We start from the raw sequence: 69,473 nt of genomic DNA on the forward strand, positions 1-69,473 counted from the left end.
GAATGGGTTCCCCACGGAGGTGGTGGCATCACAATCCCTGGGGGTGTTTAAGGAGAGGTTGGACCTGGTGCTTAGGTACATGATTTAGTGGGTGACATTGGTAGGACCAGGCATGGTTGGACCAGATGACCTTGGAGGTCTATCCAACCTTAATGATTCTATCATTCTATTCTGCCCAGTTGCTGTAGGAGCGTCAGGGAGTTAGAAACTTGCCCCATCTCCCAGAACTCTAATGAACTCTTTAGTCAAATCCTTTACAGTATTTATCTTATTATAGTCTGTTTTTCTAAGACTTTTCTTGTGCAGATAGCCCTAATGGAAAGTAGATCCCCTTAGGTGCAGTGTGGTCATGACCGGCATTTCTTCTTCACTATTTGCCTGTGTCTTGGTTGTGGAGAAACTTTCCCGAGAGGTCCACCAACTCAAAGAGCATATACCTTCCTCCCCCCACATGTATGAACCAGTACCTCAGCTATTAGGAGTAAGCATCCCTCTGCTCAAGAAAGGGGATATGGTGGGTCCACACAACATACCACTCTGTGGTTTTACCCACGTGACCATGGAGGGGACATGAGAAAATGGGATGGGAAATCTACCTCAACCCTAGAGGCATAGGTATGTATGTTACAAGGAAAAACAATTGCAAAGGGGGGTGGGGGGGGGGGGGGGGGCAGGTGTTTCTTCCAGGAAAATTGCTGCTCCAATTTCCGTGAATACTATGACCAGGACCAGAGGTGCTCTGCCTCCAATCAGGTGGAGGGACAACTGAGTTTATTGGACTGTGTGGGTTCGATGGCCTGACACATCAGACCCACAGAAGTATAAGGCTCTAGTGGACACCACTGCACAGTGTACTGCAATGCCATCCAGCTATAAAGGGGCAGAACCCATTTTTATTTCTGGAGTGACAGGGGAATCCTCACAGTTAACTGTATTGGAGGCTGAAGTGGAGCTTCATTAAGACGATGACATTAAACAGCTGTTTGCCTTGCCTGGTCTCTTGGAGGACCCTTCTGTTGTGGAGCTGCTGAGGGTCGAAGAGCAGCAGATGCTGATCACTACCTAAGTGGTGCACAGGGAGCAATATTGCACTAACTGAGACTCCCTGATTCACATTCATGAGCTGGTTTATTGACTGCAGAGCCGAGAAGTGAATAGCAAGACTCGCTCACCCTTTAATAGTCCCATATGGCCAGTGTGAATGGCTGACGGAGAGTAGAGACTAACAGTGGACTATCATGGCCTGAATGAAATCATGCCACTACTGAGTGCTGCAGTGCTGGACGTGGTAGAACTCCGATATGAACTAGAATCAAAGCCAACCAACAGGTATGCCACGACTGATATCACTAATGTGTTTTTCTCAGTCCCTTTAGCAGCAGAGTGCAGTCCACAATGACACAGGACACAGGTGAATGCAGGCAGGCACACTCAGCATTCACACAAACAAAACAGCAGCAGCAGCATTATCCTGATCCCCTCTCTGGCTGAGCAAGACAGAGGCCCATTATTGGGAAATATAAAGTGCTTGTGAGCACAAATGCATGTGCATGTGTGTGGGTGCAAGGTAGATCCCTCCAGCAGTTGTGATCATACACTCAGCCTGCCCAGGACAAGTTCCTGGCTCCCAGTCTCCCCAGTTGAAGGCACGTGGACATATGAGCCCCCGTGGGCACAGTCCCACTCCAGCTGCTGGCACACACCACCCCAACCTCACACATATTCACAGACACAGGCACACACATACTAAGTCCACACACTCCCATCTCTCCTGTTCCAGACTACAACAACACATGGGCCGTCTGACAGCCTGGTTCTAGTCCAGCTGCTGCACTTAGCCCTCTGTACAACCATCAGGTGACCTACAGCCCTAGGCAGCAATCCCCTTAGTCCAAATGGTGATGCGGAGAGCTGCTGCCAGTGACGCATCTTGATGGGTTTCCGCCTGGACACTGGGCTGACAGCCCTCCTAGGGCAGCCCTGGAAGGAGCTGGGACAAGATCTTGGTTCCACAGGAGCCTGTGACTTGGGTTCCCACTTGCCATTGTTCTTCGTGCTCTTCTGGGCTTGTTGAAATGGGCCCTTGAAGAGCTGGGGTCTCTCCTATGCTGGGCCTGGAAGAAGCGAGGGCAGGGCATGAACTGAATTACTCGTCCTGACATCACTTCCTTGGGCCTTCATTTTGTGTGCAGATTATCATGCAGCTTAACACAATCCAGAAGGAACATAAACCTCCAGAGGCATCTGCATGTGGAGGTCACATATATGTGATGGTGGTATTACGTAAGATATGGCAGGAGAGAACTCAAATTGCTCTTCAGAAATGCATTATGATTAGGGGAAAAGTTGTGCTGTTGCATGGGTAATATGTCTGACATAGTTTACTTGTAAACTTGACAAGTTTACTTATGAGAAACTCCTGATATTCAGCAAGGCCAAGTGCAAGGTGCTGCACCTAGGTAATGGAAAGCCCCACTCTCCATATAAATTTGGGGATGAATAGATTGTGAGACTACCTGCTGAGAGGGACTTGTACTGGTGTACTCCAAAAGACGAAGATCTGGCTATCAGCTGGCAGTGTGCACTTGCAGCCCAGAAAGCCAGCTGTATCCTGGGCTGCAACAAGAAAGCCCAGCAGGTCAAGCGAGGTGATTCCTTTCCTTGTCTCTGTCCTAGTGAGTCCCCACTAGCAGTGCTGCATCCAGCTCTGGGATCCCCAGTGCAAAAAAGACATAGAGTTGTTAGGGTGGCTCCAGAGGAAGGCCATGAAAATGATCAGAGTGCTGATATATTTCCCATGCAAAGAAAACCAGAGAGAGTTGGGGTTGTTTAACCTGCAAAGAGAAGGCACCAGGGGCGGCTTATTGCTGCCTTTTCAGAGAATCACAGAATCACAGAATCATAGAAAAACAGAATCATAGCATCACAGAATGGCTTGTTTTGGAAGGGACCTCAAAGATCATCTAGTTCCAAGACCCCTGCCATAGGCAGGGATGCTACCCACTACATCGGGTTGCTCAGGGTCTCATTTCACCTGGTCTTGAACACCTCCAGGACTGGGGCATCCACAACCTCTCTGGGCAAACTGTTCCAGTGCCTCACCACCCTCTGAGTGAAGAATTTCCTCCTAACCTCTAATCTAAATCTCCTGTCTTTTAGTTTGAAACCATTCCCACCTCATCCTGTCATTTTCTGATTGAGCAAAAATTTGCTCCCCATCTTTTTTTAGAAGTCCCTTCAAGTATGGAAAGGTTGCAATGAGGTCACCCCAGAGCCTTATGAGGGTCTGTAGTGACAAGAGATGTCATGCTTTTGAAATAAAAGGGCTGATTTAGATTGGATATAAGGAGATATTTTTACAGTGAGAGTAGTGAGACATTAGAACTGCTTTCCCGGAGAATCTGTGGATTCCCCATCACTGGAAGTGTTCAAAGTCAGGTTGGAAGGGCCTTTGAACAACCTGATGTAGTGACAGATGCCCCTGCACATGACAGAGGGATTGGATTAGATGATCTTAGAGTCCTGTTCCAGCCCAAATCTTTTCATGACCCTTTCATTCTTTGATTCTGTTATTCCATGATCTAGTCATTACTTGGAGCTTCAGGGATTCCAAAGCTTCTGTTTCCATATGTAGACTAGAAGTATGTCTAGGAAACTCCTAAACCTTACTTTTGCATAATCTTTCATGTCTACAGACTAGGGAAAAAAAAAAAGAAAAAGAAAAAGAAAAAGAAAAAGAAAAAGAAAAAGAAAAAGAAAAAGAAAAGAAAAGAAAAAGAAAAAGAAAAAGAAAAGAAAAAGAAAAAGAAAAAGAAAAAGAAAAGAAAAAGAAAAAAGAGAAAGAGAAAGAGAGAAAGAGAAAGAGAAAGAGAAAGAGAAAGAGAAAGAGAAAGAGAAAGAGAAAGAGAAAAGAGAAAGAGAAAGAGAAAGAGAAAGAGAAAGAGAAAGAGAAAGAGAAAGAGAAAGAGAAAGAGAAAGAGAAAGAGAAAGAGAAAGAGAAAGAGAAAGAGAAAGAAAGAGAAAGAGAAAAGAAAGAGAAAGAGAAAGAGAAAGAGAAAGAGACAAGAAAAAGAAAAAGAAGAAAAAGAAAAGAAAAAGAAAAAAGAAAAAGAAAAAGAAAAAGAAAAAGAAAAAGAAAAAGAAAAAGAAAAAGAAAAAGAAAAAGAAAAAGAAAAAGAAAAAGAAAAAGAAAAGAAAAGAAAAAGAAAAAGAAAAAGAAAAAGAAAAAGAAAAAGAAAAAGAAAAAGAAAAAGAAAAAGAAAAAGAAAAAGAAAAAGAAAAAAGAAAAAGAAAAAGAAAAAGAAAAAGAAAAAGAAAAAGAAAAAGAAAAAGAAAAAGAAAAAGAAAAAGAAAAAGAAAAAGAAAAAGAAAAAGAAAAAGAAAAAGAAAAAGAAAAAGAAAAAGAAAAAGAAAAAGAAAAAGAAAAAGAAAAAAAAAAAAAGGTTCTAACTTGTGGGAGATGAGCTTCATTGGGTACAGCATGGAACTAGCAAACACTTAAGAGAGTGTGCCTTACAGATTATTAAGCTTTATCATACTTTATTTTAGTTTCCTTGCAATTAAGAATCATCCTTCTGTACCTGTGTGCAACCTGTTCTCTAAGGAAAGCAGGAGGGAGAGGTGGGACAAGGGAACTACAAGGTGCAACTGCAGACTTGAGTGGAGAAGTCTGATGTGAGGAGAAGTGATGCAAGTCCTAGGGGATCAGTGAGAGAAATGGTGTGAGCCTTTGCCTTCTGGGACTTGGGCAGTGCGGCTAGAGCTCTTGCCAGTGAAGACTGAGGCAAAGAAATCATCGAGTACCTCAGCTTTCTCCATATCCCGGCTAAACAGGTCTCCTGTTTCCTTCAGGAGAGGGTCCACATTTTCCCTCATCTTCCTTTTATCACTGTCATACTTAGAGAAGCCCTTCTTGTTGCCCGTGACCTTCCTGTCCAGATTCTATTTTACCAGGCTCTTAGCTTTCCCGACTTGATCCCTGGCTGCTCAGACAATGTCTGTGTATTCCTCTCAGTTTACCTGTCCTTGCTTCCACCTTCTGTAGGCTTCCTTGTTGTGTATGAGTTTGGCCAGCATCTCTTTGTTCAGCCATGTGGCCTCCTGGCCTTTTTGCTTGACTTCCTCTTTGCTGGGATGCAATGCTCCTGAGCTTGGAGGAGGTGACTCTTGAAGAACAGCAAGATTTCCTGGACTCCTGTTCCCTCTAGGGCTTTGTCCCATGGTACCCTACAAAGCAGATGCTTGAAGAGGACAAAACCTGTTCTCCTGATATCCAGGGCTGGGAGCTTACTGTGTCCCCTCCTTGCTGCCCTAAGCATCCTGCACCCCACCAGTTCATGGTCACTGCAGCCCAGGCTGTCCTTGAGCTTCACATTCCCCACCAACCTCTCCTTGTTGCTGAGAACGAGGTCCAGCATACCACTGGCTAGCTCAGAGTAAATGAACTCCATCCAAATGAACTCCTAATTAACTGGGTCCAGCCAGATCCATATACTGGGTAAAATCTTTCTAATGGGAAAGGAGGGCTGAGGTAGACAGCCTGATCCTCCTGGGATGAGAGGTCTGGAGCAAGGCAGTGGGTGTCCCTGTCTCAGTCCAAGAAGATGTAAGCCAAGGAGAGAAGAAGACTTGAGATGCAGCCAGAGGAGCACAGCTGGAGCTGAGATGTAGAAAGCCTCAGCTCTTCTGAGACAGAGGGACCTGTTTTGTTGGAGGCTGAAGGGAGCAGAGAAATCCACATGTCCTTCCAGACAGGATGCCTCTTTCCAGCATGAGAGGTGCACAGGGGCCTCCTCTGATAGCCAAGGGCAGCAAGTGTCCGTGATTCATCCCAGCACTGTTGGACTCCCACTGCAGAAGCATTTCTTCTGCCTCTGCCCTAGCTGGAAAGGCAGGAGAGGGAGACCCAGTGGACACAGTTGTTTGTGCTGGTGCTGCTAAGGACAAGAGATATGCATCCCAGTCTATCTTGGGAGCCCCACACTGAAATGTAAGTGCACAGGATCCATGTCCAAGGCTGATATATGAATTCCTCATCCTGGTGGTGATCAAGGAAGAGGAGGACACTTTGTCAGCACCGTGCAAGGCAGTGCACAGCAGCAGTCCCAGTCCATGTCTTTTCTACCTCCTGCACCACTGCAATGTGCGACAGTCACCTAGAAGGCTTATGCCATGCTCTTCTGATCAATGCAGAGGTTTCAGATACCCAGAAATATCAGAAATGGCCTCAGAAACCAATGTCCAGGTTATCCCATCTATTTTTATTCACAGTTTCTTATCCACATGCTATCTCTCCTCCAGCTGGACTCCACTCTTCCCACATTATTCCTTTGCTAAGGAACCCCCAGTGCATCAGCTGCATCATCTCAGTACTTTGGAACCTTGGTTGTACATGTTACACGGGGGCCATGTCCATGGTGGAGATGGAGAGAAGTTCCTTTCTACTTCATGTCTCCCACTTGGCTGTCTCATGTGGAGAAATCTCAGCTGATGAGCTAGAGGCCTCAGAAAAATTTTGTCTCTCCATAAACCTCCAGAGAAATATCTTCATCTGTCCAAGTGTTCATCCAGCAATGATCTTTGTGTTTTGTGTTTGCTAAAAGTTGAGAAGCAGACAGCCCTTAAAATTGTTATCTCCAGTGAGCTAAAGCAGCCCTGTGTTTCAGTTCTTCTCTGCTCTGTGTTGAGGAAGGATTTAGCCAGCTGGCATTGAGCAAACCAGGTTCTTTGCAAGGAAGCCTCAGAGGGGTGATTCCCCCTCCATTCTGCTCTCATGAGACCCCACCTGCCTTGCTGCATCCAATTCTGGGGCCCCCAGTACAAGAAAGGTATAGACCAGTTAGAGGGGCTACAGTACAGGGCTATGATAAGAGGGAAGAAATAACTCTCCTACAAAGAAAGTCTGAGGGTGTTGCAGTTGTTCAACATGGAGAAGAGAAGGCTCCAGAGACATTATTGATTCTTTTCAGTATTTCAAAGGAGCTCAAGAGAAAGAAAAACTTTTATTTTATTTATTATTATTAATTTTATTTTATTATTTTATTTTATTTATTTTATTCTATTTTATTTATCAGGGTCTGTAGTGACAGAACAAGGGGTCATGATTTTGAACTGAAAGGGCGTAGATATAGGTTAGATATAAGGAAGAAAGATCTTAGGATGAGAGTAGTGCAGCACTGGAAGAGGTTTCCCAGAGAAGTTGTAGATGCCCCATCTCTGGAAGTGTTCAAAGTTGCGATGGAATGGCCTTTCAGCAGCCTTATGTATTGAGAGATGCCCCTGACCATAGCAGGGGCATTGTACTAGATGATCCTATAGTCCTTTTCAAGCCTAAACCGTTCCTAGATTGTATCATTCTTTGATTCTAAGATTCTATGACTATCACACTATGATCTAGTTGCTGCTTTAAGCCTCAAGGAGTTCATAGCTTTTGCTTCCTTTATGTATTCTAACGCTGTCTTTAGGGAACTCCTGAACTATGTTTTTACAAAGTCTTTCATGTCTACTGACTGAAAAAAATGTTGATGAGACCATCCCCTGTGGGAGGTGAGCCTCATTACATACAACCTAGAGCTAGCACACAACTGAGCAGTGTGTTTTATTGATTATTAAGCTTTATCATACTTTATTTTAGTTTCCTTGCAATTAAGAATCATTATTCTCCACTTGTGTGCAGCCTGTTCTCTAAGGAAAGCAGGAGGGAGTTGGGACAAAGGAGCTACAAGGTGCAGCTGAAGACTTCAGTGGAGAAGTCTGATGTGAGGAGAAATGATGCAAGTCCTAGGGGATCAATGATAGAAATGGTGAGAGCTGGAGAGGTGAGGAGCAAGGTTGTCTGTACAGTGTCAAACTTCTCCTACCTGTCCAGACCTCCTTAAGAGACTCTTAGGGCTTGCTTACAGCCATGATTACAGGTAGGCCAAGGCCCTGTGCAGGTGTCTCTGAGGCTGAGAAAATGCTGGCTTTGTTTCATCAAGCAGAAAGACCAAGTCTTGCCTGCAGCTCTGGGCAGAGAGGCCCTGCCCCTCATGTGAGGCTCCAGACTCTTCCTCGGTCGGTGGGATGTGTGGTATGCAGTGCCAAGTGAAAGACAGTGGTGTGAAACCTCCTGGCCTCTGACAGGAAGTGCAAAGAGGAGACGAGCCCCAATTGCTAAGAGGACAACATGTCTCCTCCCAGGCCCTGGTGGCAGAGAGACTTGCCATAGCCAAGGGCACAAGACCTTTGTTTTCTTGGCTAACTCTCGCCTTGCCAGTACCATTGTCCATCTCTACCACTGGCTGTCCTATGATGTCCCACACCTGTTCCCATTTCCCTTCAGGATACAAACACCCATCTTGCTTTCCTACCGTGGTCCAACCTTGGCATTTCCATAGCTTCATTGATATCTCTACCTCCCTAGTTTTTCTCTCACATGCTGTGTCCGACTACCAAGAAAAGCTCCATCATCTTTCAAATTACCCTTCAGAAAAGGCATGCTAAATCATCCTTCTTGTTTCCTGTTATCTGACTGTACAGAAGGAACCTCACCTTAATCTTCCAAGCCATGTGGCCTTCCTGCTGGCCTTTCAGCTCCTCAGTTAGACACAACCAAGCCACATGCCTGTTGCTCTCCAGTCATGTACTCAGGCACAAGAGACTTGAAAACCCACATCCAAGGCAGCTTCTGCATGGGCCTTTCAGGTACTTGGGCAGAGGGCATCACACAAGCACCATGCCAGCCAGCTGCCTTCTGCTGGCCTGTGAGAGACGCTGGCAGATGTGAGCCTAAAAGGCCACCTGCCAGCCAGGAGGCAAGGGTTGACCTGGCAGATACTTCACAGAATGGGACCTCCCAGTCCCATGCCCAGCCATGCTCCTGCTGCTGGCCTCTCAGCTCCAGAGGCAGAAGTGACCTCGCAGTCCCCACCAAAGCCAACTGCTTCCTGCTTGATTCAAACTTTCTAAGGCACAGGCGACACCTTATATGAACGTACCTACAAGGTGTCCTCCTTGACGCCCAACACCCACAAAATAAAAGCAAAGTCGTTGTCGTCCTACAAGGCCATGCATCTTCTGATGGCCTTTCAGCTTCTCTGATGGGCAGGAGAGAGCGTTGTGCAACCTCTGTTAGGCACTAGAGTAGCTATGATGTTGAAATAAAGATTTACACTTGCAGCGTGCCAGTGGCTCATCAGTTCCTTATGACAGCTAAAATGCCACCCTCATAGACTGGCCATGTGCCTGGAGGTGGCCTATCAAACCCTCAGGCAGAAGTGCCCTGACACCCACCTGCACAGCCATGGGCTTTCTGCTGCCTTCTGGGATCCTGAGGCACAGCTGACCTCAGCAGAGTATCCCCACCCATCTGCCCCTTGAGCCCTATGGCCTGACCAGATCCATGTCACCCCACCTGCCTCCTCCAAGACCAAGTCATTGCTGCAGGACGTCTCAAGCACTGCCCAGAATTACGCAGACAAACCGCTTCAGTTTTGTGGTAAGTGTGTAGGAATGAGGGATTTTAGAATTAGGTATTCAGGTTAAATTCTAGGGATTGGATCTTCCTTCCATGTTTTGGGATTGGGCAGAGTCTTAGAGAGAGGCTTTGGTGTTCTGCTTTTAATACCCAGTCAGAGTTTAGGGTATGGGCTAGATTTTTGGTTAGGGTTTTATTATGTGCTTTGTTACTGAATGAGGGTTAGTGTTAAAGCTGACAAATTAATGCTACGGATTAAGGACTAGGGATTACCGAGAGCAATAGGTTAAGACTAATGGTAACAGGTTATGTGCCTGGGATTTGACTTCAAGGTAGGATTTGAATTTAGGGATTACAGCAATGGATTCCTTCCAGGATGAGGGATAGCATTAAGAGTAACACCAGGTTTAAAGGTTCCTGGTTAGAAATATTACCAGTGGTCTAACACAAATGTTCTCCCAGTGAGTGTTGCACCAGCAGCAGCATTACCTGAACCCCTCCTAACTCTTCAAAATCTTTCCTTCCTGTTAGCCAAACCCCTCTTCTCTCCCCCAGAATTCTCAGCTTTATTCTCCCAGCTTTCCCTTGGCCTCCCCAAATTTGTCACCGTGTTGGGGGCAGCTTTCTGATGGCCTTTATGACCTCAGAGGCTCTGCCTCCCTGCTGTTGGCCAGCCAGGTGCTGGGACAGAAGTGACCTCACAGCCATCATCCACAGGGCCACAAGGAGCTGTTGTGCTCAGGAGGCCTCTTCCCAGCCCTGCCCCAGGAGCACTGGGTGCAGGGGATGCCCTGCACAATCCCTCAAGTACTCTGCCTGCCAACCAGCTCAGGCATCAGAAGACCTCCGACACATCCTGACTCACGTTTCCCCATGAAGACTTTAGAAACTCCAGGTCCCAGTGAAGGAAATGTGTGGAAAAGAACTATGCAAATATTTTAGGAAAACTTTGAGAACTCTGCGGAGAAGGAGTTAGCATAATGAATACTAGTATTGCTTTATTCATCTGGTTTCCCAAAGGACCATAGTGCCAAAAAGAAGTGACCTGGAAACTCTGTTCCACCTGACATGATGGCAACCTTAGGGAATAGTTTATGGCACTTGGGCTTCCTCAGGATCATCTCACTGCACCAATACTATGGTCACTCTCATATGGACAAGGTAAAGACGGACTCCTGATTTAGTGTCCGTACCTAGAGAAAGAAACCACCTGTGTGAGCTGGGGCGAGAGCCCGGTGCTGCGAACGGTGCTTGCAAGGGGCTGATCTAGGGCCATTGCCCTGGGGCAGCATCTGCCAGGGCGTCCAGAGAAGAAGGGCCCAGCCCAGCCCCTGCTCTGCTGGTCCTCTCTGTCTCTCCCAGGAGACCAGCCCAGCTCAGCCCCTCCCCAGCTCTCCATACTTCCCTCTCCTTTCCCCAGCCCAGCCCAGCAGTGCAGCCCAGGTTGGTCAGGCCCCAAAGCAGCAAATGGAGGAGTGGAGGTCAGTGGCAGTGTCCCTGCTGCTGCAATTTGCAGGAAATTCCCCACCCACAGGCATTCTGCACGCTTGTAGGCTGGCCCCGCTCCCCAGCACAGCACACCAAAACACTGCTGGCCCTGGGGCTCCTCAGGCAGCACCACTGCACACACACACACAGCGCCCTGCTCTCCTCCCGGGACACCCCATGTCCCACACAGCCTCTCCCCAGGCCAGTCTGGGCTGGCCTGAGCAGCCATTCCTGCAGCCCCTGCCCATGCTGCCCACAGCCCCCGAGCTGGCAGTGCTGCTCTACAGAGTGAGGGGGCTGTGGTGCGCGGGGCCGTGGGGGCACTTTGCAGGGCCGTGCTGGTCAGGCTGGGAAGGCAGAGGCAGCTGGTGGGGGGCACTGCCACTGACTGCCTCCCACACAAGTGGTTTTTTGGCCATGGAGGGTGCGCACAGATAGCCGGCCTTCTTCAGAGTCAGAGACTCATGGAATAGTCTGAGCTGGAAGGGACCCACAAGGATCATCAAGTCCAACTCATTTCCAACGTCAGGAGAAGTTTTGGGGTGATTCACTCGATCCAGACTGTGAAATTTCACTGATTGAATAACTAATAATTTTCCCAACGCCTTTCCCATTTCCTGGTGTTGCAGAGCTCCGCTTTGTCTGTGGAATGCAAATAGTGATCACATTTCTCTCTGGACTACCTTACCATCAGTAAAAGAAGTAAAAGTAAAGATGGAAGGAAAATATAATGAAAATATCTCGGTCTGTAATGAGTTGCATTATCAGTGATATGCAGAGGACAGTAACTATATTGCTTCTGAAAAACACGCAGACATCACTTTCCACACTGCATCTTTCAGCACCTGATTCCTCATGCTGTAGATGAGGGGGTTCACTGCTGGAGTCAACACTGAGTACAGAACTGCTAGTAAAATATTCAGGGATGAGGAGGACATGGATGGGGGTCTCAAGTAGGCAAATATGCCAGTGCTGATGTACAGGGAGACAATGGCAAGGTGAGGGAGGCACGTGGAAAAGGCTTTGTGCCGTCCCTGCTCTGAGGCAATCCTCAGCACAGCCCTGAAGATCTGCATGTAGGAGTACAGAATGAAAAGAAAACACACTAAAAGTGAACATGCAGTAAAAAGAATAAGCCCAGCTTCTCTGAGGTAGGCATCTGAGCAGGAGAGCTTGAGGATCTGGGGAATTTCACAGAAGAACTGGTCCAGGGCATCGGCTTGGCAGAATGGAAGGGAAAATGTATTGGCAGTGTGCAGCACAGCATGGAGAAACCCACTACCCCAGGCAGCTGCTGCCATGTTGACACAGGTTTTTCCACTTATGATGGTCCTGTAGTGCAGGGGTTTGCAGATGGCAATGTAGCGGTCATAGGCCATGACGGTGAGAAGATAAAACTCCGCTAGAATAAAGACAGCAAACATAAAGACCTGGGCAGCACAACTGAAGAAGGAAATGGTCTTGGTGTCCCACAGGGAATTGGCCATGGCTTTGGGTAGTGTGACGGAGATGCAGCCGATGTCAAGGAGGACGAGGTTGAGGAGGAAGAAGTACATGGGGGTGTGGAGGCGGTGGTTGCAGGCTACAGCTGTGAGGATGAGGCCATTGCCCAGGAGGGCAGCCAGGTAGATGCCCAGTAAGAGCCCGAAGTGCAGGAGCTGCAGCTCGCGTGTGTCTGCAAATGCCAGGAGGAAGAACTCTGTGGGTAAGCTGCTGTTGAACATTTGCTGCCTTGGGGCATGGTTGGCTGTCCATGGGGGAATAGACAGTGACAAGTTACAGAGGCTTTTCTGAGGAAAACCTAAACCATATTTCACAGAAACCTCCTCACCAAGACTGCATCCTCACTGCATCTTCATCTGAAGAAGACTTGCTCCTGCCTGGAGCTCTGGGTTTCTCTGCCTAAGGGTGCTACAGAGAACATGCAGACTCTCTGTAGGCCCAGCAGGAGTCAGTACAAGCATACAGTATATGCTAAAGAGCACCAGGGATGGATATCAGGCGTCCGCTGGCCAGAGGCATCTCCCTACTTAAAGGTGCTGAGAGGGAGTTCCAACAATCCCACAAGAAACAATGAAGGTGGTGTTGGTGCTGTCTGTAGACTGAAGAGTGTGGAGCGAGTTTGTGAGGTTCCTCAAAGACCTACAGGTCTCTTTCAGTGTAATGCCCTGTGAGTTTCAGTCCCTTCTACAATCCTGACAACACCATTATCATCCTGACTGCCCTCGAAAAGCAGGAAGATTAAAGCAGAGACCTCAGAGAGTGCCTTCCCTTCAGGTACAGGAGGTGTTGTTCTTGCCTTTCAAGAATCTCCCCTAGAGATGCCCTGGGGGTGCTGTGGAGCTCTGAGCAGCCTGCCCCAGGCAGTAGCATCTGGGCACCAGCAGGACCCTGCCCTGTCGGGGGGGTCCTTCCACCTGCAGCTTCTCCCCGCATCTCCATGGGAAGCTCCCCGGGCAAGCTGAGTGCTGAGCCTGGCAGGCAGCAGAGGCCCTGCCCAGGCACACAGCACCTGGGGTACAAGAGGGTCCCTGCTCTGCACCACAGCCCTGGGCACCCCTGCATGCACCCTGCCTGCACAGCCTGCAGCCAGCCTCGTGAGAAGGAACAATCATGTTCTGTCACTCTGAGAGCTTTGGCAGGTAATCCCTGCTCTGGAGGTTTTCACTCCTCTCTTATACAAAGAAACTCTGAGGGTTCTTCTGAAAAATCCCCATAGGCTGCAGGATTTGTCAGCAAATCTGGAAATGGCACCAGGAACAACAGCTGTGTTGCCCTGCAGCCAGAGACTTACCCTGTTCAGGGCTGGGAAGATTTCTCCCGCAGTGAGCTCTCAGCATCCCCCTTCCACACTGCCTTTAACATCTCCCTCCCTTCTCTCAGTCGCCCTTGTCCCCTGCAGGCAGTGCCCCCAGCCCTGCTGTGCTGTGCAGAGGAGCTGCTCCTGGGCAGAGCTGTCTCTCTGCAGCGCTGCCCACTTGCCAGGAGCTCCCTTTGGGCCCAGGAGCCCGGCCCAGCTCAGCAGCACAGGGAGCTCTTGACAAGTCCCTGGGCCTCCAGGGGAATTGACTTTGAAACAGACTGAAGCAATCACTGATGTTCCTTCCCTCTGCCGGTGAAGAAAACTCATTTCAAGCATTGTCGTTCCTCATATCAGAAAAAGTATGATGTCCAAGAATCACCTTTCCATGTCCTGGTTTTAGGCAGAACACCCAGGCAAGGACAGGGAGGGATCTGCCTTCCCCCTGATGAGGGAAGTTTTTCATCTGAGTCAACCAAGGCATCTCTTTCTTTTTTTTCAGTCCACAGGCTAGAAGGGGTCGTAGCTGTCTCTCCCATGCCTCACAGAAGCCCACAGGAGCTGGGATTCCTCTCGTCTTTGTTCAGGTGGGCACAAACCAGACATCTGCATGTCTGCTGCGTGTCTCAGCTCCCAGCACATTTAATGGAGGTGGAAGGCAGGTGGAGGGAGAAGTTTAGATGCAGACACCAGGTGACGTTGGAGGTGTCAGAGTGACATTTGAGTGACATTTGTGGTGTCAGATTTCTCTGGGTCATAAACAGAGATGATATGAGGAAACTGCTAGCAGCTGTAGCCCAATGGCAAAGAAGTAAAGGCAGGACCTATCCAACCTCTCAAAACTTTATTGCTCCCAGTTCCGTTTAGATATGAAATGTAGATGTGAAATATGCCAAGATAAATATGTTTGGGGGATACAATACCTCCATTTATGTTATTGGGAGGACATGCATTTTTGGAAATATCTATATAAATTTATATTTGCACAGAGGGAACTTCCTCATCTTGCTGGGACATGTCCCAGACCTATGAAAAAAATCATAAATCTTCTAAACAAGCTACAAAATTCTGAAAATGAAGACTTCTTACACACCGAGAAGAACAACAACACATCTTTTTATTTATTTCACAGAATCACAGAATGGTTGTGCTTAGAAGGGCCCTCCAGAGATCATCTAGTCCAACCCCCCTACTCATGCAGGCTCACCTAGAGCATGTTACACAGGGTCGCATCCAGGTGGATTTTGAATATCTCCAAAGAAGGAGACTCCACAGCCTCTCTGGGCAGTCTGTTCCAGTGCTCTGTCACCCAAACTGTAAAGAAGTTCTTCCTCATATGACAATGAAATCTCCTGTCATTCAATTTATACCCATTACCCCTTGTCCTATCACTCCCCACCACTGAGAAGAGTTTGGATCCATCCACTTTACATTGTCCCCTCAAGCATTTATAAAGGCTGATAAGATCCCCTCTCAGTCTCCTCTTCTCTAGGCTAAACAGACCCAGCTTGCTTAGTCTTTCCTCACAGGACAGATGCTCCAATACCTTAATCATCTTTGTGGCTCTACGCTGGACCCTCTCTAGAAGTTCTACGTCCCTTTTGTACTGGGGAGCCCAGAACTGGACACAGTACTCCATGTGTGGCCTCACCAGGGCTGAGCAGAGGGGGAGGACCACCTCTTTCGAACTGGTGTCCACACTCCTGATGCAGGCTAGGATCTCATTGGCCTTCTTGGCCACAAGGGCACATTGCTGGCTCATGGCTAACTTCTCCACCACGACTCCCAGGTCCCCCTCTGCAGAGCTGCACTCCAGCAGGTCAGCCCCCAACCTGTACTGGTGCCCGGGGTTGTTCCTCCCCAGATGCAGGACCCTGCACTTGACCTTGTTGAACCTCATGAGGTTCCTCTCTGCCCAACTCTCCAGCCTGTCCAGGTCCTTCTGAGTGGCCGCACAGGCCTCTGATGTGTCAAAAATTTTGACAAGTTTTGTATTGTCCACAAACTTGCATAGGGTGCGCTCTGCCCCTTCATCTAGATCACTGATGAATAAGTTGGATGGCACTGGACCCAGTACTGACCCCTGGGAGACACCACAAGCCACAGACCTCCAACTAGACTCGACACCGTTGAGCACAACACAGAGCTCTGCCATCCAGCCAGTTCTTGATCCACCCCACTGTGCACTCATGGATCCCACAGATCCGGAGCTTGCCCAGGAGGATGTTATGGGAGACAGTGTCAAAAGTCTTGCTGAATCAAGGTAGACAACATCCACTGCTCTCCCCTCATCCATCCATCCATCCAGTCATCTCATCTTAGAAGGCTACCAGGTGGGTTAAACCCAACTTCCCCTTGATGAATCCATGGTGACTGCTTCTGATCACCTTCTTTTCCTCCATGTGCTTAGAGATGGCCTCAAGGATCAGCTGCTCCATCACCTTTCCAGGGATGGAGGTGAGGATGACTGGCCTGTAGTTGCCTGGGTCTTCCTTCTTGCCCTCCTTGAAGACTGGAGTAATGTTGGCTTTCTTCCAGTCCTCAGGCACCTCTCCTGTCCTCCAAGACATTTTGAACATGATAGAGAGTGGCTTAGCAATAATGCCTGCCACTTCCCTCAGCACCCTCAGGTGCATCCCATTGGGGCCCATAGGTTTGTGGGTGTCTGCCTTGCCTAAATAACCTCTAAGCCAATCCCCTTCAACATGGGGAAAGTCTTCTTCCCTCCAGGTTTTCCCTCTTGTTTCCAGGCTCAGTAGTGCTTGGGTTCTAGCCTTAGCAGTGAAAGACCAAAGCAACGAAGGCATTCAGTAACTCTACCTTCTCTGTATCCGCCATCACCAAGGTACCCACCTCCTTTAGCTGAGCACTCACATTTTCCTCAGTCTTCCTTTTGCTGCTGATGTATTTGAAGAAGCCATTCTTGTTATCCCTGATGTCTCTCACTAAATGTAATTCTAACTGGGCCTTGGCCTTTCTCATTGCATCCCTGCATTCTCTGACAATGTTCCTAAATTCCACCCAAGTTGTCTGTTCCTTCTTCCACATCACGTACAACTTCTTCTGCTGCTTAAGTTTTCCCAAGAGCTCCTTGTCCATCCATGCAGTTCTCCTGCCCCCCTTGCTCAACTTCTTTCTTGTAAGGATGCACCAACCCTGAGCTTGGAGGAAGTGGTGCTTGAATATTAGCCAGCTCTCCTGGACACCCTTTCCCCCCAGGTCCTGGCCCAGAGGATTCTTCCAATTAGGTCTCCAAAGAGGTCAAAGTTAACTCGCTTGAAATCCAGGGTTGCAGTCCTCCTTTTGCCCTAATTCCTCCTCGCAGGATCTTGAACTCCAGCATCTCATGATCACTGCAGCCGAGACTGCCCTCAACCTTCATGTTTCCAACTAGACCATCTCTGTTTGCTAGCACCAAGTCCAGCAGCGCCCTTCTCCTTGTTGACTTACTTTCTTCCTGCATCAAGAAGTTATCTGCCATGGTCTGCAGTAACCTCCTGGACCATTTGTTCTGAGCTGTGTTGTCTCCCCAGCAAATATCTGGGTGGTTAAAATTCCCCATAAGAAGCAGGGCCTGAGAACGTGAGGCAACTTGTAGCTGCCTGTAGAAGGCCTCATCCACTTCCTCTTCCTGATCCAGTGGCCTGTAGTAAACACCCACCACACTGTCACCCCTGTTGGCCTGCCCTTTGATCCTCACCCATAGGCTCTCGACTTGCACTTCGTCCCCACCTAGGCAGAGCTGCATACATTCCAGTTGCTCACTGACATAAAGAGCAACTCCACCACCTCGCCTTCCTGGCCTGTCCTCACTAAAATCACAAAGCTGTCCATGGCCACATTCTGGTCATGGGAGATGTCCCACCATGTCTCAGTCATTGCAACGAGATCATAACCCTGCAACCGCACACACACCTCCAGTTCCCCTTGGTTATTCCCCATGCTGCGTGCATTTACATAGAGGCATTTGAGTTGGGCTCCCAATGCATCTGCCTTTCTGCATGGGGCAATTTTAACTCGTCCATGTGGGCCTGCGGGAGCTCTCCTGTTAAGCTCTGTTCCCTCTCTAGGCTCTGGGCATCCTTTGCTGGCTCTGGTGTTCAGCTGGCGTGAGTGGGATGGCATGTCATCCCGTACCTTATCCCCAGCATCCCTGATGATATCTCCCATTGATACAAACTAGAGTCAAAGGCAGCCTACTGCTATGCCACAATTGGTATCCCTAAAGCATTTTTCTCCATTCCTTTTCCAGCAGCATGCAGGCCACTGTTTGCTTTAATTTGGAGGGGAGTCCAGTCCACCTGAAATCAACTGCCCCGGGGTGGAAACACAGCCCTACTATATGCCATGGACTGATTCAGACCGCCCTGGAGCAGGGGAAGCTCCTGAACACCAGCAGTACATTGATGGCATCATTATGTGAGGTTAGAAAGCAGAGGCTGTTCTTGAGAAAGGGAAGAACATGTACCAAATCCTTCTGAAATATGATTTTGCACTGAAAAAATAAGGTCAAGAGACAGGCACACTGGATCCTGGTGCAGGTCGGCCGTGGTCAAGGGGGCCACTGCAGAGGCACGGGATGGGCATCGTTCAGCAGGTGGTGAGCAATTGCATTGTGCATCCTTGCTTTGTACATATTATTATTATTATTATTATCATCATCATCATTATTCTCTCTTCTTTTTCTGTCCTATCAAACTGTCCTTATCTCAACACGTGAGCTTTTGGGGGGTGAGGGTGAGCTGTGTGGTGCTCAGGTGCCTGCCAGGTTAATCTTAATACTTATGATTTCCTATCAATCAGTATAAAATACTTAATTTACAGTCATCCTTTTGGGAAGGTAAACCTCACTGAAGACATTCAAGATGAGGAGCTTGTTTGCTGTTTGGAAAATTGCTGCATGTTTTCCTGTTGTTTGCTTGAAAATGAGGAAAAAACCTTCTGTGCCTGTGTGCAGCCAGGTCTCTGAGGAAAGCAGGTGGGAGCTGGTGCAAAGGGGCTGTAACATCCAGCTGCAGACTTCAGTGCAGAAGTCTGGTGTAAGGAAAAGTGATGCAAGCACCAGGTGGCCAATGAGAGAAATGTCAGGGTTGGGGTGGAGAGGAGCAAGGTTGTCCATGCACTGTCAGACCTCAAGAGTCTGCTTTTCCTCCCTATGGATGTCTCCATAGGAGAAGCCCTGGATTAATATCAATTGAAGAAAGATGCTCAAAGCCGAAATGCAACAAAATTCACCTTTTAAAACTAGAAAAGATTTTTATTATGTGCTTTTTGATATCTTCCTCCTTAAGTACACCATGAAGGCTCTCCAATTAGCTGTCCATGTCCTGAAGACTTGAATAAAACTATGGAAGACATATGGTTCCTTAGGTGTTTCTGCATTTTAATGAATTCCATGGTGGATTTTGGTGCTCAGTCTCTGAAGCTCAGGTACTGAGAGGAGAATGATGCCATTGTTTGAGAAAGTAAAGTCAGAAGGAAAAGTTGAAGTGACTTGGAGTATTAATGGGCCCCACTGAGGGCCATTACCAAGAGATTCTCTTCAGGGATTTGTTAGGGCAGATAATTGGAGGCCATGCTTACAGATAGGCAAAGCACTGTGCTGAGAAAACTCTGGGTTTGTTGTGGTGAAGTAAAAGGGCCGGGTCCTGACTCCAGCAACTGGGAGGGAAGATCCTGCACCCCCATGTATGTCTCAGGGCTTTTCCTGGGGGTCTGTGGGATGTGGTGGGCAGTGTGATGCCAGGAGAAGAACAATGGTATGACACCTCCCTGGCTCTGCACAGGGTCTCAAGAAAGCAATGACCCCCCTTGCAATGACTATATCTCATCTCCTCACAAGCTCTATCCAAGGGGACAAAAATGTCAGGGCTGTTGGGGCCTTCTCTTCTTACCAGCACCCACCTCTTCACCCTCTCCAGACTTTCTTGTGCTGCCCCACACTTTGCCCTATTTCCTTGAAGGCTGCAGACACCCATCTCTGTTCACCACCTTGCTCTCATCCCAGCATTTCTGTGGTTTCACCGATGTCTCATCAACCCTCACCAGCTGTTCCTTGAAACACAAAGCCATGGTCTGATCACAGACACTCTTTGGGTGACCTCTGGCACCACAGCACAACACTTTGAGGGACATTTCTTCCTCTTCATGGCCAGCGCCAATCTTCCATGGTGCACTTTGCGGCAGTTTTTTCTCTCCTGCTCTTTTCGACTACCAAAGAAAGCTCCATCAGGGTGGAAACCACTCCTGAAGTAGGCATCCCAACCCATTGGCCTTCTAGTGACCTGTCAGCCAACCAGACAGAAGTCACCTCACCAGCATCTTCCACGCCATGGTCCTGCTGCTCGCCTTACAGCTTCTTGTGTAGACACAACCAAGCCTTGTTCCTGCTGCTGTCCACTCATGTAATCGAGCAGAGGGGACAGGACAACCCATGTTCAGGCCTTCTTTCTGTCTGGGTCCTCCTGGGTATGTAGGCAGAGGGGATCCCACAGTCAGCATGCCAACCAGGTGCCTTCTGCTGGCCTAGCAGGTCCACTGGCAGATGTCAGCTGAAAAGTACAGATCCTAGGTAGAAGTGTGACCTGTCAGCTACTTCAGACAGAAGTGACCTCACAATCCCTTTCAGTGACACGTTCCTGCTCCTGCCCTATCAACTGCAGAGACAGAGGTGACCTCACAGTCCCTTCCACAGTCACATTCCTCCTGCTGGTGCGGGAGATCCTGAGGCAGAGCTCAGCTCATCAGAGCATTCCCATCTCCTCCTTGTGGCCTACTAGCTGCTCAGATCCATGGCCTCTCACATTCATCACTGAACGCCGTGTGACTGCACAGCAATCTCACAATTCCTGCCCTGCCCCAAGGGACGAAGAACCTAAAGTTAAGGGTTAGGAAAAGGGTTAAAGCTGAGAAGGTTAATGCACAGGAAGACAGGCTTTGGATGATAGTTGTTCATGTATGCCATTAGGGACTACGGCAAACTTTTCTAGGTGAGACATTAAGCAGAGTTTTAGTGGGAGGGTTTAGTGTTCTGCTTGTGGTGTCAGGTCTGTGGTTAGGGTATGGGCAAGCTCTTTGGTTGAGGATTTTGTTTAGGTCTGCAAGAAGACTAGGGTTAAATAGAGCATTTTAATGCTAGTGTTAAGGGCAGGGATCTGGGTGAGCAAGAGAGGGTCATAGAAAGGGGTTATGGACTAATTTTGGCTTCAAGGGATATTGTGGTCAAAAGTTAGAGCAGTGGATTCCTGTCAGGGTGTGGAGTGGCATTTAGATTTAGGTATTAATGTTACAGGTTAAAATAGGGTAAGGGCCTCACATGACTGCTTTAAGTCAGCTTTATGGTGGGATCAACATTACCTGAATATTCTTACCTCTCCGAAATCGTTAGCTTCTGCTCTCCAAGCTCCTCTTTCCTCCCCCAAATCTCACATCTCTCCTGGCCACGCTCCTCCTTTTTCCCCACATCAATCATCTTCTTAGGGGCAGCTTTCTGATGGCTTTCATGAACTCAGAGTATCTGTCTCACCTCTGTTGGCTGCTCTGTTCCTGAGAAAGAAGCAGCTCCTAAGCCAGCATGGAGAAGGACACAAAGGCTGTCGGAGCACCCTGCACAATGTGCCCAGCAGCTCTGCAACACCACAAAAGTGCGCTTCCTGCCTACATGTTTTGGTTCCAAAATGGTTCCTATGGACCCAGGGTAACTTCTTCCATGGCCTCATGAAGGCTTTGTGTTCCCCCAGGCATCTGGGAGGCAGTGGCCCCCTCTGTGTAGAAAACTGAAAGCAGCCCTGAAGGATGAATGAGGCAAAAGCTGAAACCTCTGACATGACACCTGTTCAAGACCTCTTCCTCAATGGGGCCTACCAGGTCCTTAGGGAGAGAGGATCTCACAAACTATGTGCAAAGCAGGTGCATCTGCTGGCCTATCATGGAGACCAGCAGATGTGAGCCTAAAGGCACAGATCCCAGCCAGAATTCAAGGGATGACCTGTCAGCTACTTCAGAAAGAGGTCAACTCACAGGCTGTTTAACAGCCATTCGCTTCCTCCTGGACTTAGAGCTTCTGAGGCACCACTGCCCTCCTAATACCATACCTACAAAACACCCCCTTCCTGGGCCAGAGTCTGCCCAGACAGAAGTGAGCTGGTTGTGATCCTTCAAGCCCATGGCACTGCTGCTGGACTCCCAGCCTCTCTGACGCACAGCAGCCAGTTCTGTGTCACTCCTGTGGGGTGCGAGGGCAGGAGGGACCTTGCAGGCAATGTTCCAGCCCCGTGCCTGTTTGTGGTCTCTCAGCTCCTTGTGCACAATGAAGATCACGCTCACGTCCAGAAGCCATGTGCCTGAAGCTGGCCTAGAAGACTCTCAGGGGAAGCGCCCTCCCAGCCCCAGCCCCAGCCCCAGCCCCAGCTGGCAGTGCTGCTCTGCAGAGCGAGTGCCCAGTTGTTGCGCACCTTTGTTGACCCTGGAGCACGGGGGCATCCCAGGGCAGTGCTGGGCAGGCTGGGAGGCAGGCACAGCTCATGGGGTCACTGATATTGCCCCAGGGCTGGAATAATTCACTCGCCAGATTCCTTTGTTGGGGCTGCTGCATGCCCCGGGGCTGCAGAGCTCTCCTATGCCTGTTCACACCAGATTGAGCACTTGAGCTCTGGTCAGTCCACCTTGGACAGGCTCACGCTCTGCAGTTGTCTCCCAGGTTCATATTTCCCCTGCAGATCACCTGGGCTCCCCTGGAAGCTCCTGGATCCCTCCAGGGAAAAAACAAACAAACAAACAAAAAAACTCCTCTGCCATCACCACCATCGTGTTCTGTGGAGCCCGAGTGTCTAGGAATTAGAAATATTCATCAGCTGCATGGCCACTAGCAACTAACAGGGAACTTGTGAACTAGCCCCAGATCCCTAAACTCCATGCTGGGACACTGCTCTCACCACCCTGAGCCCATCTGGAAAACAGCAAAGCACAGAGCCTCTTTGGAGTCTCTTCCTTGGGCTTGTTCTTGACAGCAACTTTGCAGGAAGGCCTCAGCCTTCAGGCAGTGCCCGGAGGAGATCCCCTCTGAGGAGGGAAGTGCTGCAGCAAGTGGAGGCCAGCTGTGCCACTGCCGTGCCCACTGCCTGTCCCTGCCTGCAGTCCCAGCACAGCCCCACAGCAGCACTGGCACCAAGCTACAGGAGCAGCCGGGCCTGACCCCACCAGCAGGGCTCAGCAGGAGAGGGTGGCAGTGGCAAGAGAGCAGCTCTGCAGGCACCAAGCGCTGCTGCTCCCTGGCTGTGCTGCTGGGATGGGGCTCTTTTCCTCTTCACCCCTGCACATGGGGACTTCCCCTGCAGATCCAGACCAGGTCTCAGAGGAAGGACGTCAGACAAAGAAGGCAGTGCAGGCTCCTTTCTTTTGTTTATATTCACAGAGAGCCTGGCTCGTTGTGTGCAGAGTCTTTGAACTATGCTCAACAAGTAGACACTGAAATGGAAATGGCATGAATAATACAATTTTAATGTGCAAAATGAGCCAAATTAAAAAAAAAAAAAGTTGAAATAAACATACACACACACACAGACACACAGAATATTGACCATTCCTGTAATAACTGACATTACCACAAAATCACAGAATCCTCTAGGTTGGAAGGGACCTCCAAGATCACCTAGTCCAACCCATGTCCTAACACTAACAAGTCCTCCACTAAAACATATCACTATGCTCTCTATCTGAACGTCTTTTAAAGACCTCCAGGGATGGTGACTCAACCACTTCCCTGGGCAGCCCGTTCCAATGCCTAACACCCCTTTCAGTAAAGAACTTTTTCCTAAAATCCAACCTAAAACTCCCCTGGCACAAATTTCGCCCATTGCCCCTCATCCTATCACCGAGCATGTGGGAGAATAGACCAACCCCCACCTCACTACAGCCTCCTTTAAGATATCTGTAGAGTGCAATAAGGTCTCCCCTGAGCCTTCTCTTTTCCAGGCTGAACAATCCCAGCTCCCTCAGCCACTCCTTGTAAGACTTGTTCTCCAGACCCCTCAACAGCTTCGTCGCCCTTCTCTGGACATGCTCCAGCACCTCCATGTCCCTCCTGCAGTGAGGGGCCCAAAACTGAACACAGTACTCGAGGGGCAGCCTCACCAGAGCTGAGTACAGGGGGACAATCACTTCCCTAGTCCTGCTGGCCACAATGTTTCTGATACAAGCCAGGATGCTGTTGGCCTTCTTGGCCACCTGAGCACACTGCTGGCTCATATTCAGCCGACTATCAACCAATACTCCCAGGTCCTTCTCTGCCAGGCAGCTTTCCAACCACTCATCTCCCAGCCTGCAGCGCTGCTTGGGGTTGTTACGCCCCAGATGCAGGACCCGGCACTTGGCCTTGTTGAACTTCACGCAGTTGACCTCAGCCCATTGGTCCAGCCTATGCAGATCCTCCTGCAGAGCCTTCCTACCCTCGAGCAGATCGACACACGCACCTAACTTGGTGTCGTCTGCAAACTTACTGAGGGTGCACTCGATCCCCTCATCCAGATCATCGATAAAGATATTAAAAAGAACTGGCCCTAATACTGAGCCCTTGGGGACTCCACTTATGACCGGCCTCCAACTGCTGGTCACTAGTGGAGTCCTCCATTCACAACACTTTGGGCCCAGCTACCCAGCCAGTTTCTAACCCAACGCGTGATGACACTCAAGATAACCTGTTCAATAAGCTTCCCTGGTACTGCAGTCAAACTAACAGGCCTATCGTTTCCCATGTCCACCCTTTGGCCCTTCTTGTAGATTGACATCACGTTTGCTAGCCGCCAGTCTACTGGGACCTCCCCTGGTAGCCAGGACTGCCGATAAATGACAGAAAATGGCCTGGCCAGCTCTTCCGCCACTTCTCTCAGTACCCTCGGGTGGTTTCCATCCATCCCCACTGATTTGCATACATCTAAGTGCTTTAGCAGGTCGCCAACCGTTTCCTCTTGGATTATGAGGGCCACATTCTGCTCCCTATCCCCTTCCACAAGCTCAGGGGGCTGGGTAGCCAGAGGACAACTGCTCTTTCTCCTAAAGACTGAGGGAAAGAAGACGTTAAGCACCTCAGCCTTCTCCTCATCTCTGGACACTAAGTTTCCCCCCGCATCCAGTAAAGGATGGAGATTCTCCTTAGTCCTCCTTTTTGTGTTTATGTATTATCCACGCCGGGTCGTCTTTGGGCACATGGGGACAGACTGCTCCTGAGCCATTAAGGTTTCCTTCTTGAAGAGGGCCCAGCCTTCCTGGACTCCTCTGTCCTTCAGAAATGCCTCCCAAGGTGCTAGCCAGTGTCCTGAACAATGCAAAGTCTGCCCTCCAGAAGTCTAAGACAGCACTTTTACTGATCCCCCTCCTGACTTCAACAAGAATAGAGAACTCTACCATTTCAGGGTCACTCTGCCCAAGACAGCTCCCGACCACCACATCTCCCACCAGTCCTTCTCTGTTTGTGAACAGAGAGTCTAGCTGGGCACCGTCCCGGTATGTTCACTAACCAGCTTTGTCAGGAAGCTATCTTCCACACTCTCCAGGAACCTCCTAGACTGCTTCTTCTGAGCCGTACTGTATTTCCAGCAGATACCTGGGAAGTTGAGGTGCCCCACAAGAACAAGTTCTCGCAATTGTGCAACTTCTGCCAGCTGCTTGTAGAACGCCTCATTTGTCTCCTCATCCTGGTTTGGTGGTCTATAAGATATCCCCACCAGGATGCCTTCCTTCTTGGCCTTCCCGCTGACCCAAACCCATAGGAACTCAACATTATCATTCCCAGCCTCGAGTTCTACAACACCAAAACACTCTCTAATATAGAGAGCCACACCACCACCTTGTCTGTGCTGCCTGTCCCTTCTGAAGAGCCTACAGACAGTCATTGCAGCACTCCAGTCATGGGAGTGGACCCACCATGTTTCGGTGATGGCAACCAGGTTATAGCTTGCCTTTTATTTCTTTGCAATTGAACAATGGCTACAGTTATATTATATTGGACATGCATCAATAAAGTCTCTGTTTATGGCCCAGAGGAATTTGGCACTTCAAATTTCACTCAAATGTCACTCTGGCATCTCCAATGTCACCAGGGGTCTGCATCTGACCAGCTCCCTCCTGGCCTCTGTCTCCATTCAATGTGCTGGGAGCTGAGACAACCAGCTGACATACAGCTGCCTGATTTGTGCCCACCTGAACCAAAGCAAGAGGAATCCCAACTCCTGTGGGCTTCTGTGAGGCATGGGAGAGGCAGCTAAGCCCCCTTCTAGCCTCTGGACTGCAAATAAAGTATGAGATGCCTGGTTTGACTCAGCTGAAACCCTTCCCTCAGCAGGGGGAGGGAGATTCTTGGGTGGGTATTCTGCCTGAAACCAGGACATGGAAAGGTGATTCTTGGACATCATACCTCTTCTGAAATGAGGAAGGGCAGTGGTCCCTCTCCTGTGGAGGGAAGGAATATAAATGATTACTTCAGTCTGTTTCAAAGTTGATTCCCCCAGAGGCCCAGGGACTTGTCAAGAGCTCCCTGTGCTGCAGAGCTGGGCTGGGCTCCTGGGCCCAAGGGGAGCTCCTGGCAAGCGGGCAGCGCTGCACAGAGACAGCTCTGCCCACGAGCAGCTCCTCTGCACAGCGCAGCAGGGCTGGGGGCACTGCCTGCAGGGGACAAGGGCGGCTGAGAGAAGGGAGGGAGATGTTAAAGGCAGTGTGGAGGGGGGCTGCTGAGAGCTCACTGCGGGAGAAATCTTCCCAGCCCTGAACAGGGTAAGTCTCTGGCTGCAGGGCAGTGCAGCTGTTGTTCCTGTTGCCATCTCCATATTTGCTGACAAATCCCACAGCCTATGGGATTTTTCAGAAGAACCCTCAGAGTTTCTTTGTATAAGAGGGGAGTGAAAACCTCCAGGGCAGGGATTACATGCCAAAGCTCTCAGAGGGAAAGGACATGAGGGTTTCTTCTTGTGGGTCTGGCTGTAGGCTGTGCAGCTGGGGTGCATGCAGGGGTGTCCAGGGCTGTGGTGCAGAGCAGGGTCCCTGCTGTGCCCCAGGGGCTGTGTGCTGGGGCAGGGCCTCTGCCGCCTGCCAGGCTCAGCACTCAGCCTGCAGAGGAGCTGCCCAGGGTGCTGTGGGGAGAAGCTGTGGGTGGAAGGAGCCCCCTGATCAGGGCAGGGCAGGGTCCTGGTGATGCCCAGAGGCTGGTGCCTGGGGCAGGCTGCTCACAGCTCCACAGCTCCCTGAGGACAACATTGAGGGAGATTCTTGAGAGGGAAGACCAACGCCTACACTACCTGAATGAAAAGCACTCTCTGGAGTACCTGCTTCCATTCTGCTACCATGAAGGACAGGAAGAACAAGGAAAATGTATCAGTCCTGTTGACCTTTACCATGTACCTAAAGGGCAGTACTGACCCTTCCAGAGAATGAGGTCGATTAATCTCGTCTCTGTGGCACTCTTAGGAAACCAAGACAAGAGCTCCAGGCAGGAGCATGTATTCTTCCCTGGAAGAGACAGTGTGTCTTGTTGAGGATGTTTCAGTGAAATCTGGTTTAGGTTTTGCTCAGAAAACACTATCTAACTTGTCTCTTTAAATTCCTCCATGGAGAGCCAAGCATACCCAGAGGCAGCAAATGTCCAACAGCAGCTTCCCCAACGAGTTCCTCCTCCTCCCATTCGCAGACACACGCGAGCTGCAGCTCCTGCACTTCGGGCTCTTCCTGGCCATCTACCTGGCTGCCCTCCTGGGCAACGGCCTCATCCTTACAGCCGTAGCCTGCGACCACCACCTCCACACCCGCATGTACTTATTCCTCCTCAACCTCGCCCTCCTCGACCTGGGTACTATTACAATGACTGTTCCCAAAGCCATGACCAACTCCCTTTGGGACACTACGGCCATTTCCTATGCAGGTTGTGCTACCCAGGTCTTTTTCTTTATTCTCTTTCTCACAGCAGAGTTTTGTCTTCTCACCATCATGGCCTATGACCGCTACGTTGCCATCTGCAAACCCCTGCACTACGGGACAATAATGGACAGCAGAACTTGTGTCAACATGGCAGCAGCTGTCTGGGGCAGTACTTTTCTCTATGCTGTGCTTCACACTGCCAATACCTTTTCCCTCCCCCTCTGCCAAGGCAATGCCCTGGACCAGTTCTTCTGTGAAATTCCCCAGATCCTCAAGCTCTCCTGCTCAGATACCTACCTCAGAGAAGTTAGTCTTGTTGTGGTTAGTGCCTGTTTATTATTTGCATGTTTTGTTTTCCTTGTGCTGTCCTATGTGCAGATCTTCAGGGCAGTGCTGAGGATCCCCTCGGAGCAGGGCCGGCACAAAGCCTTTTCCACGTGCCTCCCTCACCTGGCTGTTGTCTCCCTGTTCATCACCACTGCAATATTTTCCTACCTGAAGCCCCCCTCCATGTCCTCCTCATCCCTGAATCTTTTGCTGGCAGTTCTGTACTCGGTGATGCCTCCAGCAGTGAACCCCCTCATCTACAGCATGAGGAACCAGGAGCTGAAGGATGTAGTGTGGAAACTGATGATGGGATGTTTTTCAGAAGCAGTAAACTGCCTGTCTTCTGCATATCACTCATAAAATAACTTATTAAAGGCGAAGGCATATTTCATGTGCGTTTTCATTTTCTTTTTGCTTTACTTAAATTGTGATATATTTTGTCTATGAAAAAATCCCGTTTCTTCCCCTTCTGTTTCTCTCTCCAATGTTTCACGTGACTCTGAGTCTTGGTGTAAACAAGGTTCATTTAAAGGACATATACAAGGATGGATCCTGCAGTGACGAGTTTGCCTGGGATCCTTTCTTGGAGACCTGTGGTGGAGCTGCAGGGGGACTTGTCTGTGTGCAGAGGTGGAGGGAAAAAGATTCCTGGCACAGCAGCACTGCCAGGGAGCCAAACAGCTTGCTCTTTCCTAAGTCGCCCTCTTTCACCTCCCACGCTCTCCTTCAGAGCCCTTGTTTTACTGTGAGGACTGATTGCTCTCGTCACTTGCTCACCATGCTGCTGTAGGGCAGTCCTGTGTCCACAGGCAGGGACAGGCCAGGGGCACTTCTCTAACACAGCTGGCTCCGTACCAGCATCTGCAGCATAAAAGGGGATCTGCTGAGGGCAGTGCCTGAAGGCTCAGCTCTTCTCCCAAAGCTGCTCTCATGGATATTGCAAAGGGATGGACTTGTCATGGCGGTATGGTCCTGCAGGAAAACAGCTGAATAAAGGAATGCTAGGCATTATGACTTTCACAGCAACAACTTCTCTGTAGAGTTCTCAACTTGTTCCGAAAATATATTTTCAGTTCTTTAATAATTTTTCCACACCAGAGTGGCCATTTTCTTCAGGATGCCCTGGAGTTGCTAAAGGGTGCATGAGGAAGAATGAGTCTGGACATGTGGGAGGCCTTCTGAAGCAGGAGCTGGTTGGCAGGCAGAGTACCTGAGGGATTGTGCAGGGCATCCCCTGCACCTGGTGCTAATTGGGGGTGGGGGGGAGAGGAGGGAGAGAGGATGCCTCCAGAGCACAACAGCTCCTTGTGGCCCTGTGGATGCTGGCTGCGAGGTCACCTGACAGGGTGACACATTTGGGGAGGTCAGGGGAAAGCCAGAAGAATAAACATGGGTGACCTGGGGAAGAGAAGAGAGTCTTGGCTAACAGAAGGAAAGATTTTGAAGAGGTGAGAAGGGTTCAGGTAAGGCTGATGCTTCTGCAACACTCACCGCGAAAATATTCATGTTATGTCCTGGCTATATTTCTAACCAGGAACCTGAAAAGTGGATTGAAGGCCTCCACTTCTCTAATCTCCAGCCTCAAATCCTACTTTGAAGTCCAGCCCCATCCACATCACCTGTTTCCATTATTTTTAACCTATCGTTCTCGCTAATCCATATACCTTAATCCCTAGCATTAAATTGCCAGCCTTAACAACAACCCCCATGCCATAAAAAAGCATTTAATACATTCCTAACCAAAAATTTAGATGCTACCCTAAACCCTGGCTGGGTACCCAAAGCAGAACACCCAACTCTCCCTCTAAGACTCTACCCAGTCCCTAAACCTGGAAGGCAAGATCTAATCCCTAAACTCTAACTTGAACAACTAATCCTCAAATCTCTCATTCCCACACTCCTATCATGTAAGTGATGGGTTTTGGCCCCATGAGGCTGGGAAGGGCTTAGGATGTCCTGCAGCAATCACTTGGTCTTGGAGGAGGCAGGTGAGGTGACATGGATCTGGTCAGGTCATAGGACTCAAGGAAGAGATGGGTGGGGATGCTCTGCTGACATCAGCTGTTCCTCAGGACCTCAGAAGGCAGCAGGAGGCCCATGGCTGTGCAGGTGGGTGTCGGGGCACTTCTGCCTGAGGACCTGATAGGCCACCTCCAGGCGCATGGCTGCTCTATGGGGGTGTCATGTTAGCTGTCATAAGGAACTGGGGATCCACTGACATGCAAAGAGTGTAAATCTATTTCAAAGTCACTCCTGCCCTTGTACCTAATAGACCTTGCACATAGGTTTATCCTGTCCACCAGAGAAGCTGAAAGGCCATGAGAAGGTGCATGGGAGTGGGAGATCCCATCTTTCTGAAGTAGCTGCCAGGTCAGCCCTTGACTCCTGGCTGGCAGGTGGGCTTTTAGGCTCACATTTACCAGCATCTCTCACAGGCCAGCAGAAGGCACCTGGCTGGCATGGTGCTTGTGTGATGCCCTCTGCCCAAGTACCTGAAATGCCCATGAAATAGTGGCCTTGACTGTGGGTTGTCAAGTCTCTTGTGCCTGAGTACATGACTGGGGAGCAGCAGGCATGTGGCTTAGTTGTGTCTTTCTGAGGAGCTGAAAGGTCAGCAGGAAGGACGCATGGCCTGGAAGATCATGGTGATGTTCCTTCCGTCTGGTCAGCTGACAGACCCCAGGAAGGCTGATGGGTGTGGAACCCTGTGTGAAGGTGGTTTCTGAGATGTTGGAACTTTCCTTGTTTACAGGAAACAGCATGTGAATGAAAACCTGCTTCAAAGGGAAGCTTTGGTGATGGGGGGTGGATGTGAGAGGGAAGATAAGTGAGTGGAAGGATTGTGCAATATTGTGTCAGAGGACACCTGGAAGGAATCTGTAATCAGTCCATGTGTTTGTGCTTCAGGGCACAGCTGGAGAGGATACAGACGTCAATAAAGGCACAGCAATTCCCATGTGAGTGCCAGGTAGGAAAGCAAGATGGATGTTTGTAGCCTACAGGGAAAAAGGGAAAGGTGTGGGACAGCATAGGACAGCCAGTGGTGGCAATGGACAAGGGCACTGGCAAGGCTAGACATAGCCAAGAAAGCCAAGGTCTTGTCCCCTGGGCGATGGCAGGTCTCTCTGCCATCAAGGCCTAGGAAGAGACATTGTTTTTTAACGAGATGATACAACTGGGGCCTCATCTCCTCTTTGCAACTCCTGACAGAGGCCAGGGGATGTCACACCACTGTCTTTCACTTGTCACTGCATACCCCACATCCCACTGCCTGAGGAAGAGCCCAGAGCCCCACATGAGGGACGGGACCTCTCTGTCCAGAGCTGCAAGCAAGGCTTGGCCTTTCTGCTTGATGAAACAAAGCCAGCATTTTCTCAGCCTCAGAGCCGCCTGCACAGAGCCTTGGCCTACCTGTAATCATGGCCTCCAATTACCTGCCCTAAGGAGTCCATGGGGCTTTGTCAGTAATGGCCCTCAGCAGGACCAATCAATGCTTTGAAGGACTTTGGGTTTGGCTTCTGACTTTGGCTTTCTGAGAGATTTCATCAGTCTCCTCTCAGGAGCTGATGTTGATAAACTTGGCAGCAACTACACCTTGGGGCTTATTAAGGCACAGAAAGCCTTTCTTAAGACACAGAGTCTCTTAAGGAGGTCTGGACAGGTAGGAGAAGTTTGATACTGTACAGACAACCTTGCTCCTCTCCTCCCAGTCTCGCCCCATTTCTCTCATTGATCCCCTAGGACTTGCATCACTTCTCCTCACATCAGACTTCTCCACTCAAGTCTGCAGTTGCACCTTGTAGTTCCCTGTCCCAACTCCCTCCTGCTTTCCTTAGAGAACAGGCTGCACACAGGTAGAGAAGTATGACTCTTAATTGCAAGCAAACTAAAACAAAGTATGAGAAATCTTAATAATCAATAAAGCACGCTTTCTTAAGTGTTTGCTAGTTCCATGATGTACCCAATGAAGCTCATCTCCCGCAACTTATAACCATTTTTTTTGTTTGTTTGTTTTTTGTTTTCCCTAGTCTGTAGACATGAAAGATTATGCAAAAATAAAGTTCAGGAGTTTCCTAAATATGCTTCTAGTCTACATACAGAAACGGAAACTTTGGACTCTCTGAAACTCCAAGCAATGACTAGATCATGGAATAATAGAATCAAAGAATGAAAGAATCTTGGAAAGGTTTGTGCTGGAACAGGACTCTAAGATCATCTACTCCAATCCCTCTGTCATGGGCAGGGGCATCTGTCACTACATCACGTTGTTCAAAGCCCCTTCCAACCTGACTTTGAACACTTCCAGTGATGGGGAATCCACAGCTTCTCTGGGAAACGTTCTAATGTCTAACTACTCTCACTGTAAAAATATCTCCTTATATCCAATCTAAATCAGCTTTTACAGCTCAAAAGCATGACACCTTGTCTTGTCACTACAGACCCTCATAAGGCTCTGGGGGGAACTCATTGCAAATTTCAGTACTTGAAGGGGTCTTATAAAAAAGATGGGGAGCAACTCTTTGGTCAATTGGATAATGACATGACAAAGGGGAATGGTTTCAAACTAAAAGAGGGGAAATTTAGATTAGAGGTTAGGAGGAAATTCTCCCCTCAGAGGGTGGTGAGGCACTGTAACAGGTTGCCCAGAGAGGTTGTGGGTGCCTTGTTCGTAGAGGTGTTCAAGACGAGGTTAGATGAGGCCCTGGGCAACCTAATCTAGTGGGTAGCATCCTTTCCTATTGCAGGGGGATTGGAACTAGATGAGACCCCTTCCAAACCAAGCCATTCTGTGATTGTATGAAAAGGCAGCAATAAGGAAGCAATAAGGCCTCCCTGGCACCTTCTCTTCACTAGGTTAAACAACCCCAACTCTCTCAGCTTTTCTTTGCATGGGAAATCTTCCAGCTCTCTGATCATTTTCATTGCCTTCCTCTTCAGCCACCCTAACAGCTCTATGTCTTTTTTTTTTTGCATTGGGGATCCCAGAACTGGATGCAGCACTGCTGGTGGGGACTCTCTAGGAAAGAGACAAATAAAGCAATCACCCCCCTCGACCTGCTGGTCTCTCTTCTTCTCATGCAATGGATGATGTTCGCTTTCTGGGCTGCAAGTGCACACTGCCAGCTGATAGCCAGATTTTCCTCATTTGGAGTACACCAATACAACTCCCTCTCAGCAAGCAGTCTCACAATCTATTCATCCCCAAATTTATATGGAGAATGGGGCTTTCCGTTTCCTAGGTGTAGCACCTTGTACTTGGCCTTGCTGAATATCAGGAGTTTCTCATGAGTAAACTTGTCAAGTGTGTCTAGGTCCCTGTGGATGGCATTCCTTCCCACTTGCATGTCAGCTGCACCACTCAGCCTGGTGTCAACTGAAAACTTGTTGAGGGTGTACTCAATCTCACTCTCCATGTCGGTAATGATGGTATTAATAGTAGGTCCCTGCATGAACCCTTAAGTGATACCACTCCTTACTGGTTTCCGCTTGATTATTAAAACATTGAATATAACTCTTTGGATGAGGCCATTTATTCAGTTCTTTTCTCCCTCTAACAGTCAGTCCACCAAAGGAGCATTCCTCCAGTTTAATGGAGTATGTTGTAGGAGACCATATCAAAAGCCTTACACAAGTCCACGTAGATGGCATCGGTAGCTCTTCCCTTATCTGATGACGAACTTTAAAGAATGTGATAAAACCAAGGAAATCTTTTAGATATATAAACGTATGTAATGCTTTTAATTATATATCTATTTCTTGCTATAACATCAAGGAGTACACTTAAAATATAGAATAGTTTGCTCAGTGCCAGCTGGCAAAATCCTTCCTCCATGGAGAGAGGACAATTGAAACACAGGGCTGCTTTAGCCCACTGGAGAGCACAATTTCAGTACTCTGTTTCCCAAATTTCAACAAACACAACCCATGCAGATCTTTGCTGGATGAACTCTTTGGCTGATGAGAATCTTTCTCTGGAGACACAAGACTTTTCTCTGGCCTGCAGCTCATCAGCTGAAGTTTCATCCAGATGAAGCGGCCAGGTGGGAGGCAAGAAGAGGAAAGGAGCTTCTCTCCATCCCCACCATGGACAGTGGCCGAAATGAAACATGGACAAACAAGTTTCCAAAGCAGTGAGCTGATGCAGCCCACCGAGACCTTCTATGGCAATGCAATTATCTGGGATGGGTGGAGTCCAGTTGGAGGAGAGGTACCATGCAGATGAGAGTCTGTGAATAAAAATGGATGGGATAGCCTGGACAATGGTTTCTGGGGACATTTCTGGTGCCTTTGGGTATCTGAAACCTCTGCATGGATCAGAAGAGCATGACATAGGCCTTTAAGGTGACTGTCCCTCATTGACAGTGGCTGCAGGAGGTAGAAAAGACAGGGACCGGGACAGCTGCTGTGCACTGCCTCCCAGAGTGCTGACAAAAGAGTGCTCCTCGTCCCTGAGTATCACCACCAGGATAAGGAGTTCATGTATCAGGCTTGGATGTGAACCCCGTGCACCTACATTTCAGTGTGAGGCTCCTGAGACAGATCGGGATCCATATCTCTGGTCCTTAGCAGCAGCAGCACAAACAGCTGTGCCCAGTGGGTCTCCCCAGCCTGCATTTCCAGTCAAAGCAGAGGTAGCTTTTAAACTAAAAGAGGGTAGATTTAGATTGGATATTCAGAAGAAATTATTTTCTCTGAGGGTGGTGAGGCACTAGAACTGATTGATCAGAGGAGCTGTGGGTGCCCTACCCCTGGAATTCATCAAGGCCAGGCTGGATGGGGCTTTGAGCAACCTGGTCTAGTGGAAGTTGTCCCTTCCTATGACAGGGCAATTGGAAATAAATGATCTTTAAGGTCCTTTCAACCCCAAATCTTTCTGTTTTTGTGATTCTGTGACTGATGTGACTCACCAGACTTGTTTCCTATCACTGCCTCCCATTCTTATTTTACCTCATTGCATGGGAAATGGTCTTTGATCAGATCCCCTCAGGGCTTAGCTGATTGTCAGGGCTAAACCACAACATATTGCTGTTGGTGACTGGGCTTGAGCTTTTGCTAAAACAATTACAGCTAATGGGTTAATCTCAACAAATTTTCCAGATGAAGCCAGTGCAGAGATTTCCCTTTGCCAGTCTAGAGGCAAAGAGCAAGGAGGGGCACTTGGGGTCTAAGAGCAGCCCAAGTCCCAGGCTGAAATGTCCATGCAAACATGGAGTACTCCCTGTTTCTGAGCTTCCCATTTTACTGCCTAAATGCACCCATTCTGCACTGGGACAGGTTCTGAGGGGACAATACAGCCCACAGAGACACCACTTCACTGCTTCTAACCCATCATCTCCTCTTCCACCTTTACATTTGGAGGTGTTCTCTTTTTGTAGTCATCTGCTCTGATCCCTTCTATGTCTAAACACATAGGGAAAGGTGAAGGGGAAAAATTCCATCTTTATTAAATAAATTTCTCTTGTGTTTTTTGTTTTAATTTTCTTTATTATCCTGTTAGAGGAGTAGTTTGATTTACAGAGGAGAATAATTTACTAAAATAAAAATAATCAGAGACTTGAGACTTGAGTAATGAGTTTCATCTACTTCACTCCTGGTGCCTGTGAGAACTTGTTCTCCCGAGGCTCCCCCAACAGTCAATGGAGACAAGAGAAAGCCCTCGTGGCTGGGTCATCCCAGCCTAGAGCTGCCATGAGAAATAAAGGTGAGGAATCTCTTCCAGATGCTCTTCTGTCTCTCACCATTGACAGTATGGGAGTAAGTTAAATTGCTCAGCCTGAAGGATGTGACTTTTAGACAACTGAAATATAAACCCACACAGTAGTATTTGGCGTTTTTCTTTGTTTGTTTCTTTGGTTTTAGGTGCTTCCTCTTTGTACAGCAAGGACTGTCCTTAAGCTTTTGAAGATGACACGATTTTTCCAGCTCTCAGAAAAGTAAGGCATTTAGGTGAGAACATTTGATAGTAGGAGAGAAGAGCAACTGTTTGGAAACAACTGCATTTTGGCGCAGAAAGAGGTCAGATGAGATTGTGTGACAGATCCATTTCCACTGACCTGGTGGGACCATAATGAATTTTGGCCTTAATTAAGAGTACTAAAAAATGCAAGCTACACTTGGTCCCCATTTTCCCTCTTTCCTAAAGAAACAAGGGAAGATGACATAGAAGTAATCAGGGCATTACAAAAGATGTACCTGAAATTTTCTTATTTTGAAATTAAGCAAGGGATCCCCAGATGTTGCTAGTCCAAAAAGGCAAGTACTGAAGAGGAGAGAATAACTTTCAATGTACGTATTTGAACTGATGGTTTAGAATCTACATAATAGAAAATCTTTGTACAGAAGATGAGATTTCCTTTTGAAACATCGGTATGATGAATGTTTGCAATTGTTCTGAGTGGGATTTCCCAGGAATGGAGTACAATAGAGTAACAATCCGTTCTTAGCCTTGTGTTTTTGTAGCAAGAATTGTTTATGGCTGATGGACAAAGGCGGAAAGAAGACAAGAAATTCTCTGAGGGCTCTACCAGATATGTGAAACAGAAAAGCCAGGGTGTGAGGAATGTCCAAAGGAATCTGTGTGTGTGTTGTATAGGAAGCCTGCAAGCAAGGAAAGAGAGAAGGAAGGAGATAGCCTTCTGTCCAGACCATGAAATTATTTTATTATTTTATATTGGTTTTGCCATGTTCCTGCCTCAGCAGGGTAATTGGAAATTGGGCATGGGAACAGGCAATGGAACTGTCATTTCTGAATTCATCCTGTCAGGCTTCTCAGGGCTTGATCAAAGGCTACAGCTATTTCTCTGCCTGCTCCTTCTACTCATGTACCTGTCAACAGTGATGGGCAATGCAGCCATCATTTTCCTGGTGTGTGTGGATAACCGCCTGCAAACCCCCATGTACTTTTTCATTGGCAATCTGGCATTCTTGGAAATCTGGTTTGCATCCTCCACAAGCACCAAACTGTTGGTGATTCTGAGCTCTGGCAGGAGAACAATCTCAGTCGGTGGCTGCTTTGCCCAGTCCTCTTTCTATTTTGCCCTGGGTGCTGCAGAGTTCACTCTCCTTGTTGTCATGTCCTTTGACCGTTACATTGCCATCTGCCAGCCTTTGCGCTATGCTGCCATCATGAAGCATCGGCTCTGCATCCGCCTGGTTGCTGCTGTTTGGGTCACGGGCTTCACATTCTTGAGTTCCCGCCTGGTGCTGCTCTCAAAGCTCACTTTCTGTGGTTTGAACAAGATTGAGCATTTTTTTTGTGACAACACTCCCTTATTCCAACTTTCCTGCTCTGACGTCACCCTGCTTTGGAAAATAGACTCAGTTTTCATATTGTTTATTGTGCTGTCTTCCTTGTGTTTAACTCTGGCATCTTACACAAGCATCTTTTTCTGTATTCTACAAATGCCAGCAGCCTCTGGGAGGAAAAAAGCTTTTGCTACATGTTCTTCACATCTCACCACCTTGGCCATTGTCTATGGAAGCTGCATTGTTCTCTACGCACATCCCTCAGGACATGTTTCTTTGGAGACCAACAGAATTGTAGCTTTGCTGAACACTGTCCTGTACCCATTCTTAAACCCATTCATCTACAGTCTTAGAAATAAGGTTGTGATACTGGCCCTGAAGGAAGCCATGGCCCGTGCAACAGCACAGCTTTTCCCGTAATCGTGATGCAGTTCTGAAGAGTAATTTGAGTTCTCCGCTCTCGTATCTTATGTAATACCACCTCCATATGTATGTGACCTCCACAAGTAGATGTCTCCAGAGGTTTATGTTCCTTCTGGATTGTGTTAGGCTGTTTGATAAGAAGTGCATCTGCACACAAAATGAAGGCCCAAGGAAGCGATGGCAGGACGAGTAATTCAGTTCATGCCCTGCCCTGGCTGCTTCCAGGCCCAGCACAGGAGAGCCCCCAGTTCATCAAGGGCCCATCTCCATGAGGCCGGAAGAGCACAAAACACAATGGCAGGTGGAAACCCAAGTCACAGGCTCCTGTGGAACCAAGATCTTGTCCCAGCTCCTTCCAGGACTGCCTTGGGTGGACCATCACCCCGGTGTCCAGGCAGGAAACCCATCCAGATGAGTCACTGGCAGCAGCTCTCTGCATCACCATATGGATTAGGGGGGTTGCTGCCAAGGGCTGTAGGGACACATGGTGTGTGTACATAGGGGGGAGTGCAGCAACTGGACTAGAACCAGGGTGTCAGAAGGCCTGTTCAGGTGCCCTCAAGTGGAGAAAATGGGAGCCAGGGACATGTCCTGGGGAGGCTGAGTGTCTGAGCCCAGCTGCTGGAAGGATCCACCTTGCACACACACACACAAACATGCACGTACATGCACAACCACTTTACATTTCCCACTAACGAGTCTCTGTCCTGCTCAGCCGGAGAGGCTTGTGTGTGTGCCTCCCAGGAGTACACATTCTGCCTTGCTCAGGTTGAACCCAGGGACATGGAGCTGCAGCAGCTTCAGCTCTCTTGGGCTGCCAGAGTGTGTGCCTGCTGGGCACAAAACCATCTCTGTATATGACATAGGTGCAGCAAGGCTGAAAGGAGAGGAAAGACAAAAAGGCAAGAGAAAACTGACTGAATTGCACATTATTGCCAAAACAGGTGAGATCTTCTACAGCCAAAAAATAAATAGATTAAGAGGAAAAAATACTAAGAAACGAGAGAACCTGAATATTGAAGTGGAAGAGATCTGATCCATGAAAACAAAGGTTACTAATGTCATCTGTCCTGCTGTACAGGTCAAACCCAGGATGCTGAGAAACAGATAGGAACCCTGAAAGCATGGTATGAAAAAGACAAGGAGAGTAAAATCTATACAGGCACCATAACTTCAAGCTTCAAAACTCTTGCAAAAGCTGCAGATATTCAATGAGGTGGTCAAAACCTTAAATTCAGATGAAAAAATGAAGGGAAAGATACAGTTCAGACTTAAGTAAGACTTGACTATAACCTTCAGAGCTCTTAAAAAAGTGATCCAATCTCTCCTGCATAACTTTTGGAAAAGTACTCTAAAGGTATAATAAATGGGTTCTCCTGTATAGGTCCTTTGATTGTGTTTTGTTTTAAGGCAAAACTGGTTTTCAGAAGGGTTTGGATTATTCTCTTTGTTTTCTCAAAATCTTCTGCTGCTCTGTCACCCCACACTATGTTTTCATCAATATACTGCAGGTATTCCGGAGCTTCCCCCTGCTCAGTGCAGTCTGGATCAGTCCATGGCAAATGGTAGGGCTGTGTTTCCACCCCTGGAACAGTCAATTCCAGGTGGACTGGACAGCCCTTCAAGGGAAAGCAAGCTGTGGTCTGCACGCTGCTGCCAAAGGGATGGAGAAAAACACATCAGTGATATCAGTTGTGGCATACCGCTTGGCTGCCTTTGACTCTAGTTCATATTGAAGTTCTGTCATGTCCGGCATTGCAACACTCAGCAGTGGCATGACTTCATTCAGGCCACGATAGTCCACTGGCCATATGGGACTATTAAAGGGTGAGTGAGACTTGCTGTTCACCCCTTGACTCTCCACTTGATGAACCAGCTCATGGATGGGAATCGGGGAGTCTCAGTTACTGCGATACTGCCTCAGGTGCACCACTGGGGTAGCCATCAGCACCTGCTGTTCTTCAACCCTCAGCAACCCCACAACAGAAGGGTCCCATGAGAGACCGGGTCAAGGCAGACAGCTGTTTAATGTCCACACTACACTTTGCACCAGTGCCCACTACAGTCTTATACACCTCTGTGTCTGATGTTCCAGGTCATCAACTCCACACAGTCCAATAAACATGATTGTCCCTTCCCTCCATCTGGCTGGAAGCAGAGCCCTTCTAGCCCTGGTCATAAGATTTGTTACTGTGTCTCAGGGACTGCCTGCTGGAAACGGGAGCAGCAATTTTCTCAGAAGGACCCCCCCTTTGGCAATTGTTTTTCCTTGCAATTCATGTACCTGTGCCTCTAGGGTCAAGGTAGATTTCCCATCCCATTTTCTCATGTCCTCCACATGGTCATGCAGGTAAAACAACCGGCTGTCACGTGGTGAGTACCCACCATATCCCCTTTCTTGAGCACAGTGGAGGCCAGTGAAAAGTGGTGCACCTCAGGAGGTCTGTGCTGAGACTAGTACTGTTGAATATCTTTATCAATGACATAAACAGTGGGATCGAGTACACCCTCAGCTAATTTGCAGATGACACCAAGCTAAGTGTTGCACTTGATACAATAGAAGGAAGGGATGGCATCCAAAGGGATCTGGACAAGGTTGAGATTTGGGCCCATATGGACTTAATGACGTTCTGCTGCACCTGGGCCAGGGCAATCCTGAACATGAGTACAGACCGGGTGAAGAATTCATTGAGAGCAGCCCTGCAGAGAAGGACTTGGAGGTTCTGGTGGACAAAAAGCTTGACATGAGCCGACAGTGCGCGCTTTCAGCCCAGAAGGCCAGCAGCATCCTGGGCTACCAGGGAGAGGAGACCGGCTTCCCCTCCTAAGGAAGTTTCTGCAGATTCCCCAACAGTCCACAGGCTGTCTTCATAGGACATGCCCTTTTACCAGCACTCCCCCTCCAATGCCTCCTTTATCACTTGTCAGTCAGGTTTGTGTCCCTGGATATGTTGTGGCTTACCCCCAGGAGGTAGCCAAGCACCACACACTCTCTCCTTCCCCCACATTAACAGAACAGGGGGAGAGAAATGGTAGAAAGATGGGGAGAGACTCTTTATCACAGCATCTCAGAATCATTTAGGTTGAAAGAGACCTCCAAGATCACCTAGTCCATTCTATGACCTAGCACTAACAAGTCCTCCACTAAACCATATCACTAAGCTCTACATCTAAATGTCTTTTAAAGACCTCCAGGGATGGTGACTCAACCACTTCCCTGGGCAGCCCATTCCAATGCCTAACAACAATGCATCAAAAGAGGACTGGCCATCACGTCAAGGGTGGTGATAGTGTCCCTCTATTCTGCTCTTGTGAGGCCCCAATTGAAATACTGTGTCCACGTTTGGGGCCCCCAGCACAAGTAGGATGTTGATCTGTTAGTGGGTCCAGAGAGCCGTGAAATTGATCAGAAGGCTGCAGCATCTCTTCTACGAAGAAAGGCTGAGAGAGCTGGGGCTGTACAGCCTACAGAAGAAAAGGCTCTGGGTTGACCTCATTGTGGCCTTTCGGTACTTAAAGGGAGCTCATAAAAAAAAAAAAAAAAAAGATGGATGGAGAGCGGCTCTTTGCTCAGTCTGATAATGACAGAGGGGGAATGGTTTTAAACTAAAAGTGAGGAGATTTAGATTAGAGGTTAGGAGGAAATTCTTCACTCAGAGGGTGGTGAGGCACAGGAGCAGACTGCCCAGAGAGGTTGTGGATGCCCCAGCCCTGGAGGTGTTCGAGACCAGGCTGGCTGAGGCAGCGGGTAACCTGATCTAGTGAGTGACATCCCTGCCCATGGCAGGGGGCTTGGAACTGGATGATCTTTAAGGTCTCTTCCTCACCAAGACGTTCTTTGATTCTATGTTTCTATGATCCAAATGCCTCTTGAACACTGACAGTCACGGAACATCAACCAGGTCTCTAGAAAGCCCATTCCGGTGTCTGTCCACCCTCACAGTACAGAATATTTTCCTAATGCCCAGTCTGAACAGCCCCTGATGCAGCTTTGTGCCTCTCCCACATGTCCTGCCATTGGTTACCAGGGAGAAGAGACTGGCACCCTCCTCTCCACTTCCCCTCCTAAGGAAGTTATTGAGAGCAACGAGGTCGCCCTTCAGCCTTCTTTTCTGCAAACTACCCAGCAGTCCACAGGCTGTCTTCATAGCACATGCCTTTTACCAGCATTACACTTTACACACACACACAGCCACTCTCTCCTTCTCCCTCCTTAAGAGAACAGGGGGAGATAAACAGGAGATGGGGAGAGACTCTTTATCAGGGAGTGTAGCAGTAGGAAAAGGGGGAACAGTTTAAAAAAAAAAAAAAAAAGCGAGTCACAGGAACAGGTTGCTCAGAGAAGTGGTGGATGCCTCATCCCCCCTGGTAGTGTTCGAGGTCAGGGTGGATGGGACCTTGAGCAGCCACGTCTAGTGGCAGGTGCCCTTGCCCATGGCAGGGGGTTGGAACTAGATGGTCTTTAAGGTCCCTCCAGACCCAAAGCATTCTATGATATGGTGATCCTCCAGGCCAGCAATTGGCTGTGTAGCTTATGTAGGCAGAGGGATTTCAGTTTCTATGAAAAATTTCATCTCCCTGAGTATCAACAAGTGCTTGGAAGTGATGGGATGCAGCCTGCCTGTCACTTTGTGGGTGTCCAGTCTCACAATGGGACAAGAAAATAGGATTCTCAAGCCAAACTCTTATTTTCAATTAGGGGAAAAGACATCACTGGAAGTAAGTGTCCATTCCCCGCTCAGAGAAGCAAAATCAGTGACTGCTTCAGCCTGTTTCAAAGTGGATTCCCCTGGAGACCCAGGGCAAGAGCTCCCTCTGCAGCTGAGCAGGGCCGGGCTCCTGGGCCCAAGGGGAGCTCCTGGCAAGCGGGCAGCGCTGCACAGAGACAGCTCTGCCCAGGAGCAGCTCCTCTGCACAGCGCAGCAGGGCTGGGGGCACTGCCTGCAGGGGACAAGGGCGGCTGAGAGAAGGGAGGGAGATGTTAAAGGCAGTGTGGAGGGGGGCTGCTGAGAGCTCACTGCGGGAGAAATCTTCCCAGCCCTGAACAGGGTAAGTCTCTGGCTGCAGGGCAAGGCAGCTGTTGTTCCTGGTGCCATCTACAGATTTGCTGGCAAATCTCACAGCCTTTGGGAGCTTTCAGAAGGACTCTCTACTTTCTCTACTGCATGAATGACAAGCTCCAGAGCAGGGATTATCAGCCAAGTTGTCAGAGGGACAGGACATGAGGGTTCTTTCTTGCAGGGCTGGCTGCAGGCTGTGCAATTGGGGTGTAGGCAGGGGTGGCCAGGTCTGTGGTGCAGAGCAGGGTCCCTGCTGTGCCCCAGGGGCTGTGTGCCAGGGCAGGGCCTCTGCCGCCTGCCAAGCTCAGCATTCAGCCTGCCCGGGGAGCTGCCCAGGGTGCTGTGGGGAGAAGCTGTGGGTGGAAGAAGCCCCCCTGGCAGGGCAGGGCAGGGCAGGGTCCTGCTGGTGCCCAGAGGCTGCTACCTGGGGCAGGCTGCTCAGAGTTCCACAACAGCCCCAGGGCATCTTAGGGGGAGATTTTTCACGGGGAACACCAACGCCTGCACTACCTGAATGAAAGGCACTCTCAGGATTCTCTGCTTCTATTTTGCTGCCATGAAGGACAGTAAGGAGGATTATAATGGATCAGTCCCTGATATTCTTTACTATATACTGTAGGGCAGTACTGACCCTTCCGAAGCCCACAGAGGATTAACCTGATGATTATCGTACCCTTAGGAAAAAAAAAAATGAAAAAATAAACATATTTTCTAAGCAGTAGCATGTATTTTTCACAGGGAAAAGACTGTGTGTCTTGCTGAGAAGGTTTCAGGGAAATTTGGTTTATGTTTTGCTCAGAAAACACCATCTAACATTCCTCTTTAAATTTCTAAATGGACAGGCTACTACACCCAAAGCCAGCAAATGTCCAACAGCAGCTTCCCCAACTAGTTCCTCCTCCTGCCATTTGCAGACACACGCGAGCTGCAGCTTCTGCACTTCGGGCTCTTCCTGGGCATCTACCTGGCTGCCCTCCTGGGCAACGGCCTCATCCTCACAGCCGTAGCCTGCGACCACCGCCTCCACACCCCCATGTACTTCTTCCTCCTCAACCTCGCCCTCCTCGACCTGGGCACTATTACCACCACTGTCCCCAAAGCCATGGCCAATTCCCTCTGGGACACCACGGCCATTTCCTTCTTTGGTTGTGCTACCCAGGTCTTCATGTTTGTTGTCTTTGTCCTAGCAGAGTTTTATCTTCTCACCATCATGGCCTATGACCGCTACGTTGCCATCTGCAAACCCCTGCACTACGGGACAATAATGGACAGCAGAACTTGTGTCTACATGGGAGCAGCTGCCTGGGGCAGTGGTGTTCTCAGTGCTCTGCTCCACACTGCCAATACCTTTTCCCTCCCCCTCTGCCAAGGCAATGCCCTGGACCAGTTCTTCTGTGAAGTTCCCCAGATCCTCAAGCTTTCCTGTTCAGATGCCTCTATCCGGGAAATTGGGATTATTGTGGCCACTGCATGTTCACTTTCAGGGTGTTTTCTTTTTATTGTGCTGTCCTATGTGCAGATCTTCAGGGCTGTGCTGAGGATCCCCTTGCAGCAGGGCCGGCACAAAGCCTTTTCCACATGCCTCCCTCACCTGGATGTGGTCTCCCTGTTCATCAGCACTGGCACATTTTCCTACCTGAAACCCCCCTCCATGTCCTCCTCATTCCTGAATCTTTTGTTGGCAGTTCTGTACTCGGTGGTGCCCCCAGCAATGAACCCCCTCATCTACAGCATGAGGAACCAGGAGCTGAAGGATGCAGTGTGGAAAGTGTTGTCTGGATGTTTTTCAGAAGTCATAAAATGCCTGTCGTCTTCTGCATATCACTGATAATGCAACTCACTACAGACCAAGATATATTTGTTTTGTTTTGTTTTGTTTCATTTTCCTTTTTTTTTACTTTCATTTACTGATGATACAGTAATCCAGAAGGAAATATGATCATTGTTTCTGTTCCACAGACAACACAGAGCTCTACAACATGAGGCAATGAGAAAGGGGTCAGGAAAATTATTAGTTATTCAATCAGTGAAATTTCATAGACTGGATCGAGTGAATCATCCCAAAATCTCTCCTGACATTGCAAATGAGTTGGACTAGATGATTCTGGTGGGTCCCTTCCAGTTCAGGCTATTCCATGAGTCTCTGACTCTGAAGAAGGACGGCTATCTGTGCGCACCCTCCATGGCCAAAGAACCACTTGTGTGGGAGGCAGTCAGTGGCAGTGCCCCCCACCAGATGGCTCTGCCTTCCCAGCCTGATCAGCAAGGCCCGGCAGAGTGCCCCCACGGCCCCGCTAACCACAGCCCCCTCACTCTGCAGAGCAGCCCCACCAGCTCGGGGGCTGTGGGCAGCATGGGCAGGGGCTGCAGGAATGGCTGCTCAGGCCAGCCCAGACGTGGTGGGCTGAGGCAAGGCTGTGTGGGACATGGGGTGTCCTGGGAGCAGAGCAGGGTGCTGTGTGTGTGCAGTGGTGCTGCCTGAGGAGCCCCAGGGCCTGTAGTGTGGTGCTGTGCTGCGCTGGGGAGTGGGGCTGGCATGGGGGGGCTGCAGGCTTCCTGGGGGAGGGAAATCTCTTGCAGATGGTAGAAGGAGAGACACTGCCACTGACCTCCACTTCTCCATTTGCTGCCTTGGGGCCAGCCCAACCTGGGCTGCTCTGCTGGGCTGGGCTGGGCTGGGGAGAGGACCGGGAGGTGTGGAGAGCTGCTGAGGAGCTGGGCTGAGCTGGCCTCCTGGGAGAGACAGGGAGGACCAGCAGAGCTGAGGCTGGGCTGGACCATTGTTCTCTGGACACTCTGGGAAATGCTGCCTCAGGGCAATGGTCCCAGAGCAGCTCCTTGCAAACACCATTGCCAGACCGGGCTTTTGCCACAGCTCACACTAGTGGTTTATTTTTTCTCCTCTGGGGGATATCGAATTATTATATCAGGAGTCCATGTTTTCCTTGTCCATATCAGAGTGCACAGGATGTGGGTGTGGAGAGATGACTACCAGTGAGCAGAAGTTCCATAAGATATTCCCTAGGGGCATCCTGCGGGACAGTGACTCAAGGTCACTTTCTTTTGATGGCAATGTGCCCTGGGAATTCACCTGAATGAAAAAAATCTAGACATGAAGACTTTCTCACCCACCACAGAGAGTTTTGAACACTTCCCTAACATGTATGCTCACGGCTTGATATTTTTTTTGCATATTGAGGTGGCCATTTCCTTCAGGATGCCCTGAAGGAGCTGAAGAACTCCCAGGGAAATGTGAGTCCAGACATGTGGGAGGCCTTCTGAAGCATGAGATGTTTGGCAGGCAGAGTACCTGAGGGATTGTGCAGGGCATCCCCTGCACCCACTGCTCCTGGGGGGGGTGGGAAGAGGCCTCCTGAGCACAACAGCTCCTTGTGGTCCTGTGGATGCTGGCTGTGAGGTCACTTCTGTCCCAGCACCCGGCTGGCCAACAGCAGGGAGGCAGAGCCTCTGAGGTCATAAAGGCCATCAGAAAGCTGCCCCCAAGAGGGTGACACATTAGGGGAGGCCAGGGGAAAGCTGGGAGAATAATGGTGGGAAATTTGGGGTAGAGAAGAGGGACTTGGCTAAGAGAAAGGAAAGATTTGGAAGAGGTAAGAGAGGTTCAGGTAAGGCTGGTGCTGCTGCAACACTTACTAGGAAAACATTCACGTCAAGCCCTGGCAATATTTCTAAGCAGTAGCTGTAAGCCCTATCCCTACATCTAAATGCTATCCCTCTCTCTCTCTGCAAGGAATCCACTACTCTTATCCCTATCCTCAAACCTCACCTGGCATGGGTTAGCCAAGTCCCAAACCCATAAGGCCTTACCATACACTCTTAGCTCAGTTCTCACCCTATTCCTCAGCCTTTTGTCCCTAGCATTGAATTCCAGCCTTAACATGATTCCTCAACAGAGCCCTGAAGAAAATCCCAACAAATAACATAGTCTCTACACTAGACACAGACTAGAACCCAAAAAGCAGAAAACACAGGTCTCCTTCTAATACTCTGCCCAACCACTAACCCTGGAAGGCAAGATCTAATCCCTAAACCCTAACCTGATCACCTAATCCCCAAATCCTGCATTCCTGTGGTCTAGTCACCTACCTGAAGCAGTCTGGCCTCATGAAGCTGGGCAGGGCATGAGAGGTTCTGCAGCAATCACTTAGTCTTGGAGGAGGCAGGTGAGGTGACATGGATCTGGTCAGGTCACAGGACTCAAGGAGGTGATGGGTGGGGATGCTTTGCTGAAGTCAGATGTGCCTCATGATATCAGGAGGCAGCAGGAGGCCCATGGCTGTGCAGATGGTTGTCAGGGCACTCCACACAGCTTGTTTGACTATTACTTGAACTCCACAGGCAGGAAATACTGCAGTGAGCACTTTGGGGAACTTTCCAGCCCAGACCAGGATTACCACATGCCCTGAGCCAAGCTACAGTATCTCTGTGGTGGCCCCTTGGTCCTGGAATGGCCAGGTGTGTGTCACCCATCTTGTCCTGTAGTGAAATGCATGGGTGTGCAGAGGTGGCCCATGGTAGTACAGTCCCTGGTGCTCTGGGGTGTGTGTGTGTGTGTGTTGGGTTTGGTGCAAACACCTGGGCTGATTTCTAACTTCCCAACTAAGCAAAAGTGGGGAATAGCTCACCCCCTGCCAAAACCCTCCTTGTCTTATCTCTTCCATGGAGGGAATAGCCAAAAAAACTCAGAGCAGTTCTCCCAGGGTTTTCATCTGCTAGCAGCCCCAAAGCAGCAGCAGTGCCTTGCCATTGCCTGCTCATGGGTCTGCTGCTGCTTGTCTGGGCTCTGTTTTTACTTTGCAGGTGGGAGGTTGTATTGGGCTTACATGGAAAGGGTTTTGTAGCGGGGGGGCTGCAGGGCTGGTGTCTGTGAGGAGAGTCCAGAAGCTGCCCCTTGTTAGAGAAGAGCCACTTCCAGCTGGCTCCAAAAGGGACATGCTGCTGGCCAACCTCAGCCAATGAGTGATGCTGTTTGTACATCTGTGAGAGCATTTTAAAGAAAGGGGTAAAAATGGCATGCAGGAATAGCTGGGAGAGAAGATTGAGAAAATGTGAGAGAAAACAACCCTGCAGACACCAAGGTCAGTGAAAAAAGAGGGTGAGGTGGTGCTTCAAGTGCTAAACAAGAAGTTCCCCTTCAGCCTGTGGTGCACCATGTTGGAGCAGATCTCCACACTGCAGCTGATGGAAGACCCCATGTGGGAGCAGGTGGATGTGGCCTGAAGGAGGCTGCAGTCCAGGGAGAGCTCCTGCAGGAGAAGACTCTGCGTCAGAACTGTGGAGAGGAGCCCAGCTCTAGGCAGCCCCTCATAGCAGGGCCTTTCTGAGGAGAAACTTATATCGACCCTTTGACAGATGCTGCACAGGCAAGGACAGGTCTCAGGATGGCATCGCCCTTCAGGAAGGAACTACCATTGGGATTCCCTCAAAGGATAGAACTCCGGGCTGTGTCACAGCATGAGTCACTGCACTGTGAATGCTGACCAAAGTCCCACCATGACAGATGTAAACTTGTGCTTTCCCTGCAGCCACTCCCTCTAGTCTTCCTGAACTACCATTGACAATGCAGACTCAAGCAAAGAGAGACAAAAGGGAATGCAAGAATGCCCATGCTGTACAAACTCAACGACGATGATACATGCTAGCAAGTAACTGGAACACGAGCTGAGCACCAGCTCATCACAAGCACCAGATTCATGCTTAGTTGGTTTGAAAGGACTGAGCACAGGGCATTAGAAAAAGCATAAAAGAAGGAGCTACATCTTCTCCATGTGGACTCAGCAGCAGCAGCCCTGCAGAATGACAACCCATCTGGCCGCTCATGGATTGGAAAAATGTACAATTTGCTGCTTGAAAAACTGTCTGGAAGGCCATGTTCAAAGAGCCTGAGTGAAGAGAGATCAGTCCAGTTGGTGGACGGTCACCGGTGGCACTCCCCAGGCCTCAGTACTGGGTCCAGTTTTGTTTACTATTTTGATGGATGATCTGAATGAGAGAAATAAGTGCACCCTCAGTACATTTGCAGATGATAACAAGTTAGGTGGGACAGTTGATCTTCTTGAGGGTAGGAAAGGTTTGCAGAGGGATCTGGAAAGGCTAGATTGATGGACTAAGTCCAGTCACATGACATTCAACAATGATTAAGTGCCAGCTCCTGCACTTGGATCATAACAACCCCATGCAGCAGCATAGGCTTGGGGAAGAGTGGCTGGAAAGCTGCCCAGCAGAAAAGCACCTGGGGATGTTGGTCAACAGCCAGCTGAACATGAGCACCCACCCCCTGTCATGTGCAGGGACACCGACATCTTCCAATAGATCATCTGTGCTTTTGAGGTCACTGTCAGCCGAATATCTGATAGGCCAGGAGCAGGCCCATGGCAGGTGAATGTTCCTGTGATGCCAGTGGTGCCTGAGTAGCTGACAGGGCAAGAGCAAACACGGCCTGTGCTAGATGCTGTGAGGACCCTGGTGCCTGAGAAGCCAGTAGGCCAGGAATAAGCACCTGGCTTGTGTGGGTCTGTCGGGAGCTCATTGGTGACCAATTAGCTGATAGGTCAGGGCAAGGCCCATGGATTGTCCAGGTACCTGTGAGGTCACTGGTGCCTGAGGAGCTGGCAGGCCTGGAACAGGCCAAGAACTTGTGTAGGTGTTTGTGAGGTGATTGCTGTCTGAATACAGGCCAGGAGCAGGCCCATGGCGGGTGAGGATGCTATGGCATCACCTGGAGCTGGGTTGGACAGAATCATGAAATATCCCATGCTGGAAAGAATTGAAGATCAGTGAATCTAACTTTAGCCTCCAGACTAAAAAATAAACTAGATGTATCTAAAAAAATATAAAATCTATAAATATATATTTAAAATATTTAAAAATATAATATATATATTTATAAAAATAAACATTTTTATATATAATATCTATAAAATAATAATAATATATAATATATAATATAATATATAAATATATTATATAAATATAAATAAAATGTATTGTATAATATAATATATGCAATATATATTAGAATATGTAAATTAAATATATGTTATAAATATATAATCTATACTAATAAAATATAATAATATAATAATATATTTGTAAAACATATATGTTTATAAAATATATATTTTTATCTAAAAATATTATATACATATATATTTATATATATATATAAAATACGCTATATGTCTAAGAGCATTGTCCAAAGATTTACTGGACTCTGCCAGGCTTGGTGCTGTGAGGAGGCTGGGAGGCAGCGCAGGGCCAGGCCTGGGCACGGGGCCAGGAGGAAACCACCGCCTTCCTGCCCGGGCGCCATGTCACGTGGGCTGCGGTTTGTGCACCTGCAGTGGCAGGCAGGCTCCAGCTCCCGACCCGCCGCGGGGAATAACGGCCCCTGGGTGACACGCTGAGAGCCAGGGAGACGCCTGAGGCTCTGGGCTGCAGCTCTGCTGCCAGGGCAGGCCCTGGACCAGCTCTGGCTGCTGCCAGGACCCCACAGGAGGCTCCCTGGGGAGGGACGGGCCAGCCAGCGCTCCCGGCATGGGGCTCGGGCCCTGCCCAAGGGCCTTTCCCAGCTGCTGCTGCCAGCACAGCGGGGGCTGTAGCAGGGGCAGGGGCTGGGCCCTTCCCAGCCTGACACAGCCCCGCTGCAGGCCCAGCCCCGTGGATCCCATGGCGCAGGGACGGCCGGACAATCGCACCTTGGGCTCTTGGACGCTACAGCTCAGGAGATGCTCCGTGCTCCCGCTCCCCACAGCGGGCTGCAAGGGGTGTCAGACCCATCTGCCCCCACACCCAGCCCAACCCCACGATGATCTCCCACCGCAGTGACGTGAGACCCGCAGCGGAGCCGTCCCTCATATATGGTCATGAAGAGCGCTGGAGAAGTTCATTGGAGAGCTGGGCTGCGTCGGAGGGGAGATAAGTGCCGATAACGTCTAAAAAGGTGCCTGCTGCTTCGATTGGCTCCTCCTGCAGCTGGGACAGCATCTGCACAGATATATTGCCCTCCCATCACCTCCACTGCATCGTGGGTCCGAGGAGCTCCAGCAGCAGGACCGTGCTGTGAGGGCAGGAGCCTCAGGATGGAGACAGAGGGACTCCTGTCCCCTTGGGTGCTGTGGCTGCTCCTCTGGGTGCAGCCTTGCAGAGGTAAGTGCTTTGTTCCACAGCCTGGGGCCAGCAGGCAGCAGCGGAGTCATTGGGAACCCCTCAGCAGCAGCGGGGTCATCAGGATCCCTCTGGGAGTGGGGTTGTTTTCCAGGCACCACTGAAATGAGAGGCAGAAGGTTCTCAGTCTCTCAGCCCTGTCCTTTAATCTGTGCCTGTCTTTGTGGGAGAGAGTAATCCATTTCCACAGCTCCCATGATTATGGCAGCCCATGCCTGGCTGCATTTCCAGACACCGTGTCCTCGTGTACCCATTTGGGACCCCTTGTTCCCCAGCACGGTCCCTCTGGAGATGGAGAAGTCCCAGACAGTAACAGCAGTCCTCAGCCATCTCCTGGGCACAGCCTATGTCTGGGGTGTCCTGGAGGGGTTGTGTGCTGCTCCATGCCCCTGGGATTTGGGGAAACAGTGATCCCAGGAGGGCAGGTTGTGCCCCCCAGACAGAAGGGGACTGGGGCTTCTGCACCAGAGGTGTCAGAGAGGTGTCCTTCCTGGGGGCCCTGGCCAAACTTAGAGGCTGGGCTGACAGCAGGGATGAGGAGGGGACACAGGTTGGGGGGGAACCTTGTGATTTTTTCTTTGTGCCCCCTGGACAGACAGGAAGCTCCAGGGTTTTTGGTACATTTGGGAGGTGCCTGGGGCAGGTGGGACAGGGAGAAGTATGGGTCAAGGAAGATGGGGCTGTTCAGGGGCTCCTGGGCTGGGGAGGAGTGGGAGCCCTGTGCAGGGCTGGGGGTGGTATGCAGGTGGGATTGGGCAGAGGTAGGAAGCCACTGGTGTGTGAGGAGGTGCTGAGGGCTGTGTGGAAGTGAATGGTGCAAGAGGGCTGAAGCTGGGCACCCCCAGCCCAGTTCAGCCCATGGGGAGAGGAAAGACCCCAACACCACCCCAGGGACAGGCCATGCAGGACAGGGCTCCCACCCTGGGGTTTGTGACTGTGCCTGATCCAGGGACAATCTCAGACCCACAGTGTGGGGCTCGAAGCTCTCCTGATCCTTCCCCTGTTGGTGTTTGAAGGGGCTGCAGAGGTGAGGCTGGCGGATGGCAGCGTGCGCTGTGCTGGGAGAGTGGAGGTGAAACAGCAGGACCAGTGGGGGACCGTGTGTGGTGATTCATGGGACAAGGACGATGCTGCAGTGGTTTGTAGGCAACTGGGCTGTGGGGTTGCTCTTGAAGCTCCTCAGTATGGACACTTTGGGGCAGGATCTGGCCCCATTTGGAAGGTTCTTGTTCAGTGTTATGGCACCGAGTCTGCCCTGTCTGACTGTAGTCACGCAGGACGCGGTGAATCCTACTGTTCTCACAATTCGGATGCTGGAGTGATATGTTCAGGTAAGGGCTCAGCCCATTCCCCACATTTAGGGGATGGGACAGGGGAAAAGGGTAACAGCTCATGGATCAGGGCACTGATGAGCTCGGTCTGTCACTGCTGTTGTCCTACGTTCCTGGGAAAAGCCCAGTGGAGCCCAGCCCAGACACCCAAACCCAGCCTTGTCCTTGAGCTGGAGCAGCCAACCCTGGGGAGGTGCCCGGGGCTGGGAGAGGCATTGTGCTGGCTGGTTCCCATCTTTCTCCTCCCATTCACCCAGGCCCTGTCTGGCAGGCTGGTCCCTATGCCAGGAGAATCTAGAGCAACTCCCCCAGCCACCAGCAGCCTCAGGGAAGGGCGTGCAATGGCCCAGGCCTTTTGGGTTGTACCCCCAGCAGACAAGAGAACCTCAGCCAAAGCAGGGGGGCTGTTCAGAGGGCAGGAGCACTGGGCTTGGGCAGAGGAGCAGGGTGGAAAGCGGCACCTTGTTCCTGTCCCAGGGTCACCCCATGAGAGCCAAACCCTGGAGACATGGCCCCTCCAGGCCATGCTGACCCACTGCCCAGCCTCTCCTGCTTGCCCTGTGCCCCAGGGGCTGTGCCAGCACCTCCTGGCTCTCCTCGGTGCCTGCCTTTGCACCGGGAGCTCGTGTCAGCCAGGGCTGCTCTCTGCCTGCTCTCCTGCCCGCTGCCCGACTGGTGGCTGGAGACGTGCATGCCCAGCACCACACTCTGTCCCTGCCTGAGGACCCCCCTTTACCTGCTCCCCAGATGTGCCCCATCGAACAGCAGCTCCCCAAGAGCCCCAGCAGCCCCTGGGAACAGGGGGCTTTTCTGGCAGCTCCAAGGGGTTCCTCAGCCTGGCCTGAGCCCCGTGGGGCAGAGCAGGCTGCAGAAGCCCCCAGTGCCTGGGCCCATTTCCCTGGGCCCACGTGCTGCGGGTGCTGCAGTGCTGGGTCTGGGGCCGGGCAGCCCAGGGGCTCCGGGCAGCAGCAGTTTGTCTGAGCGGTGCCTGCGGCTGGGGGCTTGGGAGAGAGGGCAGCCCATGGGTGCTGGGCTGGTTTCTGAGCAGCAGCAGGGGACCCTGACCTGTTTGTGCCATCAGCACCCACTGAGAGCTGCTGGGCTGGCCGTGGGGCTCTGCATGTGGCCACCTTAGGGATAAGGTGGGAGGTGGGCACGGAAGTGCCAGAGGGCTCTGGGAACTCACAGGTCTCCTTGGTTGCTCCAGGATTTGTCCGGCTGGTCGGAGGGGACAGCCCCTGCTCAGGAAGTGTGGAGGTCTACGACAGGGACCAGTGGAAAGCTGTCTGTGACTCCCAGTTTGGTGCCAAAGCTGCCGAGGTGGTCTGCAGGGAGCTGCAGTGTGGCACAGCCCTGTCTGTGCATGGGGCAGCTCACCTGGGAGAAGGGGCCGGTCCTGTCTGGGACAGAGAGCTGCAGTGTGTGGGGAATGAATCCACCATCCTCTTCTGCCCCTGGGGGGCCCCCAGGGACCAGCCCTGCACCCACGGCAATAGCACTCATGTCACCTGCACACGTAAGGACTCGGTGTGGGATGGTGCCCACGGGGTCTGTGGTGGGGGCAGGAGAGCAGGGTGGGCACTGGGCTGTGCTGGGAGGGGGACAGGTGTGGTGAGTTGGTGGTCTGCAGCCCTAAAAGAGTGCTGCAGGAGGAGAAAGGCACGTTGTCCCTTTGGCCTCTCCTGCAGCTCCTGAGGGAGCAAAAGCACAAATGTGGCCTCTCTCACCCTCCTTTGTCCCCAGAGTACACAAGGTTCAGGCTCGTGAACGGCAGCACAGCGTGTGCGGGCAGGGTGGAGGTCGAGGTGCTGGGGACGTGGGGGACCCTCTGTGCCTCCCGCTGGGACCTCTCGGACGCCCACGTTCTCTGTCGGCACCTCGGCTGTGGCTTTGCTGAGTCCATTCCTGGAGGAGGGCATTTTGGGAGAGGAACCGGCCCCGTCTGGAGAGACTCGTTCCACTGTGACGGGACTGAAGCCCACCTGGGGCAGTGCCCGGTGACTGCCCTGGGGGCCTCACAGTGCTCCCACGAGAACGCTGCTGCTGTCATTTGCTCAGGTGAGTGCTGGGCAGTGCTGCAAAGTGCATTTGCCCCTGGTGTGTGACACGGCCACCCAGAGCTGGGGACCCCATGGCAGTGCCTGGCTGAATTTCTGCTCTCACCAGGCCCGGCTCGCCCCATGTCCCTGCGGCTGGTGGGCGGAGGGAGCCGGTGCGACGGGCGCGTGGAGGTCTTCCAGCACGGGACGTGGGGCAGAGTCCTGGATGAGCAGTGGGACATGCAGGAGGCCAGCGTGGTGTGCCGGCAGCTGCAGTGCGGAGAGGCAGAGGCAGCCTACACCCCTGTGAGGGCCGAGCGAGGGCTGGGCCCCGTGGGGCTGCACGGGGTGCGGTGCACAGGGCAAGAGGCTGACCTGAGCCTCTGCAACACCTCCCTGCCCGAGAGCGCAATGGCAGCAGGGATCGCAGAAGACGTGGGGGCCGTGTGCCGGGGTGAGTGGTGCTGCACGTCCCCCAGGTGTGGGGCTTAGCAGGCAGCCAGCCCCTGACGGCCGGGGCTTCTCCCCGCTGCAGGGAGCCGGCGGGTCCGGCTGGCGGACGGGGCCGGGCGCTGTGCCGGGAGAGTGGAGATCTACTACCAGGGGCGCTGGGGCACCGTCTGCGACGACGCCTGGGACCTGGCCGACGCCGCCGTCGTTTGCCGCCAGCTGGGCTGCGGAGGGGCCCTGGAGGCAGCCGGCTCCACTCGGTTCGGGGAGGGCTCCGGGCAGATCTGGCTGGACGGTGTCAACTGCTCCGGGGCCGAAGCTGCTCTCTGGGACTGCCCTGCTGAGGCCTGGGGGCAGCACGACTGCGGGCACAAGGAGGACGCGGGAGTTGTCTGCTCAGGTCTGTGCTGAGAGTGGGGCTGGGAGCTGGGGCCTGGGAGGATGGGGTGAGGACAGGGCTGGGCAGGGCCGATGCCATCCCTGGCTGCATTGGATCCCCTGCCCAAGCCCATCCTGGGGAAACCCTCACACAGACCCCAGGGTCCCTGGGGAGTCCATTCATCCTGACAGTGAGTGGGGAGGGCAGGGGTGTATGTCAGAGACCTCTCTGCCCCCAGATGCAGGAGGGATTCGCTGGCTGTGCCTCCAAATACCCGAGCACCTGGGGTGCAGAGGAGCCTCTGATCCCCCAGCCCCAGACCAGCCTGTTCCCCCTGGGGCCTTTCCTCCTTCCAGAGTTCATGGCCCTGAGGCTGGAGAACAGCGATGGCTGCTCCGGGCGCCTGCAGGTTTTCTACAACGGGACGTGGGGCAGCGTTTGCTCCAACTCGATGACTACCGAGACGGTGTCACTGGTGTGCAAGGAGCTGGGCTGTGGGAATGAAGGGAACCAGGAACCAACCTCAATCTATGCCAAGCTGTCTGGCACCGCGTGGCTGGATCATGTGGAGTGTGGGAAGAGCAACAGCTCCTTCTGGCAGTGTCCCTCTGCTCCCTGGCATCCGCAGTCGTGTGAAGACCTCCGAGAAGAGACCCACATCACCTGCAATGGTAACTCTGATTCATCAGGCCCCCAGGTCCTCTTCCCCACTGGGTATGGTCAAATGCAGAGAAGGAACCCAGAGGGGCTTTGACTTTCTGCATTAGACCCTGTTGCTGCTGGTGGCACAAAGGTGACTTCAGCTCTCAGAGTCACCCACGTCCACCAGCAGCAGTCAACAGTCAGGCTGCCAGCAGCCCCTGGGGGATGCAGAGGCATCTCCAGGCAGGGTCTCAGAGGAGACCATGCAGGGCTTGCAGGAGTCCTCCATCCACGGACAGCCTCCTGCTGCTCTGTGAACCAGGGACCCTGTGGCGATGCGCACTCAGGTGCCCCCCACAGTGCCGTGCATGTCCCCTGAATGAACGGGGTTCTGCTGCTGCCCTGACCCAGGCAGCATGGGGACGTGCGAGCAGAGGTCAGCCCTGCTCTCTTCTGCATGACCCCCAAAGCAGCCCCTTCAGCCCAGCTTCTCTTTCCTTTGGGACATGGACAGAAAGGCCACAGGTGGCTGCATGCCCCAACTCCACGAGGTGCACAGGTAGGGAGCTGCCCCTGCATGTGCCCCCCTCACCTGGCAGGGCTGTCCCAGCTGTCCCGGTGCAATGGGAGGTCACTGCCTCCCCAGACAGGGAGAAGATCCGCACCGTGGGAGGCAAGGACGGCTGCTCGGGCAGAGTGGAGGTCTGGCAGCGCGGCGCCTGGGGGACGCTGTGTGACAATGCCTGGGACATGCGGGACGCCGAGGTGGCATGCAGGCAGCTGGGCTGTGGCCCCGCGGTCTATGCCCTGGGCCAGGCTGCCTTTGGAGGGGGGACGGGCCCCATCTGGCTGATGGAGTGCAGGGGGACAGAGCTGTCTCTGCAGGACTGCTGGGCCCAGCCAGGGGACAGTGGTGCCTGCCAGCATAAGGCAGATGCGGCTGTGCATTGCTCAGGTGAGCAGTGGGGCTGGGAGACATCGCTGGGGGGTTGGCAAGGAGCTGGCTTAGTCGTCTGCCCTGCTGGATCCTGGCATGGCCCAGCTGGGGTGTCCCTGCAGAGTGGGAGGCTGGTGGTGGGTGCTGTGTGCCCTGTGGGGCTGGATGTCCCAGCACATCCTCTGGGCTGCCTGCACTGTCCTGTGAGTGGCCCAGAGCAGTGGTGCTGGGCCCTGTCCCTGCCACCCTGCCCAGCCCCGCAGGAGGGACAATTCAGGTGGCACATGTTGGGGCCGTCTGCCAGGGAGGCTGCTTGCTACCGCAGCCCCAGCCTCTCAGCCCGGCTCTCCTTCTCCTGCCCTGCAGCTGCACCCAGGACAGCAACACCCCCCCCACAAGCAGGTAAGTTGTTCTTCCCCTGGGGCTGGGTCTGCCCATGGCCAGGCTGTGACCCACAGCCAGGGGAAGGGGCTCCCTGCTGGGCTGTGAGACTCCCAAGAAATTGAGGGATCTGGGGGAAGTCTGTGATGTACCCAGCAGGGTGGGAGCTGCTCCATCACCCAGCCCTGTCCCCCCCAGCCCCTGCTGCCTTTTGTGGTCAGGAGTGGCATGTCCTACCCCCAGCCTCTCCCATGCCTGATGCTGTCCCTGCCATGTTCCTGCCCATGCAGATCCCCCCCGGGGCCCTCTGACCACCACCAGTGAGAGACTCTCGGTGCCTGTCATCATCTGCATCATCCTGGGGGCCCTCCTCTGCCTGCTCCTGGCCCTCCTGGCTGGGCAGGTGCGAAGCGCCAGGGCTCGGCGCAGAGGTGGGTCCTTCCCCAGTGGTCCTGGTGGGGAGATACCTCCTGGCAGGGCTGGGTGTGCTGGGGATGTTGGTGAGGGGCACAGGCAGAGCTGTGTGCTGCCCCCTGCCCCATCTGCTGCCCCATGGATTGATAGACCATGGGGCACCAGCAGCAAGGGGTGGAGAGAACCCAGACCACGAGGACATGAGTCCTGGGTGAAGGAGAGAAATGTGAGAGGTGGGCTGAGGGAGACGGGGAGGATGTGCTGCTGGCAGTGCTCTGGGCAGCACTGGCAGGAGGAGCGTGGGGCAGCAGGCTCCATCACTGTGGTTCCAGCCACCCCCCAACAGGGCACGGGCTGTGTTATTGACGCTTGGGGCAGAGACAGAGCAGCTCCATGGGGAGGGGAAATGCGGGAGCTGGTGCAGGGTCTGCACTGGGACGTGACCCAGGGAACAAAGCGGCACAAGGGCTGTCTCCAAAGGGATGGTGTGAGGCTGACGCTGCCCCAGACCATCTCCATGGGGATGCTGTCTTCCCTGGGGTTGTGGCCACAGTGCCAACACAACACAGTGGGGCTGTGCTGTGGGGACAGCCCTGTGCTGGCCCAGGGAATGGGGCTGGGGGAGCCCAGTGGGGTCCTGTCCCTCTCCGCCTATCCCCAGACCAGCCCTGCCTCTGTCCCCAGGCTCCGGGAGAGCTGGGGAGCCCTTCCCTGAGGCCGTGTACGAGGAGATCGCTTACAGCCTGGCGTGGGAGAAGCAGCCGAGGTTCAGTCTCTCAGGTGGGTGCAGGTCCCTGCGGGGGCACATCTGCAGGGCCCTTTCTCCCTGCCCCAGACCAGGGCTGTCCCCTGCGGCTCTTGCCCTTGGTTCCTGAAATCGTTGGGCCGTGGGGTCTGTGGGAGAGCATCCAGTGCTGCTGGGCCCAACAGAGGAGCTTCTTCCCCACCAGCTCTGCCCATCCCAGAGGGGACAGCCCCTCTCTGCCTGGCCTTGCACCTAGGGAACAGCCAAGGGCTGAGCAAAGAGGCTGTCCCAAGGCAGCTCTGGGAGGCCCTCTGAGAAGCACCTCATCCCAAGGGAACTGGTCTCCATCCCATGCACCCCCAGCTCTGTTGGTGCCCATCCCCAGCAGTGCTGAGCACCAATCAGGGCAGCAGGGCTCATCCCACAGCACCCACTGCAGCTCTCCGCAGGCTCCTTGTCAGAGGGGTCCCTGACCCAGCTTCAGTACTACCCCAGGCACAGCGAGGAGGAGGATGGTCTGGGGCCAGACCCAGGGGTTGGAGGGGGAAGGAGAGGAAGGGCTCCATCTCTCCTGCCTGCAGACAGACAGACAGCAGTGCCACTGAGTGCCATCATCAGAGCTGGAAGGATGAAGGCTCTGCTGTGGCCTGACACCAGCAGCGTGTCAGCCCTGTATCTCTGCACACCCTCCCATCCTCTGCTCTGCAGGATGTCTCTTCTCACTGCCACCACCTGCCCTCTCCTTTCAGATGTCCCTGTCCTGCCCGGAGGTGACCCAGGAGATGGCTATGACGATGCTGGGGAGGTTTCTGACCCTGGGGAGGATCCTGTCCCTGGGCAGGGGGACTGGGATGTGCCCGGGATTCCAGAGGAGGGAGATGGGCCCAGGGATGCAGCCACAGGTGAGAGGGCAATGGAGCGCTGCCGCTTCCTTGGTGCCAACCCCAGCGCCAGGCAAGTCCATGTTGTATCAAGAGCCTGATCTCCCAGCACGGGGAACCCGTCCTGAGAGATTTCCTGGGGGCTGGAAGAATGGGCCAAATGCCTCAGGGCTGGCGAGGAGGAGGAAGGTGATGTACAGCCCCAAAGGGCTCCCCTCAGGACCAACCACAACAGCCTGCCTTGATGCTTACAGGGGGAAGCCTGCACTCCCTGAGAAGTACTGGGGACCCTGGAGCTGAGGGACACACCTCGTCCCCCTTCCCGGGAAGCATGGGCTATGACGATGCTGAAGAGGTGTCTCTGGCATGTCCCCACGAGGACACCCAGGATGTGTCACCGGAGCCACATGCACAAGGGTCCCAGAGCCCCAGGCCAGCAGAGCCCAGCCCTGCCGAGCAGCTGGGTGCAGCCAGGAGGGAGGAGAGCTCAGTGCCACTGGGAGAGCCGTGACTGCCAGGGAACGGTCTCCCTTTTCCAGCAGGCAGGAGACACACATGGGTATTTCCCCTCTTGGTATTCCCCTGTTTTTATGCTGTGTGTTGGCAAATGTTTATATTAAAACCCTCTGGGGCTTTGCCCCAGATCCAGTGCTTCCCTGCCCAGGTGTCAGGGCACCTCCCTGAGGCTGATCAAGGGGAGCAGAGCTCAGAAACACAGCGGTTGGGGAGGGTCACGTCTTAGGGCCAGCAGGATCAGTGTCTGGCTGTGGGGCTGCCAGAGGCCCTGGTCCCTGGACACTATTCCTACTGACAGAGACATCTCCGTCCTGCCAGCCACAGGCAGTTTCCAGACGAAGTGGATCTCTGTGAAGCCCCATGAGGCACTCACTGGCAGTGCCCTGGCTCTGCTGTCTTGGGCCCCCATGGAGCCCAAGGATGCCTGCCCAGCACCCACAGGCAGAGATACCTCTCTTACAGGAGCTGAACGGGAAGAAAGGTTGGACCCTTGGGCAGGACTTGGCACCCAAACTGCCCTCCTAGCTCCTGCTGGTGGGTCCCCACAGCCCTTCAGCTCTTCCCCAGCAGTCTGGGAGGTGCTTTTAGTAGTGGGATGGTGGGATGGAACACCTATTGCAGCATCTTTTTAATCCCTTTGGGTCCGCTGTCCTGGCTGTGTCCCATTGCATTGTCCTGCATACCCCCAACCTACATGTCGTGGGGGGCAGTATGAGAAATGGAGAACCCATTGATATGGTTCAACAGTAAATGAAACACTGGTCTGTTAACAACACTGTTTTGGTCTCAAATGCAAAACTCAGCTGCATATGAGCTTCTCTAAGTAGAACCATAGAGATTCAAAGAGTTTCAAGGGGGAAATGAATCCTAGCACAGGAGCTAGCAGGACTCATCCAGAGAGCTTTAGCTATTACGGGGGAAGGGGATAAAACAGGGATCACCAGAGAAGTGCCTGGGGGAACAATACTGAAGCTGGGGGTGAGGCAGATGTCTCATCTGAAGTGCATCTACACCAATGAATGCAGCATGGGCAACAAACAGGAGGAGCTGGGAGCGACTGTGAGACAGGCTAGCTCTGACCTAGTTGCTGTAATGAAGCATGGTGGGATCACTCCCACGACTGGAGTACTGTGGTAGACGGCTACAAGCTCTTCAGAAGGGATTGACAAGGAAGGAAGAGTGGTGGTGTGGCTCTTTATATTAAAGAGTGTTTTGATGTTGAAGAGCTTGGGGTTGGGAATGGTAGAGTGTCAATGGATAAGAATGAGGGGAAAGGCCTGTAGGGGTGACATCTTGGTGGGGGTCTGTTATATGATCATATGACCAGACTGGTAGATGAGGGAAGGGCTGTTGATGTAGTCTACTTAGACTTCAGCAAAGCCTTTGACATGGTCTCCCACAGTATTCTCTGGGGAAATTCTCTGCCCATGGCCTGGACAGGTATAGTCTTCTCTGGGTAAAGAACTGGCTGGAGGGCCATGCCCAGCGAGTTGTGGTTAATGGAGTTAAGTCCAGCTGGCGTCCTGTTACAAGTGGTGTCCTGTACAAGTGGTAGGTACTGGGGCCTATCTTGTTTAATATCTTTACTGATGACCTAGGTGAGGGGATTGAGTGTACCCTCTGTAAGTTTGCAGATGACACCAAGTTTGGAGGTAGTGTCGATCTGCCCGAGGGTAAGGTGGCCCTTCAGAGGGATCAGGATAGGATGGGATAAGGCTAATCGGATGAGGTTTAACAAGGCCAAGCACCTGGTCCTGCAGTTTGGCCACAACAACCCCATGCAATGCTATAGGCTTGGGACAGAGCTGAACATGAGCCGGCAGTGTGCTCAGGTGGCCAAGAAGGCCAATGGTATCCTGGCCTGTATTAGAAATAGTGTAGCCAGCAGGAGCAGGGAGGTGATCATCCCCCTGTACTCAGCTGTGGTGAGGCCACACCTGCAGTACTGCATTCAGTTTTGGGCCCTCACTACGAGAAGGACATTGAGGCCCTGGAGCGTGTCCAGAGAAGGTCAACAAAACTGGTGAGAGGTCTGGAACACAAGTCCCATGAGGAGCGGCTGAGGGAGCTGGGATTGTTTAGTCTGGAGAAGAGGAGGCTCAGGGGAGACCTCATTGCACTCTACAACTTTCTGAAAGGAGGTTGTGATGAGGAGGGGTTGGCCTCTTCTCTCAGATAACTAATGATAGGACTCGAGGAAATGGCCACAAGTTGTTCCTGGGGAGATTTGGATTAGATATCAGAAAAAACTTTTTCTCTCAAAGAGTGGTCAGGCACTGGAACGACCTGCCCAGGGAGGTGGTGGAGTCACCATCCCTGGCAGTGTCCAAGAAGCACCTTGACCAGGTGCTACAAGGCATGATTTATTAGCTTAGGGGGTAGTATTGGTGATGGGAGGATGGTTGGACTAGATGATCTTGTAGGTTCTTTCCAACCCTGTGTTTTTATGATTCTATGACTCTGTGACTAATGGTAACAAGTAATGTGTTTGGGGTTTGACTTCAAGGTAGGAAATGAGGTTGGGGATTAGAGCAATGGATGCCTTTCAGGGTGAGAGAGAGCATTAAGGGTAGGACTAGATTTTCTCATTACTAGTTAGAAGTATAGACATAACATGAATATTTTCCTAGTGAGTGTTGCAGAAGCAACGGCCTTATCTGAACCCCTCTCACCTCTTCCAAATCTTTCCTTACTGTTATCCAAGACCCTACTCTCTCCACCAGATTTCCCACTTTTATTCTCCCAGCTTCCCCCTGGACTCCCCATATGTGTCACCGTGTTGGGGGCAGCTTTCTGATGGCCTTTATGACCGCAGGGGCTCTGCCTCCCTGCTGTTGGCCAGCCAGGGGCTGGGACAGAAGTGACCTCACAGCCAATATCCACAGGGCTACAAGGAGCTGTTGTGCTCAGGAGGCCTCTTCCCAGCCCACCCAGGAGCAGTGGGTGCAGGGGATGCCCTGCACAATCCCTCAGGTACTCTGCCTGCCAACCAGCTCGTTCTTCAGAAGGACTCCTACATGTCCAGGCTCACTTTTCTTCATACAGCCTTTAGCAACTCCAGGGCATCCTGAAGGGAATGGCCACCTCTGTGTGAAAAAGTGAATCAAGCACTGAATGTGCATTTTAGAGAAATGTTGAGAACTTTGCAGAAAATTATAGTAAAGGCTGAAAAAGGGACTGTACCCTCAAAAGTAAATGACCTTAAGAAACTGTCTGTCCTGAAAGAATTGATGGCAACCCTAGGGAATGGCTTATGGAATTGGGCTCACTCAGATTCAGCCCGCACCCTCTTACCCCAAAAACCCTGCAGCCCCCCAGGCCAGCCCCACTCCCCAGCACAGCACAGCACCACACTGCTGGCACTGGGGCTCCTCAGGCAGCACCACCGCACACACACAGTGCCCTGCTCTGCTCCCGGGACACCCCATGTCCCACACAGCCTTGCCCCAGCCCACCACGTCTGGGCTGGCCTCAGCAGCCATTCCTGCAGCCCCTGCCCATGCTGCCCACAGCCCCCGAGCTGGCGGTGCTGCTCTGCAGAGCGAGGGGGCTGTGGTGCGCGGGGCCGTGGGGGCACTCTGCAGGGCCGTGCTGGTCAGGCTGGGAAGGCAGAGGCAGCTGGTGGGGGGCACTGCCACTGACTGCCTCCCACACAAGTGGTTCTTTGGCCATGGAGGGTGCGCACAGATAGCCGGCCTTCTTCAGAGTCAGAGACTCATGGAATAGTCTGAGCTGGAAGGGACCCACAAGGGTCATCAAGTCCAACTCATTTCCAATGTCGGGAGCTGTTTTTCACTATATCCAGTTTATGAAATTTCACCAGAGGTATAACAACCAGTTCATCAGACTGTTTTCCCTATGCCTGCTGTGTTTCCTGAAGCTGCAGAGATTTTCTTTGCCTGTTCCCTCCCAGATTTAGCACCTTATCTCTGGGTGACTCCACCTGGGACATGCCCCTGCTCTATGGGCTCCATGCGCTACTGACTCCCTGGCACACACTGTCCCTGCTGAGCTCTTGACCTCTCTTGGCAGCTCCCGCTTCCCTCCAGGCAGACGCCTGCCTGCCATCAGCCCTCTCGCACATTGTGGACAGAGGCAGGTGAATTCACCATCACTGCGGGTGCTGGCCAAAAACAGGGAACAATCACAGGTGCACCTTGACAGAGCTGCTGTGCCAGGACCCTTCTCCTGCACACTGCCACGTGCCCCTGAAGCTCCACCACAGGTCTACTAGGAAGGCTATCAGGCAAGTGAGACAATGCATGGTCTTTTCTTTTATTAAAATACACAGAAAGCCTGACCCACCATTTATACAAAGACTTGGAGTCACATGAGACAGGTACGTACAATGTAATAAGGTATGAACAATGACATTTCTTTGTGGGAAACAGTATGAGAAGTAAAGCACAGTAAAAAAAAAAAAAAAAAAAAAAATTTCTGGGTCTTTATAAAGTTAACATTGAGAAGACGGGCAGTTTATTCCTTCTGAAAAACCTCCAGTCATCACTTTCCACGCTACATCCTTGAGCTCTTTGTTCCTCATGCTGTAGATGACAGGGTTGACTGCTGGAGGCATCACCGAGTACAGAACTGCCAGCAAAAGATTAAGGGAGGAGGAGGACATAGAGGGGGGCTTCAGGTAGGCAAAAAAGGCAGTGCTGATGAATAGGAAGACCACGGCCAGGTGAGGGAGGCACGTGGAAAAGGCTTTGTGCCGTCCCTGCTCAGAGGGGATCCTCAGCACAGCCCTGAAGATCTGCACATAGGACAGCACAAGGAAAACAAAACACCCAGATGCTAAACAGACACTAGCCACAATAAGACCAACTTCTCTGAGGTAGACATCTGAGCAGGAGAGCTTGAGGATCTGGGGAATTTCACAGAAGAACTGGTCCAGGGCATTGCCTTGGCAGAGGGGGAGGGAAAAGGTATTGGCAGTGTGCAGCACAGCATAGAGAAAAGTACTGCCCCAGACAGCTGCTGCCATGTTGACACAAGTTCTGCTGGTCATTATTGTCCCATAGTGCATGGGTTTGCAGATGGCAATGTAGCGGTCATAGGCCATGATGGTGAGAAGAGAAAACTCTGCTGAGATGAAAAAGAAAAAGACTTGTGCAGCACATTCCAAGTAGGAGATGGCTGTGGTGTCCCACAGGGAATTGGCCATGGCTTTGGGAACATTGGTGGTAATAGTGCCCACGTCCAGGAGGGCGAGGTTGAGGAGGAAGAAGTACATGGGGGTGTGGAGGCGGTGGTCGCAGGCTACGGCTGTGAGGATGAGGCCGTTGCCCAGGAGGGCAGCCAGGTAGATGCCCAGGAAGAGCCCGAAGTGCAGGAGCTGCAGCTCGCGTGTGTCTGCGAATGGCAGGAGGAGGAACTCAGTGGGGAAGCCGCTGTTGGACATTTGCTGCCTCGGGGCATGCAGACCTGCTCTAGGAGAAGAAAAAAGTGAGAAGTTCGGCAGACTTTTCTGAGCAAAACCCAGTCCTCCTTCAGAGATATTACTATTCCCTGTGTGGAATGAAGAATGAGTCATCTCATTCAACAACCCTCCCAAGTGAATGACAGCGTGCCTGACAGTGTAGAACGGAGTTTGGGCACATAGTTCACCATCAGTCCAGTTCAGAGCAGAAGCTTACACCCACCTGCACCCTAGACAAAGAGAGTAGGAGAACCTCACACATGTGGAGAAATAAGAGAAAATACCACAATGCTCCAACCAGCTGACAGAGGGAAAGGCAGACGGGCACACAGTGAAGCCTTCACTCTACCAAGCTTGCATGCCGCCTAGAGAAGTGACACTGCAGGGCAGGTACTCTTAGCCTTCTCGTTGTGTATCACCTTGCAAGACTCAGGTTCCTCTCCTCTCCTGGAGGTCCAGCTGAGGAGGAGGTGGCTCATGCCCTAAAGCCCCTGAAGGCAGAGGCTGTGCTGGGTGTCAGAGGAGAGCAGGGGGTTGCTGCAGGCCTGGCAGGGAGTGCAGAATCCCCCCTCCCTTGGTGTTCCAGGCAGCAGCTTCCCTGTCCCCACATCTCCTCCCTGCCATTGCTGACAGACCCTGTCCTACCTGCTGTGTACTCAGCTCTGCCATGCAGACACCTCCTGTCCCAGGACACTATTCTGGGACATATTCCTGTGTTCAGTGGCTAAGGAGCAGCACTGACTTGTCCTGAGAGCCCTTCAGGGCAGGAAAGTGAAAGAGAAGACTTAGGAGGAGGAGATTTAGAGCAGATAATCCCTGCTCTGGAGCTTGTCATTCTCGTCTTCTCCAAAGAAACCATGAGAGTTCTCCTGAAAGATGCCATAGGCTGTGGGATTTGCCGGCAAATCTGGAGATAGCACCAGGAACAACAGCTGTGCTGCCCTGCAACCAGAGACTTCCCCTGTTCAGGGCTGGGAAGATTTCTCCCGCAGTCAGCTCTCAGCAGCCCCCCTCCACACTGCCTTTAACATCTCCCTCCCTTCTCTCAGCCGCCCTTGTCCCCTGCACGCAGTGCCCCCAGCCCTGCTGCGCTGTGCAAAGGAGCTGCTCGTGGGCAGAGCTGTCTCTCTGCAGCGCTGCCCGCTTGCCAGGAGCTCCCCTTGGGCCCAGGAGCCCAGCCCAGCTCAGCAGCACAGGGAGCTCTTGACAAGTCCCTGAGCCTCCAGGGGGATCAACTTTGAAACAGACTGAAGTAATCATTTATATTCCTTCACTCCACTGGAGAGGGACCACTGCCCTTCCTCATTTCAGAAGAAGTATGATGTCCAAGGATCACCTTTCCAGGTCCTGGTTTCAGGCAGAACACCCACCCAAGGATCTCCCTCTCCCTGCTGAGGGAAGGATTTCAGCTGAGTCAAACCAGGCATCTCAAACTTGTTTGCAGTACAGAGGCTAGAAGGAGGTTTAGCTGCCTCTCCCATGCCTCACAGAAGCCCACAGGAGTTGGGATTCCTCTTGTCTTGCTTCAGGTGGGCACAAATCAGGCAGCTCTATGTCAGCTGCTTGTCTCAGCTCCCAGCACATTGAATGGAGACAGAGGCCAGGAGGGAGCTGTTCAGATGCAGACACCAGGTGACATTGGAAATGCCAGAGTGACATTTGAGTGACATTTGAAGTGCCAAATTCCTCTGGGCGATAGAGGTTTTACTATTGCATGTCCAATATAATATAGCTGTAACTATTACTCAATAGCAAAGAAATAAAAGGCGAGCTATGATCTGGTTGCCATCACTGAAACATGGTGGGACCACTTCCATGACTGGAGTGCTGCAATGAATGGCTGTAGGCTCTTCAGAAGGGACAGGCAGCACAGAAGGGGTGGTGGTGTGGCTGTCTATATTAGAGAGTGTTTTGATGTTGTAGAACTCGAGGCTGGGAATGATAATGTTGAGTCCCTATGGGTTTGGATCAGCGGGAAGGCCAAGAAGGAAGACATCCTGGTGGGGATATCTTATAGACCGCCAAACCAGGATGAAGAGACAAATGAGGCGTTCTACAAGCAGCTGGCAGAAGTTGCACAATTGCCAGAACTTGTTCTCGTGGGGCACCTCAACTTCCCAGGTATCTGCTGGAAATACAGTACAGCTCAGAAGAAGCAGTCTAGGAGGTTCCTGGAGAGTGTGGAAGATAGCTTCCTGACAAAGCTGGTTACTGAACCTACCAGGACTGTGCCCAGCTAGACTTTTTTTCACAAACAGGGAAGGACTGGTGGGAGATGTGGTGGTCGGGATCTGTCTTGGGCAGAGTGACCGTGAAATGGTAGAGTTCTCTATTCTTGGAGAAGTCAGGAGGGGGATCAGTAAAACTGCTGTCTTGGACTTCTGGAGGGCAGACTTTGCACTGTTCAGGACACTGGCTAGCACCTTGGGAGGCATTTCTGAAGGACAGAGGAGTCCAGCAAGGCTGGGCACTCTTCAAGAAGGAAACCTTAATGGCTCAGGAGCAGTCTGTCCCCACGTGCCCAAAGACGACCCGGCGTGGATAATACATAAACACAAAAAGGAGGACTAAGGAGAATCTCCATCCTTGACTGGATGCGGGGGGAAACTTAGTGACAAGAGATGAGGAGAAGGCTGAGGTGCTTAATGCCTTCTTTGCCTCAGTCTTTAGGAGAAAGAGCAGTTGTCCTCTGGCTACCCAGCCGCCTGAGCTGGTGGAAGGGGATGGGGAGCACAATGTGGCCCTCATAATCCACGAGGAAATGGTTGGCAACCTGATAAAGAACTTAGGTGTACGCAATTCAGTCAGGACGGATGGAATCCACCCGAGGGTACTGAGAGAAGTGGCGGAAGAGCTGGCCAAGCCACTTCCCATCATTTATCCGCAGTCCTGGCTATCAGGGGAGGTCCCAGTCAACTGGTGGCTAGCAAACATGATGCCAATCTACAAGAAGGGCTGGAGGGTGGACCTGGGAAACTATAGGCCTCTTAGTTTCACTTCAGTACCAGGGAAGCTCATGGAACAGGTTATCTAGAGTGTCGTCAAGCGGCACTTGCAAGGCAACCATGCGATCAGGCCCAGTCAGCATGGGTTTATGAAAGGCAGGTCCTGCTTGACAAACCTGATCTCCTTCTATGACAAACTGACGCTCTTAGTGGATGAGGGAAAGGCTGTGGAGGTGGTCCAACTTGACTTCAGTAGGGCTTTTGACACCATTTCCCACAGCATTCTCCTCAAGAAACTGCCTGCTCATGGCTTGGACTGACTTACACTTCATTGGGTTAGAAACTGGCTGGGTAGCTGGGCCCAAAGAGTCGTGGTGAATGGAGGACTCCACTAGTGAGCAGCAGTTGGAGGCTGTTCTGGAGAACAAGTCTTGTCGGATGAGGGGGAATGGGCTAAAATTGCGCCAGGGGAGGTTTAGGTTGGATGTTAGGAAAAACTTCTTTACTGAAGGGGTTTTTAGGCATTGGAACGGGCTGCCCAGGGAAGTGGTTGAGTCACCATCCCTGGAGGTCTTTAAAAGTTGTTCAGACGCAGAGCTTACTGATATGGTTTAGTGTAGGACTTGTTAGTATTAGGTCATAGGTTGGACTAGGTGATCTTGGAGGTCTCTTCAACCTAGATGATTCTGTGATTCTGTGGTTCTGTGATAATGTCAATTATTACAGGAACGGTCAATATTCTGTGTGGCCGTGTGTCTGTGTATGTTTATTTCAACAGTTCCTTATTTTTAATTTGGCTAATTTTGCACATTAAAATTGTATTATTCTTCCCATTTCCATTCCACTATCTACTTGTTGAGCATAGTTCAAAGACTCTGCACACAACGAGCCAGGCTCTCTGTGAACATAAACAAAAGAAAGGAGCCTGCACTGCCTTCTTTGTCTGACGTCCTTCCTCTGAGACCTGGTCTGGATCTGCAGGGGCAGATCCTGTGTGCAGGGGTACTGAGGAAAAGAGCCCCATCCCAGCAGCACGGCCAGGGGGCACCAGCGCTTGGTGCCTGCAGAGCTGCTCTCTTGCCACTGCCGCCCTCTCCTGCTGAGCCCTGCTGGTGGGGTCAGGCCCGGCTGCTCCTGTAGCTTGGTGCCAGTGCTGCTGTGGGGCTGTGCTGGGACTGTAGGCAGGGACAGGCAGTGGGCACGGCAGTGGCACAGCTGGCCTCCACTTGCTGCAGCACTTCCCTCCTAAGAGGGGATCTCCTCCGGGCACTGCCTGAAGGCTGAGGCCTTCCTGCAAAGTTGCTGTCAAGAACAAGACCAAGGAAGAGACTCCAAAGAGGCTCTGCGTTTTGCTGCTTTCCAGATGGGCTCAGGGTGGTGAGAGCAGAGTCCAACATGGACTTTGAGGGATCTGGGGCTGGTTCACAAGTTCCCTGTTAGTTGCTAGTGGCCATGCAGCTGATGAATACTTCTAATTCCTAGACACTCGGGCTCCACAGAACAT

General features: G+C 51.4%; 5 protein-coding genes across 5 annotated transcripts; 4 read left to right on the plus strand and 1 right to left on the minus strand.

Annotated features, from left to right (window-relative positions):
• Window positions 1–11,730: 11,730 nt before the first annotated feature.
• Window positions 11,731–15,504, minus strand: LOC136788456 (olfactory receptor 14A16-like). The gene is made up of 2 exons (XM_066987001.1): window positions 15,312–15,504; window positions 11,731–12,689 (listed from the first exon to the last, which is right to left on the minus strand). The coding sequence occupies exons 1-2, from the start codon at window positions 15,502–15,504 to the stop codon at window positions 11,731–11,733; spliced, it is 1,152 nt and encodes a 383-aa protein (XP_066843102.1).
• Window positions 15,505–27,368: 11,864 nt separating this feature from the next.
• Window positions 27,369–28,606, plus strand: LOC136788442 (olfactory receptor 14A16-like). The gene has a single exon (XM_066986987.1). The coding sequence runs from the start codon at window positions 27,369–27,371 to the stop codon at window positions 28,329–28,331; it is 963 nt and encodes a 320-aa protein (XP_066843088.1). The 3' UTR covers window positions 28,332–28,606.
• A 6,806-nt stretch (window positions 28,607–35,412) lies between these two features.
• LOC125181602 (olfactory receptor 6E1-like) lies at window positions 35,413–37,637 on the plus strand. The gene has a single exon (XM_048056454.2). It carries the CDS (start codon window positions 36,444–36,446, stop codon window positions 37,635–37,637), a length of 1,194 nt encoding a protein of 397 aa, XP_047912411.2. The 5' UTR covers window positions 35,413–36,443.
• Window positions 37,638–43,256: 5,619 nt separating this feature from the next.
• On the plus strand, window positions 43,257–44,528 carry LOC136788457 (olfactory receptor 14C36-like). Its single transcript, XM_066987002.1, has 2 exons — window positions 43,257–43,266; window positions 43,615–44,528. The coding sequence occupies exons 1-2, from the start codon at window positions 43,257–43,259 to the stop codon at window positions 44,526–44,528; spliced, it is 924 nt and encodes a 307-aa protein (XP_066843103.1).
• Window positions 44,529–52,279: 7,751 nt separating this feature from the next.
• Window positions 52,280–61,644, plus strand: LOC106049141 (antigen WC1.1-like). Its single transcript, XM_066987003.1, has 13 exons — window positions 52,280–52,304; window positions 53,267–53,734; window positions 53,962–54,276; window positions 54,385–54,711; window positions 54,793–55,107; window positions 55,443–55,757; window positions 56,243–56,287; window positions 56,375–56,683; window positions 57,032–57,067; window positions 57,337–57,477; window positions 58,145–58,240; window positions 58,955–59,107; window positions 59,341–61,644. The coding sequence occupies exons 1-13, from the start codon at window positions 52,280–52,282 to the stop codon at window positions 59,595–59,597; spliced, it is 2,802 nt and encodes a 933-aa protein (XP_066843104.1). The 3' UTR covers window positions 59,598–61,644.
• The last annotated feature ends 7,829 nt before the right edge of the window (window positions 61,645–69,473 follow it).

Source organism: Anser cygnoides, chromosome 37 (assembly GCF_040182565.1).
Source record: "Anser cygnoides isolate HZ-2024a breed goose chromosome 37, Taihu_goose_T2T_genome, whole genome shotgun sequence".
Classification (NCBI taxonomy): domain Eukaryota; kingdom Metazoa; phylum Chordata; class Aves; order Anseriformes; family Anatidae; genus Anser; species Anser cygnoides.

Excerpts from the sequence above, each read along its gene's own strand:
- LOC136788442 (XM_066986987.1), top strand. The coding sequence starts at position 27,369 with ATGTCCAACAGCAGCTTCCCCAACGAGTTCCTCCTCCTCCCATTCGCA.
- LOC136788456 (XM_066987001.1), bottom strand. The coding sequence starts at position 15,504 with ATGAGCCAGCAATGTGCCCTTGTGGCCAAGAAGGCCAATGAGATCCTA. Across the intron at positions 12,690-15,311 it reads ACTTCTAGAGAGGGTCCAGC|CCAACCATGCCCCAAGGCAG; the intron begins GTAGAGCCACAA and ends CCCCATGGACAG.
- LOC125181602 (XM_048056454.2), top strand. The coding sequence starts at position 36,444 with ATGGCTGATGGACAAAGGCGGAAAGAAGACAAGAAATTCTCTGAGGGC.
- LOC106049141 (XM_066987003.1), top strand. The coding sequence starts at position 52,280 with ATGGATCAGGGCACTGATGAGCTCG. Across the intron at positions 55,108-55,442 it reads CGCGGGAGTTGTCTGCTCAG|AGTTCATGGCCCTGAGGCTG; the intron begins GTCTGTGCTGAG and ends TCCTCCTTCCAG. Across the intron at positions 58,241-58,954 it reads GCCGAGGTTCAGTCTCTCAG|ATGTCCCTGTCCTGCCCGGA; the intron begins GTGGGTGCAGGT and ends CTCTCCTTTCAG.